The 57,780-nt window shown below is 52.1% G+C and overlaps 2 protein-coding genes across 6 annotated transcripts; one reads left to right on the top strand and one right to left on the bottom strand.

Moving 5' to 3' along the window:
- Positions 1–788: 788 nt before the first annotated feature.
- On the top strand, positions 789–26,687 carry MPP2 (MAGUK p55 scaffold protein 2). Of its 2 annotated transcripts, XM_004772583.3 has the most exons (13): positions 789–1,016; positions 3,497–3,560; positions 8,529–8,647; positions 18,544–18,696; positions 18,828–18,977; positions 19,335–19,562; positions 20,309–20,440; positions 20,555–20,660; positions 20,744–20,812; positions 21,039–21,200; positions 22,075–22,277; positions 22,677–22,805; positions 24,110–26,687. In XM_004772583.3, exons 2-13 carry the CDS (start codon positions 3,530–3,532, stop codon positions 24,284–24,286), a joined length of 1,659 nt encoding a protein of 552 aa, XP_004772640.1. In that variant the 5' UTR covers positions 789–1,016; positions 3,497–3,529; the 3' UTR covers positions 24,287–26,687. The 2 variants fall into 2 exon arrangements, with proteins under 2 accessions (XP_004772640.1, XP_004772639.1); XM_004772582.3 differs by lacking the exons at positions 789–1,016; positions 3,497–3,560 and adding an exon at positions 6,825–6,976.
- A 9,485-nt stretch (positions 26,688–36,172) lies between these two features.
- Positions 36,173–49,251, bottom strand: CD300LG (CD300 molecule like family member g). Of its 4 annotated transcripts, none has more exons than XM_004772585.2 (8): positions 49,134–49,251; positions 47,815–48,150; positions 45,025–45,126; positions 44,046–44,301; positions 43,244–43,356; positions 41,492–41,544; positions 38,272–38,361; positions 36,173–37,755 (listed from the first exon to the last, which is right to left on the bottom strand). In XM_004772585.2, exons 1-8 carry the CDS (start codon positions 49,174–49,176, stop codon positions 37,642–37,644), a joined length of 1,107 nt encoding a protein of 368 aa, XP_004772642.1. In that variant the 5' UTR covers positions 49,177–49,251; the 3' UTR covers positions 36,173–37,641. The 4 variants fall into 4 exon arrangements, with proteins under 4 accessions (XP_004772642.1, XP_004772645.1, XP_004772643.1 ...); XM_004772588.2 differs by having other exon boundaries at positions 44,046–44,130; XM_004772586.2 differs by lacking the exon at positions 45,025–45,126.
- Positions 49,252–57,780: the final 8,529 nt, after the last annotated feature.

The following is a 57,780-nucleotide window of genomic DNA, read 5'->3' as shown; positions in this document are numbered from 1 at the left end:
CAACCCCGAGATCAAAAGCCGACTTCACCGACTGAGCCAGCCAGTCTTCTGGTCTTAGGAGCTGAGGTCCACTTCTGGTCTTAGGAGCTCAGCTAGCAAGAAAGAGGGATGATCTCTGCATATTCTGGAAGACAGAGGGGGTTGGGGGACACTGAGGTCAGAGAAGTGCTGGGGCTGGCGCGCCTATGCTAGGCTGTCTGAGCGAAGGATGGTCTCCAGGCTGAACCTACAAGCATTCCAAGGCCATACACTATCTTTTACAAGCAGGTCTGGGGTGGAGCGGAGCCTGGTGAAGGCAGACAGCTAACTGGGTTTAACACTTTACTTCACTTCTTGAGATGGGACTCTGAAGAATGATAGAGAATTACTTCTTTCCCTAAACGGGGGTATGGACCTGTTCTCTGATCCGAACCTAAAATAAGATCTCGAACTCTCTCTCAAAGACGTTTCCCCTGTCTTCTTCCAGAGAGCCTGGGATCCCACTCTTCCCCATTGGAATCCTTCCAAACTGCCCCCTGAGCCTGAGACCCTATGGGAATGCCCCTAGGGGATCTCTCTCAACTCCTCCGGTTCCTTTTCCCAATTGGGAAACGGGATAACCTGGAAAGGTGAGGCAGATCTGGAATTGAAAGGTGGCTCTAAACTGAGAGAAGGGAGCGGAGTAATCGTTCACCATCGCCCTTTTAAGGGATCGCTGGGCGCCAAGGGACGCTCGTTGGAACGGGTCCTAGCTCGGGCTTCCCCCAGTGGAAAGCGAGCAGGGGGTCTTGGGCTGTGCGGTTTCTCCCAAACCACCACCTCCCCGCCTACCCTCTAGCTGCACGGAAAGACTACTTTCTCCGGCTTTTCCCTCGGTATCCAGAGCCCCCCTCCCTTCCTCTCGCCTCTCGGTCTCCGCCCCCTCGCGCAGAGGAGGCCTTGCCGCTTTAAGAGCCGGGGTAGCGATTGACAAGCAATAAACGCGGAGCGCCGGGCTGCGCTGGAGCCGCAACGAGCTAGGGGCTGCCGGGGCGCAGGTAGGCGCCCCCCGACTCCCGGGCCAGCGCCCACCCCAGGGCCCTTGCTTTCTCTTCGTCCAGGCACAACCCTATTCTCTGGGTCGGGTCTCCCCGGGCCCCTTCCTTCAGGCCGTTCCCCTCCCTCCCCACCGCCCGCCACCCTCCTTTCTCGGGGGCGTCTAGAGAGAAATCAAACCCCGCTGCTTCTTGATGCTGGTCGGAGCGGTTAGGGCTCCAAAGTGACATCGGGCACAGAGCTGGTGGCGAAGCTCCGATATCCGCGAGGCCTCTTCGGGGGCTGTGCGGATTCGGGGGACTTTGGAGCCGGGCATTACGTAAGAACAGCGCTGTTAGCGCTTCCGGGGGTTGGGGGCGCGAGACAGAGGTTGCGTGGGTCCCGGTGGCCGCCCCCGGACCCCTTGGGAGGCCAACACCTCAACCTTCCCTGGGAGGGGGTCCTGGGAAGGGGGGCACTGCTTCTTCCCCTTCCAGGCAGTGGGGGGGGCGGGTCGGGGTCGGGGGCCAGGGTTAGGGTCTGGAGACCTGAGAGGGGATCGGTGCCAGGAGAGAAGAGCCGAGGTCAGAAAGTTAGGTCAACTAAGACAGGGGGGGTGGAGAGAGTGAGCACGGGGGCGGGGGGACATCTTTCAGTGACCTCATCCCCTGGTCTCCCGCGGGCGCGCTCGCAAAGAGCCTTCTTTGATGGCTCGCAACACGCCCCCCTTCCGCCAGGTCCTAGCGCCCAGCCATTTAGGGCCCGGCTCTAAGGGCGGGGGCTATCCGATTGTCGTGCAGGTCCGCACGTCTCTGGACGCCCCCATCCCTCCGTCTGTCTACCCCTCCCCACGACCTGTCGGTCTTCAAAGCGCCTTTGTCAGACCTTTCTCTTCCAACATCTCTTTGTATGGGTATTAATGGAGGGGTGGATGGGAGGGACGTTGGAGGGAACCTCCCCCTTTCGCTCCGGGTCCGCATCACCTGCTGACCCTGGATAGTGTGAATAGTCTGGGGGTAGGGGTGAGAGGACACCGAGGCCCAGGCTTTTGGAAGCCGAGGTGCGCATTCCCCGAAGCCTGGGCCCCGGGCCTTGGCCCGTAGCCAGACTGGCTTGCCTGGCACCGCTGTTCTCCTGTGGGCACAAGCCAGGCCCCGCCCTCCCAGAGGCCGGGGTGGGGGTGGGGAAGAGCTAGCCGAGGCTGTGGGAACTGATTACCCAGAGAAAAACCCAGGCAGGCTGGGCAAGACTCCAGGGGACAGGATCTTCCCTGCCTCTTCTCACCTTCCAGTCTCTAAGGAAGGCGGATGTCTGGGGTCTGCTCTGCCAGTAACAGTCAGGGAGAACAGCATCAGCCAGGAGAAGGCTCCAGGTTCCAGGTGGTCAGGACTTTGGATGGGGGAGGAGGGAAGGCACAGCAGGGGTGGGCACAGGGGCACTGGCTGGCACAGCAGATCCTGGGCATTTCTTCCAGCCTTGGTGCTAGCCTGACAGAGGGTGCCCTTCTTTTCCCTGAAAACACCTTTCTTCATGTCTTTAGGGGAAGACCCAGGAAGAAGGGGAGTCATCCCCCAACCTTTGTGATTTCTGCCACTTGAGCTCAGATGACCGACCAGCTCTGGTCTGGGGGTGGAAGGGATGGGACTAGAGAGAGGGTTTTCTTAAAACCTGGTGATGATCCCTCTGGGTAGAATCCTTTTTTTGGGGGGGAGAGGAAGTTGTGACTCCCTGCCCCCCAGGGCCCAGCAGGCATTTGGTCCTAAAGTGGGCACTGCCAGCTGCTTCCCCCTTCTCCCCCACCCCTGCTGTGAGCCACTGCCTCTAGTTGTCATAGCAACTGGGAATTAGGGTTTTCTCGAGTAGCAAGTGCCCAGGAAGGCAAAGGGAAGAAGGGTAGTGGGTATCCCTCCTGTACCCTCCCCTGGAGAATAGGGAGCCCCCTGATTTTCTTGTCCCAGCTCTGGACTAAGAAGGGGCAAATGGAGAAAGTGGAAGTCAGAGAGGCCTGGGGAAAGTATGACTTCATTTCTGCCAGCCAGACACACACACACATGTTTGTAGAGCACCTACACTGGCTAGGTTTGGGATCCAGAAGCAAAATAAAACAGGTGTAGTTCTTGACTTCATGGAGCTTACAGTCTGGGAATGCCCATCTTTCCGGCTTTTGACTCAGATTCCGGACTCAGACCACCCCCCAAAGAAATAAAGGACAAATGGCAGACAGAAACATAATTTTTTTTTAAAGTCATAAAACCTGGGTGTTCCATGTGGCTCTCTTTATTAGCTTCATGACCTTGGGCAAAGCAATTATCCTCTCTGAACCTCCTCCCCTCCTTCTTGGAGAAAGGGGCATGTGATATCTGCCCTTCTTGCCTTCCAGGTCTGTGGGATCCTGCAGCCTCTAGGGAATGAATGCTCTCATCCCGAGGGGAGGCTCTTCCTAATTCCTTCCCTCATTGCTTTGCCATTGTGCTTTCTCATTCTTTTCTCTCCCCTCTTCTAGGAGAGACATTTCAGAGCCCTCCAAGACCTCACCATGCCAGTTGCCGCCACCAACTCTGAGTCTGGTAAGAAGGGGTTGAGGATGTCCGTTTGTATCCGTGGTTCGGCGAGTGCCAGGCAGGGCCTTGAGGGTGGAGAGCAGTGGTGAGGCACTCCCACAGTCACCAGTAACAATGAACTGTCCCCCACCACTGCTCCATCCTGCTACTCAGCCTTTCCTTTGGACAGCTTCCAAGGCTCTGCTGTACCTGCTCAAGGGTGGGGCCGGAGACATAGCTCAACTCACCTCTGTGGGGGGCCAGAGATGATCCCCAGTATTGCCCAGGGCAATGGCCTGGGGCCAGACTCCTTGGTGAGGTGGCCTTTAGGAAGGGACCCTTGGAGGATGGCTGGGGGTTGGAGGACAGCCTGATGCCACCAGATTAGTAAGCAGCCTGTGCCAGGGAAGGGCTTGGGGCTGTGTCCTGGGACGCTCGGAGTTGCACGTGGAGAATGCCAGCTGAGGAAGCCTGGACTTGCTTCTCTGGGAGATTGTGGGGCAAGGGAGCTGGTCGCCCAGATGAGCTAGGAAGCCTCAGGGGCAAATTTCTTAGCCTTTTGGAGGCTGTGTCTCTTCTCCTATAAAGAAGTCAATGTGACACTCTAAAGCTGTGACTCGGGAAGTATATTCCTGATAGGGGTACGCACAGTTGTTAAGGGGTGCTCCTGGGTTATGATCTTGGTGAGCCTGTGACCTTGGGTCTTTTTTTTTTTTTTTAGGACTTACGTTTTCCCATCTGTAAGATGATGGGATCGGATAAGAAAAGTGTTCTTAACTTTTCTTGGTCCTGGATCCCTTTTTGAGAATCTGATGACAGCTGTGGGCCTTTCTCATAGACAGATGCTTCTCTGTGCACAAAATCTGTATTCTGTTCTGGGGGTTCATGGACCCCATGTGCAGTCAGGGCCCTACCAGGTGAAGTTCCCTATGCTGGAGGCTATGGGCCCTCACACCACAGCCTGCTCTGGTTTTGCTCTGATTTGTCTGATGTTTCACTGCCTGGGTGCTTCCTGCCCCTGCAGTCCCGTCCTTTGCTCCAGGCCTTGCTGCTGCCTCTGCAAGATATTCCGGGCCTCCCAGTTTGGTTAGAGTAACTCACCTGTCCCTCCCCTTCGAGAAAGTGAACTAGGAAAGTGAAGGCTGCTGTGGGTGGGCCAGATCCTAAACTGTGACACCCTTGCCTCCCCTCCCCCCAGAAAGACCTTTTCTCCATGTAGTGGAGGAACTGTACTAATGTCCCCCAGCCCTGGTGGCCTTAGAGGCCTTGGAGGGCTCAGTGCTTCCTACCTTGTGTCCAGCATGCTGAGCCCCCTGGGTTCTTCCCCTGCTCCGGTCTGCCTGGGCCTCACTGTAAGCTGCTTAGGGGTTAATTAAGTCCAACTCTGAGCCTGTGATTAAAGGCCTCTCAATCTGGGGCTGGCCAGTAAACCCATTAATAGTGCCTGGCAGGGCTGTAGAGGGAGGAGAATTTGGCTTCCCTGGCTGCAGGCCACTTGATGGGGGCTTGATGGGGGTGCAGTGGGGACCAGGCAGGGAGTGGAGGCCAGGGGCAAGGGACAAGGGAAGAGGGAACTCGACTGCTTCCTCTGAGGACCCCTGGGGCCCCTGATCCCCTGGGTGTTATGTCATCAGCTACTTCTGCCTTCCTGTATCCAAAGGAAAGAGGATAGGAACAAGCTGCTTAACCTCTTGGATCCTGAGTTTCTTCTGTAAAGAGATGATGTGTGACCCAAGCTATGAGCCTCTTGGCTCTTCCTGCAGGCAGCCCTCCCTGCGCCCACCCTAGGCTGAATTGGCTCCCGGCCTCAAAAATCTGATAATGGGTCTACTTCTTCTAATTTGGTGGCCATTACACTTCCTATAGGCCTGATAAGAGAGGCAGCTGTGGTCAGAGTCACCCACCTCTGAGGTCAGGGTCACCTTCCCTCTCCCCGCTCCCTTCCCAGGGAGATTGGAGCCTTGTGACCTGCAGAGTGAAGCCAACAGTTCCCTTTCCTATGACTCAACACAGCCATTGTCATTGCGGAGGGGAGATGGTGTGAGTGTACTCTCGCAGAGAGACCCACCTCTCCTTCTAGTAAAGTGGAGGGGCCCTTTCCTGAGGGTGGGGGACAGGCTGGGGGATATGTGGGCCATGGCATTGGCTGAGTGTTCAGAGAACTTGCCCCTGGAGTTTTCAGGCCTGGAGCCCTGCCCACTCTGCCCTCTTTACTTGACTCCCTCTTTTCTTTGAATCAAAGCGGGCCGTTTTGAGGTGAAGCTGTCCCTTTAAATCTCTCCTGCATCCCTGGGTTATTGTCCTGGTGTGTAATCCCTCCTGCTGCCATGGCAACCAGGGGTGCATTTCGACCTGGTGCCACTCCTCTGGGAATGGCTGTCTGGTGGCAGCCTCAGCTGGTGGTGTCCTCATGGGTACAGGGTGTCAGAGGAATGGAGGCACTGGGCTGGGGTAACGACCAAGTTCTATGCTCCTGCCCACCGGGTTCCATGCTGCGAGAATGCATCCTCACCTTTTCCCTTCCAAGATGCCTGACTTGCCCACCAGTCACCATCCCTAACCTAAGGGGAGGAGCCAATGTGAGATGGGGGAGGGGAGGGGCCACTGCTGCGTTATGGGGTCAGACTGGGAGGCCGCTCCCTTCCCCTCCTTTTCCTCCCGCCCCCCCCACGCCTCCCTCCCCATGGCTAGCAGGTGGGGCAGGCATTTGGGGCTTGCGGTATTTGTCCCATGCCACAGTGGTGCCCCTGCTCCTTGCGGAGGGCTGAGAGTCATTCTCGGGGGCTTCCTTTGATTCTGAGGAGGTCATTGTAAAGGAAACTGGGCCTGGAGAAGGAACGTAGAGGTCTGAGGGCAAGAGGAGGAAGTGGCATGCGGGTTTTAGAGGAGAGACTTCCAGAAGAGGAGGGCGGGAACAAGCCGGTGCCAAATCCGCACCCCGCCTTGGGTTTCCCACAGCTGGGCTGTAAGAAGGGGGTCTCTGAGCACCGCCTCCGTTCTTAAGGGGCGGCAGCCTTAACCCCTTGCCCCGCAAACCTCCCCTCAGCCGCCCCCTCCGGACCCCCGCGGGTGCGAACACCGGGTGCGAGGTGCGATCAGGCTCTGGGAGGACCGGGACTCTTTGCCACCGCCCCACTCTCGGCTCTGGCACCGCCCCCTCCCCACCCGGCTGCTCCCGTTGGGGCTTTGGCCAATCAGCAAGGCGGTCAGGGAGACTCAGCCTTGCTATTGGCTGATCCCGCAGCTGGCGCTTCCCCCGAGTCCCGCCTCCTCGAGCGCGGCCCCCCTCGGGCTGGCAGAGCCGCGACAGCTGTGTAGAGGCTACTCGTGGAGCCCCCGGAGCCGGGTGTGGGGGGCAGCCATGGCGGGCAGCCCAGGCAGTGGGGCCTCTTTGGAGGGTGTATCCCTGGGCTCTTCTGAGGAAGCCGATCTCCAGAGGGAAGGTAGGGAAAGTGGGGCGGGGAGGCTGCGCGGGGAGAGCTGGCCCCTTCATCTACCCTCCTTCCTCAGGGTTTGGGCATCTGGAGAGGGCGCCCTGGGAGCGGGCCCTCGGGAACCTAAGGGAGCTGGCCTGGGCAGAGGGCCCTCACTCCCCCGTGCTCTGTCCTCCTCCAAGGCTGACAGGCTTGTGAGTCTGTAGGTGAGGATGGCTGGGGAGGGTGGATCCCAGGATACCCTGGCAGAGTGGGAAGGGTCCCTGCCCTGGCTTCTTTCTGAGGCCTCTAAAGGCCTTGCAGGTGTCTGATCAATACCAAGCCCAGGCCTGGGCAGGAGGGATCTAGAGGGCGGGCTTGGATGTTGTTTCTGGAGAAGGTGGGGAGGAGGAGGGGTTGAGGGGGGGGGGGTTCCCTGAGCCATGTCTGCTTCTCCAGTTTCAGTGCCCCCTCCTCCCCATCCCTGTTCCTTCCTGGAGGAGGGGGTTCTGACAAGAGTGGTGAGAGGAGCCAGGGACTGTGTCCGCCCCCCTCCACGGATTGAGCTCTGTTATGTAGATGCAGGCGTGGGTGGATGGGTGGCAGAGTAATGATACCCCCTGCCCATCTCTGCCCCCAGCTGGGCACACTCTGCTTCTCCCTTCCTCCCCCCAGAACCTGCCACAACTAGGAGCTCCCACCTCCGTGGGTGCATACAGACAAGGCCCACCTCAGATCTCAGCAGCCACTGCCATAGCTGTGTCAGGTATTCTCATGTCCTTGGTTATGTCCCATGGCAGGCTGAGGGGTTGCTGATCCCTGGGCTGACTTGGTCTAATCTCTGCCCTTTGGCACCCACAGCTCCCCCAGGTGCCTGTCTCCCCAGCTCCTGTCAATGTTCTGGGCCGTAACTTTGGCTTCCTATGATCTATATTAACTTCTCAACATTAATAGATCACTCTCTGACTGAGCTGAAGGGCCTGTAGACACTGTCCAGTTCCACTCACCCATTTTACAGGAGGGAAAGACTGAGGCCAGTGAGGGACCATGACTTTTGAAAAATCATGCGGAATTAGTGCTGCTGTTGTACAGCGCACTGTACAGGCTCTGACCTCCTGCATGACTGCCTGCTTGACTCTGGGCCTGCATTCAGGGACACGCTCCAAGTACTGTCTCTCCTATCCCTGAGCCCCCTAGGTGCAGGTGGCTGAGTCCTGGGACTTCAGCCCATCCAGAGATCATGTGAGGAGTCTGTGCCTCTCTGATTCAGGGCAGAACCTGGAACCTGACAAGTGCTTCCCTTTCTCCCCTCTTCCCACATCAGAGTCCATTTCCTGATTCCCAAACCCTCCCACCTGCCTAGGCTAGCATTACCTAGGGCTTAGAGACCAGCTCAAGGAAACTGACTCCCTGCCTACCCTAGACCCCAGCCCTGGACATTCAGGGACCGGGAGTGCCCGAGCTGGGCAGGGGGGAGGGGCTGCCGGAGAGAGGCCGTCTTCTGCTGGACATGGGGGAGGAGGGGTGATTGCTCTGGTGCCCCACTAGTTCCTGTGTCTCATCACCTGCCGCTTCTCCCCAGCCATGCAGCAAGTCCTGGACAACCTGGGATCACTCCCCAATGCCACGGGGGCTGCAGAACTGGACCTGATCTTCCTTCGAGGCATTATGGAAAGTCCCATAGTGAGATCCCTGGCCAAGGTATAGTACTCCAGGGAGGTGGGCACGAGGGCACTGTGCCTAGGGAGTTTATGGGGTGTTGGCCATAGGGTGCTTGGGAAAGGGGCATGTGGCCCAGAAGACCCCCCATGGAGGGACTCTGTGACAATATCCCTGCCCAGGTAATGAGTCTGCAGGACAGCAGATGGTGGGCAGTCCCATACCTGGTCAGTGAGAGTGTGGGCATGCCCAGGTGGATGAGATGACTGCCAGCTTGGAGGGGGGAGGATGGATTGGTGCCTATACCTTGGAGTCTTCAAGAGTTCATCCTGCCTGTCCCTTCTGCCTTTGGGCATTTTGTGCAGATGTCTTTTTAAGGTCACTTGCCATGTGCATCAGGTGGGGGAGAAACTCACTAGGAGAGAAGTTTTTAAGCATTTTGATAGTGGCTCTGCTGGAGGCAGATGCGCTAGGCATTTTGGGAATGTGAAGGGCGGATGTCTAACCTGGTCTGGAGTAGCCAGGGAAGTCTTCCTGGAAGAAGGGCCCCTTGAGCTGAATCTGAAAGACTGAGGAGGAGGGGGAGGGCATTTGGGGCCAGTGGAAGAGCTTGAGCAGAAACAGAGGTGAGAAAAAGCCAGAGGTCTGTGAAGGGACATAAGGGCAGGTGTGAGGCTGAAGCTTCAGGTCTGAGACAGGGAGTGTAAGCTGCAGACATGCTCTCAGGTTGTGGAGGGCACTGGGAGCTGTGCTGGGAGCTTGGGCCTTGTCCTGTTATGTTCTGTAAATGACACGGACCCCTTCATGGGGCTGAGATGTAGGGGACAGTATGAAGGGGACAGGGGAGAGGAGGTGGCTTCGTGGGTTTCAAGTGGGGGTTTGATGATAGGATATGGATGTTTTCGGAGCATCCTCTGGCAGCTCCATGGAGGGTGGTTGTAGGGTCATGGCTGGAGCAGGAAAGGCCAGAGTTGGGGATGACCCTGAGCTAGACTTGTGGTAAACCTTTGGGCTTAAGGGAGGAGAGGACGAAAGAAGTATTTAGGAAGTGAATTGGCAGGGTGTTTGGGTGTGGAAGGTGAGGGGTGGGGGTAACAGGGCACTCAGGATTCTGCGCAGGGGAGGTATGAGGCTAAGGCTCAGAGGCAGGGTTGGGAGGGGTGGGGGTGGGTAGAAGGGTGCCCCCTTTCCTGGGGTAGAGGCAATGGAGTTGCAGGGAATCCTGTCTACTTGCTCAGATTTTCCAGAAAAGGGGGGGGGTGTTGTATGCTGGAAATCAGAGATCAGGGTTGAACTGGGGCATTTGGAAATGAAGACTCAACTAATCACTGAAGGGAGGGGAGAGGGACCCCACCAAAGCCGGGGAGCAGGATTGACAGAGCCCCAGACTGACTGTGGCAGGTGCCTGACTTTCTAGGGTGGGGGTGATTCAGTCCTGGGATGCTGGGAGTAAAGGGTGTGACTTTGGTCCAGGTATGTGCTGGGTGTCGGCTGTGAAGGCTGAGATGTAGGGGACAGCATGAAGGGGACAGGGGAGAGGAGGTGGCTCAGAGTATCCCTGGGAGGGATGGGGAGGAGGACTGGCAGCAGAGAGGCAGGAAGAAAATGGAGTGAAGGGCGGGGGCTCTCTGAGGTCACCAAGTGTTTGGGGAGAGAGTGGGTAGCTGGAAGAGAAGGCAGAGTTCAGAGAGAGGGAGGTCGGAGATTTCCAAGGAGGAAGGCTTTGGGGGATGACGTGACAATTTAGGGTGTAGCTGCGGCAGGCAGGGAGGTCAGCAACATGCAAGAGGCCCAGAAATGGAAGGTTTGCATGTAGCTGGCGTTGGAATCTAGGGTACGGCAGGCATCGGGGTGGGACAAGACGGGGGCGGGCTCAGGGTCTCAGGGAACGGCGGTGGGGTGGCCAGGAAGTTGGTGATGACAGTGATGAGACAGCGGAGAAGGTAGCCAGGTGGCAGCTTTTCCACAGGGTGGAGAGGGGGACTCTGTCACAGGATGGCTGTGACCGGCTCTGGCATGGGGTGTGGAGGGGGGCCAGGCCTTACTGGAGGGAGAGAGCTGCGCAGGGGATGCTGTGTCCCCTGAAGACCCAGGGAGGTTGCTAATGGCAGAAGGTGAAAGTGGAATGTTCTGGGGAGGAGAAAACTGAGCAGACTGGGGTGGGGTGGGGGAGGGGATTGGAGAAAGGCAGAGCGCCTTCCATTCAGTGGTCAAGGATTGTACTCATGGATTACAAATAAAAATAAAGGATCCAGCATTTCAAACAAAGAGAGTGTGAGCTCCAGCAGGGTGGGGCATGTCTGCCTGTGTCCCCAGGGGCCGAGAACAGTGCCTTGCACAGAGTAGGTGCTCATGGAATATTTGCTCAATGAATGAATGCAGAGAGTGTAGGAAAAAACCGAACAGCTCTCTGAGTATCATCTCCAGGATGGGAACGCTGACCCCACTTTCTTGCATTCTTGCTATGTCTTTATAAGAAAGAAGAAGTGTGATGCTGGGGCACCTGGGTGGCTCAGTGGGTTAAGCCTCTGCCTTTGGCTCAGGTCATGATCCCAGGGTCCTGGGATCGAGCCCCGAATCGGGCTCTCTGCTCAGCAGGGAGCCTGCTTCTCCCCCTCCCCTCTCTCTGCCTGCCTGTCTGCCTACTTGTGATCTCTGTCTGTCAAATAAATCAATAAAATCTTAAAAAAAAAAAAAGGAAGTGTGATGCCGCTGGTACCCCTCCTCAGTCCCACTTCCACTGCTTTCTGTCCCCGCAGGTGACCCCTGGCTTGAGGTAGATGATGTCCCACCCCTGAATGTTTGCCTGTCTTGCCTACCGCTGTGTTCAGATGTACACAATCCGTCCCTAGGATATGGGATTTTAAATGTTCCCTAATGGAATGATAGCGCGAGCCACTTAGGTTTGGGAGAGTTCTAGTTTATGTAAGTAACATGATTCCTGACATAAGTATAGATGGAAATACAGGTAGATTAATTTTATTTTATTTTTAAAGGATTATTTTGACAGAGAGAGAGAACAAGCAGGGAGAGTGGCAGGCAGAGGGAGAGGGAGAAGCAGACTCCTCACCGAGCAGGGAGCCCGATGTGGGGCTCAATCCCAGGACTGTGGGATCATGACCTGAGCTGAAGGCAGATGCTTAACCAACTGAGCCACCCCAGTGCCCCATATAGATTCATTTTAGCTGTTGTGTCGTGTTCCAGTATATGAAATAGAGTATTTATTTATTGGTTCTACTGAGAGACAGGTACAAGAACGTGCCTTGTTGATTTCCCCGCTATTCAGAGCGGCGCTGTGGGGAGCGTCCTTGCATTCCTCTGCTTCTGCGCATGTGTGAGAGTCTCTCTAGGGTTGACACATGGCAGTGGCATTGCTGAATATACACATTTTGACCCTCTCCACCTGTAACCTGCCAAAGCTGATTTCAGAGTAGAATTTATTAGACCATGTCACCTCTGGGTCCTGTTAGATGTTGCCTCTACAGTGAGACAGCCAGTGAAAGAGGGAGCTTTTAGGAAGGCAGAATCTCAGGATTGGAAGTGCCCCTCCAAAGCATGATTGCCCTCAGTGGTGTTCTTCAGTGTCTTTGTCTGGTCCACTGGACAGCTCTCCAGTGAGGGGATTGCCGGCTGGATGACTGTCCCTCACTCAGTCATCTGTCTTCGCTTTGATGAGTATCTGTGGCGTGATCACCGAGTAGCAGATACAGCACTGAGGCTGTGGGAATGAACTGCCGGAGAGTTTGTTCTCTGGAGGGGGTCCAAATCTGTTGGCCTGGGACCTCCCTGTACAGCCTAACCTAGAATCAGCCAGATCAGGCGGTAGACATAAACTCTCTTCTCCAGAATTCATCTTGGGGATAAGCTGGTGAGAATTTCCTCTGAGGAGATTCCCAGGATGGTTTCAGATGCATAAAGCACAGTAGAAGGTGGTGTGGACCTTTCTTCAAAACTGAGACTCCCAGTAAGAGGCTGACGGGCTAGGGGGACCCTGTGACTTCTCTCCATTGAGCTGTGAGACAAGCAAGAAGTGCATCTCCAAAAAGACCATCTGAGCTCAGTAAGAACCCCTCTCATCCCTGTACGTGTAACCCTCTGCAGTGGGCCTTGGTCACTTCCCTCACCAAAAGGTAGAGTTTCTCCATTCTTCAATCTGGACTTGACCACATGACTTGTTTTGGACATTGGGACCTACTTTGTACTCCTCATCAATTTTAATGATTATATGTATAGAGATACAGTTCTAACCTAACAGATAAAAGTACTCAGATCCAGTTGTAAAAAGATCCAGCAGTAAAACCTTGGTTCTCATGGTGAAGTGGCCCATAAACTCAGGAATAGTTAAGCAGGAATTAATAATAGCTATTAATCCCCTTCCCTTACTCTCATGGAGTGGAACTTGCCTCTCTCTGATGGGGCTGTGCAGACCGTGTGGGAGGGGCTGGGCTGAGTAGATCTAAGACCAGGGAGGGGAAGGGCCTCAGGAGACAAATCCAGAAGGAAAGGCTCTGGAGGGAAGTCAAATCTGGCTAACAGATCATAAGTCCGTGGGGTTGGCTGCAGATGACAGCTGCAGCCCTAGCCAGTAGGTGACATCTGGGAAGGCTGACTTGGATCCAGCAGCAGGTGTTTCCGACAACAGGCAAGGCCAAGGTGAGGAATCCAAGTCAGGTGACGTTCAGTAATTCAGGTGAACTGTTACCAGTGGGGACATCTGCTAGCTGGGAGGCCTGTGATCTAATCTATATGAGATGAGGTAGAAAGAACACAGGGTTTGGAGTCAGAAGAGTCACTAGCTGGCTGTGTGATTTTAGTATGTCTGACAACCTCTCTGACCTTTAGTTATTTCTTCTGAAAAGTGGGGATAATGATGTCTCTTTTCCAGAGACATTGGGGAATGTCATGGGTGTAGAAGTGTTTTCCAAACCATAAGGAGTTGTTACAATGCAGTCTTGGCCATGGCCAGAGTTCACTGGGAAGACTCCATTCCTGTGATAAGGCCAGGGTGAGAGTTGACAAAGCAAGACAAGGTCCTAGAAGAATGAAGGAGAGGGGGCAGGTCACTGAAATAGAGATTCTGACCAGGGGAAAGGAGAAGTGGAAGCTACAGTGGTGAGGAGTTCAATGTATCAGTCAGCTTCTGCTGGGTAACAAACCATCCCACTGTTTGGTGGCTTAAAACAACCAAGTTTCATTTCTCATGATCTTTTTGATCATTTCGGTGGTTTTGCTGGTCTGGGCTGCTCAGCTGGGGCAGAGTGGTCTAGGACATTCTCCTTCACATGGCTGGTGTCTCAGCTGGGAAGGCTGCAAGGTCTATGATGGCGTGCTCTCTTGTCCTCCAGGAGGGGGCCACTGGAGGGTACTCCACAAGGCAGTCTCAGCAGCAGGGAAGGACAAGCCCCAAGTCCCAAGCACTTTCCAGGCTCTGCTTGCCTCACATTTGTTAATGTCCCACTGACCAAAGCAAATCACATCATCAGTTCCAGATGGAAGAGTGACTTTACTTTCTGGCATACCATTCTCTGGGACTCCTTTCAGTATTTGAGCTATTTAATTATTAGCCTAGACTTCAGGGCTCATAATTCTCAAAATGAGAATTCCCTGTTTTCTGCCATGATCAGAGAGGTTGGCATGGAGGGCAGAAGGAAAAGCTCTCTAAGAAATGGCTAAGAAGTGCGGAGTTTCTGCCTTTGCATTCTGATTCTGGCTATAGATCTGGAGCTGGCAGATCAGGGTTCAGGTACTGGCTGCACCCTTAGCTAGCTGTGTACTTGGTCCAGGCTGGGCTTCAGGAAAATCTCTCATCTGACGCTGGGGAGAGTGACAAATGGAAAGGGGTTGTCAGTATCTAACAAAATCAAACCTGTGTCTTCTGCTTGACCCAGGAATTTACATGGAAGACTTCTCTATAGACAGACAACAGCTGCCCCAGGTTCTTCACTTCAGCCTTATTTGCAATAGTGAAATATTAGAAATAACGTAAAAACCCATGAGATTGGTTGAATAAATTATGGTCCTCCAGTCATGCAGTGAGTCAAATGCAGTAATTAAAATATAATAATAATAATAATAAAGAAAGGTTTGCAAGTAGCAGCGTAGAGTGATTTCCAGGGCGTATTGTTAAGTAAAAAACCAAAGAGCAAACCAAGCCAATTAAACAAACAAACAAATCCCAAGGAATCAAAGAGTGGGTATTGTGTTCTATATTTTATGTAAAAAAGAGAAATCTGTACTTATTTTTGTGAAAAGAAACAGAATAAATTGGAACTAATAAAATGATCTCCTCTAGTGTGTGTGTGAATAAGGCAGAAGGGATGAGGATGGAAATGAGACTTACTTCCATTTACTTTTTATATAGATTTAAAATTCGAACAATGTAAATGTGCATATTCCAAAAATACAAATAAATTAAAAAGAATGAAAAAAGTTAACTCTGAAACTAAGTGTGGGTAAGTGAATCCATCCACCTATTAGATTGTTAACATAACCATATAGAAAAGGGAATTAATTCTAGTTACTTTTGCTCATAATATTCTGACTGTATACCCTAAGTGAGATATAGGCTAAGGCTGTACTTCTTTTTTCTTTTTCTTTTATAAAGATTTTATTTATTTATTTGGCAGCTAGAGATTGGAAGTAGGCAGAGAGGCAAGTGAGGGTGTGGGGGAAAGCAGGCTTGCCACCAAGCTCAGAGCTGGATGCGGGGCTTGATCCCAGGACCCTGGGATCATGACCTGAGCTGAAGGCAGAGGCTTTAACCCACTGAGCCACCCAGGCACCCCAAGGCTGTACTTCTTAATACAGTAGCCAACAGCCACATGTGAGTATTTATTTATTTTAAATATTTTATTTATTTATTTGACAGACAGATCACAAGTAGGCAGAGAGGCAGGCAGAGAGAGAGAGAGGAGGAAGCAGGCTCCCTGCTGAGCAGAGAACCCAATGTGGGGCTCGATCCCAGGACCCTGGGATCATGACCTGGGTGGAAAGCAGAGGCTTTAACCCATGGAGCCATCCAGGTGCCCATGACTATTTATTTGAATACTTAAATGGAAGGTATTAAATATGGAATGAGGGAAGGTGGGGAAAATCTTCAGATTTTATTTGGAATAATCAGTATCAACTAATGGCTATAAGTGACACCCCAGAAGGAATGAGCACCAGATGCTCAGATCTTGGTTTCTAAATACCATTCCCTGCCAAAAGGAATCTGAGCTCCTTGGAGAAATTGCTGAGCCCAGACCTGGAGTAGGGAAAGTATAGGATGAGCCCGTGGCAGAAGGAGGAAGGTGCTCAAGGACTGATGGGAAATGTCAAAAGGACGCAGGTGTGTTTGGGGGCTCCTACTGCACAAATTGGGGATAAATTGAGAAAAAGAAGATAGTGATGGTGATGATTTAGAGCGCAGGGTTAAAAGAATCCGTAGTGATGCAGAGAGGGGGCTATGGGGAGAGGGGTAAGAGGGGAAAAGGACAAGCTCTCTCTTATAGTAGAAAGCCAACTAATAAATGTAGAAGCAATAACGAGTTAGAAAATCACCATTTTGCAACTCCTAATTTAAGAATTGACTGGGGGGCCTGGTGGTGCAGTTGGGTATGTGTCCAGTTCTTGATTTCAGTGAGATCCAATCCCGCATCCAGCTCTGTCCTGGGCATGGGAGCCTGCTTGGGATCCTCTCTCTCTCCCTCTATCCCTCCCCGCCCCCTTAAAAAAATGAATTGGTGGGCACCTGGGTGGCTCAGTGGGTTAAAGCCTCTGCCTTTGGCTCAGGTCATGATCTCAGGGTCCTGGGATCGAGTCCCGCATCAGGCTCTCTGCTCAGCAGGGAGCCTGCTTCCTCCTCTCTCTCTGTCTGCCTCTCTGCCTACTTGTGATCTCTCTGTCAAATAAATAAATAAATAAAATCTTTTAAAAAAATGAATTGGCTTAGGCATGTGTCATAAATGAATGCTAAATTCATCAGTGAAAGATTGTTGGGGAGCAAAATAGTCACAGGATCTCGAGGTGTGGGAAAGAGACAAGATGGCTTATGTAGAGCACTTGCCTAAATGACTAACCTGAGTCTAATCATGGGGATATAATCGGGAAAATCCATTTTACAAACAACTTGCCTGAACTTAAAAATGTCCTGAAAGACCAAAAGTTATTGGGATCTGGTCTAGATTAAAGGGGAATAGAATGGGGTGCCTGGGTGGCTCAGTGGGTTAAGCCTCTGCCTTCAGCTCAGGTCATGATCTCAGGGTTCTGGGATCGAGTCCCGCATCAGACTCTCTGCTTGGCGGGGAGCCTGCTTCCTCCTCTCTCTCTCTGCTTGCCTCTCTGCCTACTTGTGATCTCTCTCTGTCAAATAAATAAATAAAATCTTTAAAAAAACTTAAAAAAAAAGGGGAATAAAATGATGGGACAATGAAATGTAACACCTGGTGCTTGTTGAGATTGCCCATCAGGGACAAACAAAACAAAACAACAAAAACAAAACAACAACAACAATAAAACCCCACAAAAATGAATCTATAAGGGGAAATGTTTGGGACAACAGTGAACATTTAAATAGAGATTGTCTACTAGATTATATTATATCAGCGTTTTAATGTTGAACTTCCTGTGTGTGATACGGGATTGTAGTTTATGTGGCAGATCTCCTGTTTGTTCTTAGGTGATGTATGCTGAATGACTCTGGGGTGAGGTGACTTCTTTTTCAAACGACTCAGAGAGAAAAAAGTCTTCATGTATATCCCTGACCCGGCACTCCTTACTTCCTGACCCAACTAACATGACTCTCCTGGCTGGGCTGGGCTGCCTTTCCCTTTTTTCAGAGCAATACCTTGTTGTGGACCCCAGGGTTGGTAGAGGGACAAATAGGTACAGGGCCTTCTCCTGGTACTGTAGGCTGTTGACCCTTGAACAACATGGGTTTGAACTTGTGAGTTAACTTATATGTAGATTTTTCTTAATAAATAAAGTACAGTGCCTCAAATATGTTTCCTCTTCCTTATGATTTTCTTAACACTTTCTTTTCCCTTGCTTACTTTATTGTAAGAATACAGTATATAATCATATAACATAGAAGATATGGTTAACCAACTGTTTATATTATCCGTAAGACTTCAGCCAACAGTAGGCTATTAGTAATTACGTTTTCGTGGAGTCAAAAGTTACATAGCGATTTTTTAAAAAGATTTTTTTTTTTATTTGACAGAGAGAGAGAGACAGTGATAGAGGGAACACAAGAAGAGGGAGTGGGAGAGGGAAAAGCAGGCTTCCCATTGAGCAGGGAGCCTGATGCGGGCCTCAATCCCAGGATCCTGGGATCATGACCTGAGCTGAAGGCAGACGCTTAACGACTGAGCCACCCAGATGTCCCATACATAGCAATTTTTGATGGTGCAGGATTGGTGTGCCTAACCCTCGTGTTCTGCAAGGGTTAATTGTACTGATTTCTTCTCCCCCCCCCCCCCCGGGAGCACTGGCCTGAAGGTCTGGAGACCCAAGCTTGGGTCCCTGTGACCTTGAACAAGTTGCTCCACCTCTCCTGCTTCCTCACCCTGGGGTACAGGATGTCCAAGACCGTGCCGTCACGTGGAAAAAGCTGTCCTTGAACTCACAGGCTTATAAGGTCCCGGGGGGTGGGGACAGCTTGATGATTTTAATGGCCCTCTGTGACAAGAGGATGGGAATGAACGTTTGGGCTTGTATTCTTCCTTCTATAAACTGGGTCCTCATCATCGTTTGGGGCAAGAAAGGGGAAAGCAAGGTATATGTGTGTGTGTGTGTGTGAATGTGCTTGTGTCTGGGTGAGCGAGCATCTGAAGCTGGTGTCAGAAACGATGCGGAGGTTGAGGTCGGAAGTCAGGATCTGAGCAGGTAGGGGACAGTGGTACCTCAGGCTTCTTGGTGATCCTCAGGTGTCACCTGTTCTGCTCATCCCCCACCAGGCCCATGAGCGGCTGGAGGAGACCAAGCTGGAGGCAGTGCGGGACAACAACCTAGAGCTCGTGCAGGAGATCCTCCGGGACCTGGCCCAGCTGGCAGAGCAGAGCAGCACAGCCGCGGAGCTGGCCCGCATCCTCCAGGAGCCCCACTTCCAGGTTTGGGCCCTGGGCTGGGGTGGGGGCTGGGGCAGGCTGCGGGGAGGGGGCTGGCGGGACATTAGCACAGGAATGGGAAGGGACTATGGGACACTGTCTCATGGTTTGCCCTCTTTCCACTACCTCCACAGTCTCTCCTGGAGACACACGACTCTGTGGCCTCCAAGACCTATGAGACACCACCCCCCAGCCCTGGCCTGGACCCCACCTTCAGCAACCAGCCAGTACCTCCTGACGCAGTGCGCATGGTGGGCATCCGCAAGACAGCTGGAGAGCATCTGGTGAGGCTGCAAGGCGGGGCTGGGGCTGGGGGTCTGGAGGGGGCACTGAGAGTAACTGGTGGGGACCAAATCTGGTCAGGAGAGGGCCGAAGAGGAAGATGGGCCCATGCAGCTCCTGGAGTCCACAGACCCTGTGCACCTGAGCTGCACACAGAAAGTGCCCACTCTCCCTCCATGAATGCCCCCCTGAGTGAAGAATTTGGTCAGAGAGTTGGAAGAGGAGGAGTCTGCGAGGCCGAGTCCGGGATAGAAGGGGGTGAGGATGGGAATGGAGGGGTGCTTAGGAGACCCATCCGAAGATTCCAGCTTGGAGCCCCTTGGAGCCCCTTCATCATGCCGGCCCTCTATCCCCTCCAGGGTGTGACGTTCCGCGTGGAGGGCGGCGAGCTGGTGATCGCACGCATCCTGCATGGCGGCATGGTGGCTCAGCAAGGCCTGCTGCACGTGGGCGACATCATCAAGGAGGTGAATGGGCAGCCGGTGGGCAGTGACCCCCGTGCGCTGCAGGAGCTCCTGCGCAGTGCCAGTGGCAGCGTCATCCTCAAGATCCTGCCCAGCTACCAGGAGCCCCATCTGCCCCGCCAGGTGGGTCCCTCCACCAAGCTCCCCACTCCCGCCCAGACTCAGGCCCAAGGGGCAGCCGCCAGGGTGACATCCCGGGGGTGAGAGTGCCCCATCTCCCGCATGCTCGTGCATTGGCCCTAGTTGTGGGCACTCATACACATGTGCAAGGGACACGTGCACATTTAAGGCCTGGGGTGCCCACAGGAGCGCCCGTGTGGATGCAGCTCTGCATCTGCAGATGCGAACGGGGTGCACGCATGCGCAACGTTAGGTAGCCACGTGTCCTGTATGGCTGCCTCCTGGTTGGTGGATTGTGGGGGTGTGGCTGCTCTGTCCGTCTTCTCCGGTGGGCTCTCCAGCCATCTGCCAGAGCCCACTGGGCCAAGGGGAGAGTGTGGGTAGACCGAGGGATCCTGGTTTATGTGCCAGGATTGTGTCCCTTCCTCAGTGATCCCGCCTTTTCCTTAGTGGATGGATCTATGCACCCCCCTACCCCCGGCAGAGACGCCATCACTCTGAATCCTTTTGTTCTAGATGCAAAGGGAGGCTGGTCCCAGGGAGGTGGCTGGGTGGGTCTGGGGTGCGTCATGCCTGGAGAGGGACGGTGCCCAAGCCTCTTGCATCTTTGTGAAGGTAGGGGGAACACAGGGGACTGTGTGACACTCCCCCACCCTCAGGAGGGGGACGTGGGGTGGGGCTGGTCTGAGAAGGGTACTGCCCTCCAGCCTTCCCTTCTTCCTTTGACCCTTCTGTGATCCCTGGCCCAGGTATTTGTGAAATGCCACTTTGACTATGACCCGGGAAGAGACAGCCTCATCCCCTGCAAGGAGGCGGGCCTGCGCTTCAGTGCTGGGGACTTGCTGCAGATTGTAAACCAGGATGACGCTAACTGGTGGCAGGTGCGGCTCCGTGTCTGTCTCCTGTTGTGGTGTGGGAGGGGGTGGGAGGCGAGGTGAGGGCCTGGGGAGGTGTCTTCTCACTCAGGGCAGGTCTTTGTCCCATATCCCTTGCAGGCATGCCATGTGGAAGGGGGCAGCGCTGGGCTCATCCCCAGCCAGCTGCTGGAGGAGAAGCGGAAAGCCTTTGTCAAACGGGACCTGGAGCTGACACCCACTTCAGGTATGAGGGTCCTCCCTGGAACCCCTAGTCTGGGATCCGACACAAGCCTACCTGGCCTCACTCGCCCATCTCTCTGTGGCCAGGGACGCTGTGTGGCAGCCTTTCAGGAAAGAAAAAGAAGCGAATGATGTATTTGACTACCAAGAATGCAGGTGGGTGTTGGAGACCCCCTCCTTGTCCTCCAACACGGTCTGCCCCCCTCCCAGCCGCCAAGGACTTGTGCGCATGCTCTCCCTCCCTGTGCTTATGCTGCCAGTCTTGTCCGTGGGCCCTGGCTACTCTCTCTTTGCTGCCCCTAGCCCCAGCCCCTTGGCCCTTGGCCCCTGACCCCTCCTATGCCAGCCGCGTAACCTGATGACTACCCCTCCCTGTGTTCAGAGTTTGACCGCCATGAGCTGCTCATTTACGAGGAAGTGGCCCGCATGCCCCCCTTCCGCCGGAAAACCCTGGTGCTGATCGGAGCCCAGGGAGTGGGCCGGCGCAGCCTGAAGAACAAGCTCATCATGTGGGATCCGGATCGATACGGCACCACAGTGCCTTGTGAGTGGGAGCTGGGCCCTGCTGGGTGGGGGGCCAGGAGGCAGGAGTGCCCTAGGGGCCAGGGCCACATTCACTGAGTGGGCCTGTGCAGGTCATCAAGTCAAGTGATACTTTTGGAGGGGGGTGCGCCCCCAGCGGGTGATGGGGGAACTGCAGGCCGGAGAGGGTTTGGGACGCCCTCTTTTGAACCTGTGGCCTGGGTAGGCTGAGCAAGGCTTACCTCTCCTTCTGTCATGTTTCACTTGCTAAAAACCCAGTTGGGGGGGGGCACCCGAGGGGCGCAGTCGGTTAAGCATCTGCCTTTGGTTCGAGTCATGATCCCCTGACTCCTGAGATGGGTCCGGATCGGGCTCCCTGCTCAGTTGGGGAGCCTGCTTCTCCCTCTCCCTTTGCTCCTGGCTCATACTCCTTTGCCCTCACTCTCTCTCTTTTAAATAAATAAATAAAATCTTAAACAACAACAACAAAACCCTGTTGGGAACCCGTGTGAAACAGGGCCTCATGTAGTGACAGAACCAGCAGGGGTGGTCAGAGCTCCTGGCTCCTGGAGGCAGGAACCTGAATGCTGACCCCAGATCCGCTTGACCTTGGTGGGTGGCTTTGGGGTGCCCATTGCCCCCCTGGGACTCAGCTTCCCCATCTGTGAGCGCTGGGCTGGAGCAGTGAACTCTGGAGCCCCCACCCCAATATGGATGTCTCGGATCTGTGGGTATCAATGGTGAGGGCGAGGGCATGGGGCATGGGAAGGCAGCAGTGCACTGAAGGTGGAGGGGAGCTGCACCTGCTGGGCTGCGTGGCTCCCGTAAGACATGTACACGTGTGTCTGAGGCGGCACACGGCCTGCATGTGTTCATTCAGGCCCTCCCTCCCCCAGACACATCCCGGCGGCCCAAGGACTCGGAGCGGGAAGGCCAGGGCTATAGCTTTGTGTCCCGTGGGGAGATGGAGGCCGACATCCGGGCGGGACGCTACCTGGAACATGGAGAATACGAGGGCAACCTGTATGGCACACGCATCGACTCCATCCGGGGTGTGGTTGCCTCCGGCAAGGTGTGCGTGCTGGATGTCAACCCCCAGGTAGGGTCTCAGCCTGCTTGTTCCCAGCCTGCCCACTTCCCCTCTGTGCACTCTGCTGCCCACCTCCACCCCGCCACATACTCCGCATATATTTCCAGGCCCTGGTCTCCCAAGCAGCTCCCCCATATAACCCCTCAGCTCCTGCTAGGGACCCAACACACCTAGAACCTTTTTCTCAGCCTCCCAGGCCCCCCACTCCTCTAGCCTCCTCTGGTGTCCCAAACCCCAGCCACCTGCCAGTGGTTCCTCTACCATTCATCCCCGGGACTCAGGTCCCAGGATGCCAGGTACCATTTCCCCATCATTTCCAGATATCTGCCCCCCCCACCCAGTTATCCTTCACCAACCTTCTAGGATGTCTGTGGGGATAGACTCCCCCATCCCCTTCTCTTCCTGCAGGCAGTGAAAGTGCTGAGAACAGCTGAGTTTGTCCCTTACGTGGTGTTCATCGAGGCCCCTGACTTTGAGACCCTCCGGGCCATGAACCGGGCTGCCCTGGAGAGTGGGGTATCCACCAAGCAGCTCACGGTGAGGGCTCCTATGTATGCTGGGAGGGGTCCGGTGGTTGCCTTGGGGAGAGGACAGGCTGGGAATGAGGGAAAGATGAGGGGAAGAAGGTGGCATCGGGGAAGGGGAGAGGGGCCCACCCGAAGTATCAGTGAGTTTGGACTTGTGATTCCCGCTTTATAGATGTGAAAATAGAGGTCTGGGCAAGGAAGTGAAGTGTCCAAAGTCTTACAGTCAGGGATTCGGCTAGCCTTGGCTGCAGGAGCTTTTGCCAGCCCCACAGCTCCTTCCATTCTATGGGGACAGAGTGCTGACCAAAGGGAGTCCAGAGGGCCAGTGGGAGATGTGTGGGCAGAATGGACCAGGTGGTGTGAAGGTGTCCATAGCTGGAGGGAAAGGCTGAAGGGAAGGAGGAAGCTGGAGGCTGGAAGTCTGGCTGGAGGGATGAGTTAGCGTTAGGGAGGAGGAGGCTTCCAGTCAGGTATTACAGGACCCCAGGACACCTACCTCCCCACCAGGAACCCCTTAGAGCAGCCTTCCTCTTCCCAGGGAGATGTTGGGTTTGCCGAATTCTGGGCTCAGGGGTCCATCTTCTGGCCATATCTGGTACTGCAGCTCTCAGGCGCTAGGTCAGAGTCCCGCTGAGGCGCTGGAAAAGGCTGCCTGGGCTGGGCTCCAGGCTGAAGTCCCCGGCACAAACGTAGCCAACTGGGGTCACTGGGACATAGCTGGGCCAGTCCTAGAGCTCCCACCTTGACTTATTTAAGTCATTATTCAAAGTTCCCTCTGCATTCCTGCCTGGCCAGCTGCCCAGCTCTGACTAGGTGTGGGATGGTGGTTCCTGGGGTTACCCCAGTAACAGCATGCCTGGGAGGTGTATCTCAGGCTGCGGGGGTTAAGGGCGCCTGGTTAGAGTGGAGGGAGCATTGACTTTGGAGTCAGGTGGACCCTGTGCACCTGCTGGCCAGGTGACCTCCCTGTACCTCAATGTTCTCTGTTGGAAATGGCAAATAATGAGTCCTGCCTTACAGAGCCACAGTAAAGATTATGTGGGTTGCAAAGCAGTTAGTATGCCCTGCTTGGCACTCACTGAAGTTTATTTCCTTCCTTCCTTCCCTCTTTTCACCTGTTAGTCTGTCCAGAGTTGCCGGAGAGCCGCCCTGGGGCATGTGGGGAGGGGCTCCTGCCTCCTCAGCCTGGGGAGCCCATACTTGATATGACTGGGCTCTGGGGAACGGGGACAGATAGGGAAGGCTGCCAATTCCCCCGACGATGGGGGTGAATGTGGGGGACACTGATGGCCGGGAGGGTCCCTTGTGCCGCAGGAGGCTGACCTGAGGAGGACCGTGGAGGAGAGCAGCCGCATCCAAAGGGGCTACGGGCACTACTTCGACCTCAGCCTGGTCAACACCAACCTGGAGAGGACCTTTCGTGAGCTCCAGGCTGCCATGGAAAAGCTACGGACGGAGCCACAGTGGGTGCCCGTCAGCTGGGTGTACTGAGACTGTTCATGGGGACTGCACCCCTCTGGGCTGTGACCCAGAACCCTGAATCCATCCCCTCCCCCAGCCATGACCCCCAGTCCTGGTCCTTAGCTCTCATCCCCTGCCGTCTGGCTCTCCCTGGGTGTCATTGGCTCCTAGCGGGCCCTAAGCTGTTCCACACAGATGCGCGCACTGCCAAGGAGGTGGGTGTTCATGGGGCACCACCGTGCCCAGGTGCTGCCCACTCCCGATGCCCCCTGGCCACCGGATGTCCTTCTCTGAGGGCCAGGCTATATGCTGTCTCCCGGAGTGTGTCAGAGTCACCTCCATAATGCCCAGTGCAGAGAAGAGGAAAGCTGCTCTGGGGCCTTGTGGCCAGTAGGTACACTGCCCCTGGCCACCTCTCTCAAACCGCCCTTTCCCCTTGGACTGGCCACGCCCATTCCATTCCCGGGCTCCTCCCGCCCCTCCTCCCTGTGGGGCACGAGTCCCTGGGAGCAGGCCTGGCCGTCCAGGGCAGTGGTCCCGCCTGGGGCCCTCTTGAAGGCTGGGGGAGCCAAAGCTTGAGCCGGCTGCCACAGCCAGGGAGCAGCGCCGTCCCAGCTCCCTGGGGATGAGGCAGACACCCGCAAGTGGACCCCACACCGTCCTTCCGTCCTGCACAGCTTTTCACTGCCGAAGTCTCTCCATGGACTTCTCCGGATGTGCCCCTGGCAGGGCAGCTCTGCTCCCCGCAGGGCTCAGCGCAGGGAGGGGTGAGCTGACGTGTGACAGGGAGCCTGTGACTGCTGACCATGGCTGGGGGAATGGTGGGGGGGAGGTTGGTGGCGCGTCTGGGCTCCCTGTTCAGGACCACAGTCCATCCTGGTCCCTCCGGTGGGGTCCAGGGGGCCCACTCTCATCAGGTGTGCCTGCGGGACTGAGGATGGGTGCAGAGAGGAGCTCGCCAGCCGGCCATGGAGCAGGGGCTTGGCAGAGGACGTCTGTGCTCTAGCCGGCTCCCTGTTGTACAACTCCAGGGGGCGCCATCCACACTGTTTCTGCCTGCGCAGCTTAGGTTCCGCAGGCCAGGGCACCTGGTCTGTGTTTGTGCTGTTTGCGTGTGTGTGAGTCTCGGTTTGGGGAGAAGAGAAGCAAAGGGTTGTTTTGCTTTGGAGGTCACGTTTTGGGGCCCTATTTTGGGGGCTCCCCATCAGTCCCCATTTCTTATGAGACCCTGATCCCAGTTTCCAGGGCCTTGGCCCTCCCTGGATGTCTTTCTCCCCCTCTCCTAGTGTCCCCCTATCCCACACGACATGCTCGAGTCCTTGGGGAAGGCAATTGTGTAAGATAGGAGAATCCCTTTTAAGAATGCCGTCCTAGACTTCCCCAGGCACCTGGCCCTTGTCCCTCTCTGTGACCCCGTCTGGGGTGAGCCTGTCCTTGCAGGGACCACCCTGTCAACCCCACCACCAGCCAGCCCCTCTGTCCTTCCTAGTTCTCTGAGTGTCTGATCAGTCTTCGCTGCAGGTTCAGCCCGAGCTGGCCCCTGAACCACTGTGTGCCCATTTCCTAGGGAAGGGGAGGGAGAAGAAACAGAATATTTATTACAAAGTTAGAAATATATTTATTATATTAGGGATCTCATTTGCATTTGCCTAGGATATGCAAATGAGATATAAAGGTCAAGCCTGCTGCCATCTCATTTGCATAGCTTGGCATCCACTATGCAGTCACCTTTATACTCCTCTTTCCCCTTTCATCAGTGTTCTTTTAATCCTCATTCCAGCTCTTCCTTGCATCACCCTTAGCCACTGCCCAAGGGGACCAGGAGGGGAGGAAGCGCTGCTCTCCTCCGGGTGGAGACAGTGGTGGCCTTTGTCAGTTCCCACCTCACCTGGGGCGCTTGGGAGTAGAAGCAGTGGAGGATCTGCAGGTGCAGCCCCCTCCCCTTGGTTAACCCTCGAAGTCCCCTAATGGAAAGAGCATCCTCGGATGGAGGTGGGGGAGCCCCGCCTAGGGTGCTGGGCACCTTGCTGAGGAGCTGCCACCTGGCCCTGCCGGACAGATCTCCTGCGCTGATGCTGTTCTGGCTTCTGGCACCTTCACCTCTAGTGATGCCTGGGGGACAGGGCTGGGCCCCTCCTCACCTGTCTTCATCCCATCAACTGCGTCCTACCTCCCCTACACAAGCCCCACTCACTCCCCGGCCCGGGGCTGGGTTGGAGCAGGTGTGTGCCCATCACATTACCTCTCTGACCCTATCCTCCTTCCCTGGACGCTTGTATTTGGGGCACCTTGGGGTAATGAGGACTCTGCCCCACACTGTCCACACTCAGTGGCCCTGTTGCCCTTCCCCTCTCCCCTCCCTCAGCCAAATCCTGAGCTTTTGCTCTGACTGGTTTTCTTTCTTTTCCTTTGATTAAATGTGAAAACAAAGGCTTCTGGGCTCTGTCTGTCTTCGGTTGGGGCCCGGCGTATGGTTTTGGTACAGGGTGAGAATGGGGAGCCCAGCACAGACGATTCTGGAATGGAAATCAGAGTGACTTGTGTCCAGTGATGTCTTCTACGATTTCCCATCTCCCCATTCCACGTGCCCCATCACCAGAAGATGCTTGTTCTAGGGGCGCCTGGGTGGCTCAGTGGGTGAAGCCTCTGCCTTTGGCTCAGGTCATGATCTCAGCGTCCTGGGATCGAGTCCCACATCGGGCTTTCTGCTCGATAGGGAGCCTGCTTCCTCCTCTCTCTCTCTGCCTGCCTTTCTGCCTACTTGGGATCTCTCTCTGCCAAATAAATAAATAAAATCTTTAAAAAAAATAAAAAAATAAAAAGAAGAAGATGCTTGTTCTAAATGCTCATATCCAGGAGTCTGTGAGCATTCGTGGAGGCCGGGGACTCGGGGACTCCAAGGCTAATCCACTCCACTTCACCCAGAACTTGCTCTGTGGCTTTCAGCAAGTCCCTGTCCTTCTTAGGTTTATCCTTTATGGAAATGTCATGGGACTCTCTCTGAGCTAATGTTGGGGTTGGTTCTAGGCACTCAACAACACAAGCCATAGACAGCTGGTTGAAATGTCAGCCAGATGTCACCATGGGTGTGTGTGTGTGTGTGTGAGTGTGTGTGTGTGTGTGAAATCCCTCAGGCAAGGCATCAGCCTTCCTTCCCACCTTGAATTCTTCAGGGGAGCTCAGAATGTTCACTGAGGAGTCTCAGCTGGGGGTTTTAGCTTTTCCCTCCTCCCCGCAACAACCAAATGTGGAACCAGCTTTCTTCCTTTGATTTCCCCAAAGCATCCACTCACACAGGGATGAGCATGGGACGGAATTCGTTGGGGGGTGTGGAGACAGCATAAGGACTCATGTCTCCCACCTAACAGGTCTGATGAGAATTTGGGGTTGAATATTAAATGCCCCAACTCTGAAATATTCCCTGATCATTCCCAGCACATTGAATACTTTTCTGGTCATCCTTTCCCTTTGGGGTCCCCTGTCTCCCTCCATGTTGTTACACCCTCTTTTTCTCTCTCTCTCTTTTTTTTTTAAGTTGGCCCCACACTGAGTGTGGAGCCCAACTCGGGGCCTGAACTCATGACCCTGAGATCAAGACCTGAACTGAGATCAAGAGTTGGTCACCGAAAGAACTGAGCCACCCAGGTGCCCGTCTTCCTCTCATTTTTGAACAACCTTCTTCCCATCTCTGGGGTGTCCTTGGAAAAATGAGTATTTCATGACCATAGCGACCCCACACTTGTATTTTTGTCCTAATCCAGCGTTTCTCAATCCTGGCTGCACATTAGAATTGCCTGAGGGGTTAAAAAACAGACACACACAAAAACAACTGCTTGGATTTTATTCCAGATGAGTTAAATCAGAAGTTCTGGAAAAGCAGACCACTATAACTAACACAGTTGTTTATTATTATTATTGTTATTATTATTTTGTTTTATTTATTTATAGAATTTTCAATTCTCTCTCATTAGATTTTTGCTATTTTTGCTATTATAAATAACAGCACGGAGAGTCTTCTCACAGGCTCAATTTGTCTTTTTTTAAAAAAGATTTATTTATTTATTTGACACCCACAGAGAGAGATCACAAGTAGGCAGAGACCAGCAGAGAGAGAGGAGGAAGCAGGCACCCTGCTGAGCAGAAAGCCTGATGCAGGGACCCTGAGATCATGACCTGAGCTGAAGGCAGAGGTTTAACCCACCGAGCCACACGGGCATCCCTATTTTTTTTTTTTTAAGATTTTATTTATTTATTTGACAGACAGAGATCACAAGTAGGCAGAGAGGCAGGCAGAGAGAGAGGAGGAAGCAGGCTCCCTGCGGAACAGAGAGCCCGATGTGGGGCTCGATCCCAGGACTCTGGGATCACGACCTGAGCCGAAGGCAGAGGCTTTAACCCACGGAGCCACCCAGGCGCCCCTATTTTAAGTTTTTTAAAAAAGATTTTATTTATTTATTTGACAGAGAAAGACAGCACGAGAGGGAACACAAGCAGGGGCAGTGGGAGAGGGAGAAGCAGGCTTCCCGAGAAACAGGAAGCCTGATGCAGGGCTCAGTCCCAAGACCCTGGGATCATGACCAGAGCCAAAGGCAGATGCTTAATGGCTGAGCCACCCAGGCGCCCCTTATTTTAAGATTTTTATTTTTAAACAATCTCTATGACCAACGTGAGATTCGAACTCACAACCCTGAGACCAAGGTCTTATGCTCTTCAACTGAGCCAGCCAGGGCCTCCAACACAGCTTTATTATTAATTTCTTGCTCACATCATATCTGATGGGAATTGGGTGGCATTCCTGGTAGTGACTCAGGGATCCAGCCTCTTTCCATTTTTGACACCACCATCTTTCAGAACAGGCTGCACAGGTGGGATGGAAGAGGAGTAGAGGGTCAGAAATTACTCAGGGATATTATGGTCTAGGCCAGTTGGCCAACATTCGATGGCCAGAACCTAGTCATGTGGCCCTGGATTATTGCAAAGGAGCCTGGGAAATGTAGTTTTCCTTGGTGCTCAGGAAGAGGAAATAGGATCTAGTCAGCCTCTGCTAGGCTAGGAGTGGAGTTTGGGAAGTTTTGTGTTTTAAAAATTCCCCAAGTGGTGCACCTGGGTGACTCAGTCATTGAGTGTCTGCCTTCGGATCAGGTCACGATCCCAGGGTCCTGGGATGGAGTCCTGCTTTGGGCTCCCTGCTGGGTGGAGAGCCTGCTTCTCCCTCCCCAATTACCCCTGCTTGTGCTCCTGCTTGTGCTCCTGCTTGTGCTTTAGCTGTGTCTCTGTCATGTGAATAAATAAAACCTTTTTTTAAAAAAATTCCCCAGGTGATTCTAATTTGTAGCCAAGTTTGCCAACCACTTCTCCTCTATTTTCACCATACTCTAGGGAGCGGAGGAACTCTCCTTTTAGCCCCAAATTAGCATCAAGGTAGTTTCCTACTAAAGGTATTTGAATTTCTAAGAGGAATTTAGCAACCAGTTTTGTTTTTGTTTTTAAATTCTTTTTCCTTCCTGGCACAGTAGCATATGATTAGCAGGGCAGAATGGATTCTTACCATATTGTAGTTGGGAAACTGACCTACAGAGGTGATGGGCTTTTTGTCCAATGTCACACAGAAAGTCATGGGCAGAGCTGGAACAGACCCCTGGACTCCTGGTTCTCAGGCTGGGGCTTTCTCCCTGTGTGCTGCCTCCTAAAGATGGAGGGGGATTGATAGAGTCCGGGTGGGGTGCCCTTAGGGGAGGAAGGCACTGTTGGAGGAGGAACATGGAATAAGAAATGGAACCTTGAGCAGAGGAGTGGGTTATCTTGCCATCTCCAAGATTCAACTCTTTGAGAGATCTAGGCATTCCAGGGGGTTGAGGCCATCGACTCTCTAGAGCTCACCCAGCTCTGGCCCCTCCTCCCTCAGGACTGGGTTTAGTAATGAGCCCACAGCTCTGGGAGACATTGAGCAGGCCATGCAAGGGAGCAGGGAGGACAATCTATTTTGTCCCATAGATTTATTTATCTAATCTATTTGCTATTATCAAGGTTTTACTTATTTAGAAACTTCTATGTTTTACTATCTGGTGAAGAAAGTTTCCAATTACTCTTTTGATCAGTGATATTTTTCTCAGTAACACTTTTCAAATTTTTCCTAGAAGGGGAACTCTAGGATCATTTTGTCAGAGCACACTAGTTTTCCTGTGGGGATCCTAATTGGAATTGCATGAAATTAGGCCATTAACCGGGGAGGATTCTCACTCTTTAGTCTTTTCCTACAGGACCATGGTCTGTCTCTCATGTACTCAGGTCTCCTTCCAGCCCAGGTCCCCCATGCACCTGTCTGGCAAGCAGCACTGGTGAGACTGGCATGGTCTCCGGTCAGCAGCAGCCTGATAGCCAGGAGAACACTGTGACTTTCTTATAAAACAAAATTCTTTCCTTTCAAAGGAGATTCTCCCCCCGCCCCTTCTCTACTCTTCAGGGTTAAAATAGTCTTTTTAGAGAAGGGAGGAGGTATTTAATTTTTTTCTTGTTTCTAGATGTATAAGTTGACAAAATATATTTTGGAAGTGTTATTGATCTGTCAAATCTCAAAGTTTGGGTTATATCTCTCAGTGGGTTTAATTACACAGATGCCCTGCGTTTTGTTGAGTATTTTGTACTGAGGTTGCTATGGAGAACAAGGTCCCCCCCACCCCACCTCACCTTACATCTTCTAATAAATCATCCAGTTCCTTAAAAAATAATGGCATGGAACCTTAAGTATTAATTCAACACCATCCTCTGAGTACCACTGGGGCACAGTCCCTACACCCAGAGGCCCAGAGTCTGAGGGAGCACAGAGGACGTCAGTCCCCATCAGGACGCTGTAATAAGAAGCTGTTATGGGAGACCCAAGAAGCTGCTCCTTGATCAGATCACTTGTGGGGAGGCATCACAAAGCATTTCCAAGAGGCAATGAGGCTGGAGTAAATTCTCAAAAATAAGGCAATTCTTGATAAGGGAATGAATGAATGCTTGTTGCACATTGAAAAACAATTGGTATTTTGGGTATTGAATTTCCTTGTCTACTACTGAAATCTCACCTGAGTGTGTGCGTGCCTGTGAGAGGTAAGGGTGGGAATCAGAGCTTCTGCTCAAGGTACAGATCACCTAATTCTCGTTTACCTTCCACTCACAATATTTTAATTTAGAAAGGGAACAACGGTCGTCCTTAGTCTGTCAGCCTACTTTGACTTTGGGCCAGACTGAAGACACTTAGGATTGCCGGGCTAGAATAGGGCCCTTCTTTTGGCTTACTTGGGGGCTAAGGTGTGTCTTCATATACTTACTTAATGCAGAGACTGAAGCTTTGTTCTCCTAAGAAGAGCAAGAGAACAGGAGGGAATGAGGATCTATGAAGCCGATCTCAGCTTCGTTGTCCTTCCGCAGCTCCTGTTTCTTCTCTGCAAAATGGGCTGTCGGGCCAGCACATGCGCAGCCTCACCTCCAGTGCACTGAGACTCAATGGCTTTCCAAAGGTATCTCTTCCTGAGAAAACTCCTTAGAAATTTTCCAAGACCCAAATCCATAGTTGGAAGTGCCTGCCATGCAGCCGTTCATTCTCTCTGTGACCCTCCAAGAACCCCACGTACCACCATATACCCCCTCGGGACACCATGGCCATTGTCTATATGACTGCCTCCCGGACCCCAATAACCATGCGCTCCTGGAGGGCAGAGGCCAAGCTTTCCTATCCTTTGGCACAAGGGTTAGTACAATTATAGTCAACCCCAAATAATTTCTTTGAAGAAACCAGTACAATCAACTGATTTACTTCCCTTAAAAATGTATGAGTTGGGCAGTGGTCTCTGAACTTCTGAACAGGAAAGGGCTTCATAAGATAGAGTGTGACTCCTTGATACACATAGAGGAGGTGGACCGTGTGTGTGTAAGCTCTTATCCCTGTAACCTGTAAGGAACAGAACCTTAATTTCCTTTTTCACTACTATAGCTCAGTTAGCCTTCAGCATGCATTCATGATAAACGACCTAGAAGCATCTTGAAGTAGGATCTTTCTGGAATAATACAAAAGGATAAAGGCAAATTCGGCACCAGTTAGGTAAATAGTAGGAAACTTTTTAAAAAAAGATTTTATTTATTTATTTGAGAGAGAGGATGAGAAAGAGAGAGAGCAGGAGAGGAGAGAGGTCAGAGGAGAAGCAGACTCCTTGCCAGGCAGGGACCCTGATGTGGGACTCGATCCTGGGACTCCAGGATCATGACCTGAGTCGAAGGCAGTTGCTTAACCAACTGAGCCACCCAGGTGCCCCAACAGTAGGAAACTTTAAACACAGCCACACACACAAATACTCCCATCTACAGCTGCACACCTGGGATGGATCCCAGTACAGGGTCCAGTGCAGGAAACTTTTGAAGTACTTAGTAATTTCAGCAATGTCTGAAATAGTTGTGAAATAACAGATTGATAGCCATTTTCGGGATGCTTGTCCCGGGGAAATAAAAAAATTATTTTATGCTAAGGGATCAGGGAGAAAAGCTACTGCAAAGTGAGGCTGAGCCCAAGGGAGAGTCTGTGGAACATTCCCAGAAGACAAAGCTGATGATCGCAGCAGCCCACTGAATCTGGTTAACCAAGGACACCTCTCAGGTGGCAGGAATCCAGCTCATAGGAGCAGCCAAATGTCCTCAAAAAGCACCACGCTGGAGCCACCATGCACTGTGGGAACCAGATGTGGTAGGTGTGCCTCTCTGATGGTCCTCCTTGCCCAGGAAGGAGAAAGGGCTGCATCCAGCATCTGGATGTAGCTTCTATTTGTCTTCCCTCTTTTTTCACTTTCACAAGTCTTGGCACAATGCCTGACAATTTCACAAATTATCTAAGTGTGTAAGCCCCACCCCACCCATTTTATTTTAGGGCTTGGTCTTTTTCCAGAAATAGATCCTCTCCCTGTAGTTCTGCATAAACTTACCCTCATACCATGTGGTAGAGGTGCCCCAACACTGGTCCATGGACCATCTCATCTGTGACAATATGATGAAATTAAGAGCAAAATAAGAAAAATTATGATTAAGCTGAATATATTTAAGTTTAAGAATTATCATTTATTCTAATATGGTGATGGTGAATGTTATTTTCTCACATGCCAATTATAGAAATACCCCCCCCCTTTTTTTCTAACTTGAATCAAATCTTTCCATGAGTCTCTGCTCATTAGAGTAGAAAGAAATGAAATCTCAATCCAATTTTGGAGAGCTTCCTCCTTTCCCTGTAGTTACATAAAGACCTATGGGACTTACATAGTGCCTGGGAAATGGGAGTCAGAATCTGGTTCATGCAGAATGGTGATCAAGGAACCAGTGTGCTTTTAAACAATGAGATTGTACATTAAACAATTTTTATTGTGTTGCTGAGCTTGTGGGAAGGGAAATATCCAAGAGGCATGGTGAGTGGACAGGAAAGGTGGAGTTATCCTAAAAGGCAAATGACAATATTAACATCACATTTGGAAAATTAAATATAAAGTCAGGGACAACCTGAGGTTTTGGTAAATTAGGGATCTGGGAAGGAGCTAATTTGGTCTCAAGTTGGTATCCTGTATCCTGACAGAAACAAAAGCAAATTCTCTCTGGAGGAAGGTATCCTCAATTTTCAGCCCCCCAGGTTGAAATCATCCATAGATGAGCTCACATTGTGAGATTACAAAATACAAAGAAACAAATTGCCATGAGGGACAGTCAACAGAAACAACAGCGTATTTATATCTCCAGGGACTTTTGGTATTTGGCACAAAATGTAACCTAACTGTGTGTGTATAACATATTTAATGGAATAAAAGATGGCATTACAAAAATTAACAAGCAACCAGACTGTAGAATGACTAGTTAGGTTTGAAAGAGAACTATCTAGAACTTTTCAAAATTAAAAAAATAATGCAAGGATGAAAATGAAAAGCAATATTGGGGAGTTTAACATCCAATTAAACACAACTGAATGGCGATTAGTCAACCAGAAAGTTCTTCCTCTAAGTATGGTGCTTGGACCTACAGCATCATCATCCCTGAGAGCTTGTTAGAAATGCAGGTTCTTGGGCACCACCCAGAACTACTGAGTCAGAATCTGAAGTTTAACAGATTCCCTGTGATTTGTAGGCATATCCAAGCTCGGGAAATATTAAACTGGTAGAAATGACATAGCCAGCAGAACAGAGATGAGGAGGGAAATGTGAAGGAGAGGTTAAGAGATTCGGCAGCGATAAAGAGAGGGCCTAGAAAAATTTAATTCTGGTCTGTGGTAAGATTAAAAATGGTGGAGAGCAGATAATATTTGAAGAGAATGGCCTAGAACAGATGACAGGCATGAATTCACATATACAAGAATTTATAGCAAACAAGAAAATAAGGAGTTCATGGCCAGGAGTAAGACTGCAGAATACTGAGATAAGTAGAAAAGTGGTCTGAGTATCCATGTACAAACATAAAACTAAGGTGTTTCAAGATGGGAGGTTGCAAAGTGACAACTGGCAAAGGAGTGGTCTTTCTTAACCCTGCCTGGAGGGTGTGACTGGGCCCACACAGTGGCAGCAGTGGGCGTTGAGGGAGTGAGCAAATGTCTATGGAGGGTACTCGAGTATCTGATAAATCCGTGGAGACTTGGAATCCCAGGGATGCCAATCATAGGTTGCCTTTGAGAGAGCTGTGCCTCTCAAAAGACATTGATCTGTTCAGTTGGTACATGGTCGAAAAATGAATGGGCAACAGGTGGTAGTGGGATGACCTGGCTGACTGTCCCTTGGTCCCCGGGTAGCCCTGGCTGCAGCAGGTGACAGGTTGAGAGGACAAGAGGCTTCTTTCCCCACTGAGCAGTCCCAGTTCTTACTGCCCTCCAGCTGAAGGGTTTTCCACAGGGTAAATTTTTGGGGTCCGTCTGACACCACCTGAAACTTGATGTTCCCTCCCTCCCTTGACAGCTGGCTACACACTATACCCAGATCCTGGGCAGAGACCCCAGAGCTCACACCCTGCCCTCCCTCTCTACCCAGAGAAGGTAAGAGGAACTCACCTGTCCCTGGGGACCTGGGGCAGTGGCTGGAACTTTCTGGAGAGCTTCCTATGCTCTATCAGACCGTCTCTACCTTGCCCAGTCCCCCAGACCCTCACTGCAGGGGCATTCCTGAGTGCCTCCTCCCGCCATACCCATGGAGACAGATGTAGACACTGGTGAGGACTTGGAGAAAGGCTGCTTGGAAGGCTCTGGTGGGAGTGAAATTGGTTCTGTCATTTCAGAAAGCTGTTCAACAATGGGTATCGGTAACATCAGAAATGTTCGCCCCCTATGACCTAGCACTTCCACGCACACAAATCCTTCTTCAAGAAGTCTTCAAAGGCAGGGGCGCCTGGGTGGCTCAGTGGGTTAAGCCACTGCCTTCGGCTCAGGTCATGATCTCAGGGTCCTGGGATCAAGTCCCGCATCAGGCTCTCTGCTTGGCGGGGAGCCTGCTTCCCTCTCTCTCTCTCTCTGCCTGCCTCTCCATCTACTTGTGATTTCTCTCTGTCAAATAAATAAATAAATAAATAAATCTTTTAAAAAAAAAAAAAAGTCTTCAAAGGCAAATCAAGGGGCGCCTGGGTAGCTCAGTGGGTTAAGCCTCTTCTTTTGGCTCAGGGCATGATCCCAGGGTCCTGGGATCAAGCCCCACATCTGGCTCTCTGCTTGGGAGGGGGCCTGCTTCCCCCTCCCCCTCTGCCTGCTTCTCTGCCTACTTGTGATCTCTCTCTCTCTGTCAAATAAATAAATAAAATCTTAAAAAAAAAAAAAAAGACAAATTGAGCCTGTGGGAAGACTCACCATGCTGTTATTTATAATAGCAAAAATAGAAACAAATACCTAATGAGAGAGAATTGAAATAAATGGAAGCACACGGTGAGGAAATATCACAGAGCTGATACACATTTTATTTATAAAGTTTGGTGAAACATGGAGAAACGTTTCTAAGAATTAAGTGGGTCGGCGCCTGGCTGGCTCAGTGGGCGGAGCGTGTGCCACTCTTGATCTCAGGGTCATGAGTTTGAGCCCCGCGTTGGGTGTGGAGATGATTCACAGATAGAAATCTTAAAAAAGAAAGAATTCAGTGGAGAAAGCAGAATTTAAATCTGTATATACAAACTCATTTGTCAGAGAACACCAGTGAACGATGTGGAGTTAAAAAAAAAATGGGAAGGAAATGCAACAAAATGCAGCTGGATTGTGGGGGGAGGGGTTGAGCCCGAGTGCATTTTCTTCTCCTCCCCGCTGTGTTTCTAACTTTTGTATACCAAGCGACCACCCACTTCACTTTTTAAAGAAAGTTGAAAAAGAAAAAAATAGCAGTTCTGTTATTCTATTCCCTCCCCCTTCCCAATCTCCAGGTGACTCAGGGTCATCTTCAGGTTTCTCTTAGGTTCCTGCCCTGTACCCTCTCTCCTGCCTTTTAGATGCCCCCTGTGCTTTCCTACTCCTCCAACCCAAAGGCAACCCCAACCCAAAGGCAATTAACTCTTTCTCAACAAGGAAGGAGCCAAGCTTTTCTCCAGCCTCCTTCCAAAGCCTGGGATGCACGGCTGAGTAGGGAGCCGGGAAAAGTAGCCCCTCCCTGTCAGTCCCGGGGGCTCAGGCCTTCCAATGGGCACCTGACCTGGGTCTGGACTCAGACCAGCCCAGGAAAGCCCCCAGCTGGGTCATGGTGTCGTAGGTAGAGCAGACCCTATGGGGAGGGTGCAGACGGGAGACCCCGCAAACCAAGTGTAGACTTTAACCTGAGCCCACTGCTTCTCAAACTCAAGTATTAGAGTCACTGGACACTTGTTAGAAATGTAAAGTTCTGGGCCCAGCCACAGAGAGGGTCTTGGTAGGTCTTGGGAAAGCCCAGGAAGCACATTTTTAACCAGCCTCCTGAAGGACTGGGATGCAGTCACATTTTGAGAAACCAGAACCCCGTCTATTCCCAGCACGCTCCTCTTTCTTCTCCTCGCCCACTTATGCCAGAGAAAGTGGTGCTGAGTCAGGATGGAAGGAAGGGAGAAGTAGGTGGGGGTCTTTGGCTGGGCACCCAGGCACGGGGGATTTCTGGTAGCAGATTCAAACTCAGACCAGATCTCCTGAGCCTTGCCTGGCTCTGGTGAGCTCCGAGGGGGCTGCATAACACCCCCCACCCCAGCCCCCCAGGGATGCGAACATGCTGAGGAGGTCCGGGGGTCCCGCTGGCACCACTGAGGCCACCACTGCAGGTTTGGGGGCTGACAAAGGCTTCTGGATCAGGCTGGGCAAGCAGGAGGAGAGCCCGGGGTCTGGCAGGCGAACTCTGAAGCTGTTGTGGAAAGCTTATCGGAGTTAGTGCGGGCCGGCCTGGAGGGGACTCTTGGTGCTAGACTGAGATGAACTTGGAGAAGCCGAGCTCCTCCCCGGACATGTGGAGGGGAGGCTCTGGGATCATGTCCCGCTCCGGGTCCTGGGAAGGTGCTTCATCTTCCTCTGAAGTCTGGAAAGACAACAGTCAGGGGTTGAAAAGCAGAGCCCAGCTGGAGGCAGGGTAGGGGGTTCTCCAGGTAGCTGTTGGGTCCACCCCAGCCTTTTCCACAGTTCTGGGCCTCTAAGGGGCACAAACTAACAAGCTCTCCCCAGAACCCCCAGGCATTGATCCATGCCCCCCACACCCTCCTCATGGCCTCCGGCCAGGTTTTTGCCTGCAGATACTGGAATCCTGCCAGCCCAGAGCGCTTTTAAACTGTGACTACCAGCAAGCTGTTCAAGAACTTTCTGGATGGGGAAAAAAGAGGATGCAGGGTTGGAAGTCCTGACTCCCGAATGAAATGGCCAGCATCTGCAGTTGTGGTCCTGTAGGTGGGGGGATTCAGGGGGCAGTGTTCGGAGCAAGCGGATGCTGACGGAAGAGCCCCCTCCCCCGACTTCCCTGCATTGTCAGAGAGGAGCCAGGCTAGGTGGCTCCAAACCCTCCCCCCACCCCTCCCCACTCCCCTGAGACCTCTGTTCACACCTGGCTGAGGCCCTGGGTTTCTGTACATGGGCTGGGGCTGGCTTGGGGCCCAGGGGGCCCTGCGAGGTTGATCACGGTGTACTCCAGCGGCTGAAACAGAGACTCGGTCAGCACAGCCCATTCCTGGCAGCAGTGATGGTCCCCCCCGCTCCCCCCACCACCATCCATAGCAAGAGGAAGGAGCCACGGGAGAGCACGGGCAAGGGGAGGAACACAGGCTGCAGGGTCAGAGCCCTTCCATCCAATTTCCTGCATCTCCAAGTGACCTTGGGCACACCACTAACCTCTCTGAGACTCAGTCTCCTCAGCTGTCAAATGGGGATCAGAATTTTTCCCTAGGGATTATAATGAATATTTCTGGTAATGTTTTACTGCTCAACACCTGGGAACTCCTGCAATGATTCATTTGTTTTTATTATCGTCTCCTCTCTCCTCGAAGCAGAAAGAATGTGGAGGCTGCTGGCTGTCCGCAGGTCGGGGAAAGCAAAGTTGAACACCTCCAAAGTTCACGGAATAACAAACCGCAGAGGAAAAATTCTTTACAACCATAAGCCTGGGCGCCAACCCCCACCCTTGATCAGATAAGGAAGCCAAGGTCAAAGGAAGAGAGGCAGGTGGTCCAGGGTGAGTAGGGGCTGTCCTGGGGCCAGCAGCCAGGTAGAAGGGGCTGGAGCCAGCCAAGGGCTCCAGCCAAGTATCCCAAGGGCATAGCTGCCCTTAGGGGTCCCGGCTGGCAAGTCCCATGACCCCATAGGCACTGAAGACAAAGAAGGAATCTCCTGTCTTCTGGACACCTACTGGTGGTCTCCTCTCACAATTTCCTGACCACAACCCCGTGAGATGGGGATACTGAGGCTCAGAGAGGTGAGGTAACTTGCCAGATGTCACACAGCTGGGCTGGGACTCGGACTCAGGACACTTCAGATCCACGCTCTTTTCCTATCCCTGGCCACCATCCTGGCGGGACGTGCTGCACACGCTTCCCTTCATTTCAGTGTCCTTGTCCCCTAACTGCCCCTCTCCCCTACTTCTATCACTGCCCTGGCTGCAGGGGATCGAGGCAGAGGTCGACACTTGAGCCGTCTCCGGTGACACATTTAGTCTTATAGGATGAGATGAAAATCAGAGCAGAATTCCTCGAGGGGGCTGGGGCTGGGGGTACGAGGGGACGAGGGAATGGGGGGAGTGGAAGGAGATTTCACAGATCCTGGTCTCTCCTGGTCCTGCCTACGGTGAGGACACGGCAGAGCCGGGGCTCGATCTGACGACTCTGATGTCAGGTGCATTTCCCCAGCAGTCCCATCTTTACAGTTTTGTGATTCGGCCCCAACCAGCCCTGGCTGACCACCACCGCCCACTGGCAGCCACGAAAGCGGCTTTTACCCAAGGGTGTCTGCATTTTCCGAACTCTCCTGAGGCAGGGACCAAACCACACATGCAGGGAGTGGCCAGGACCCCTGCCCCATGTCCAGGGGTGGGTCCAGTGGCCTGTTCCAGCAAGTGCGGAGGCATTTTCTAGGTTGTTGAATATAGAGATACATATGAGAGCCTCTGAATCTAAGCACTAGGGAAAAAGCAGGGACTCTGGGAAGCTTTGGGAGGAGGGAGCTGAGCCCTAATCTGAGCCGAGCACTCCCCCTTGCCTGTTTCAGGAGTCAGGGGCCTGGCTGTCTGATGTTCATGAGCTGAGGATGGCTCTTTCTTCTGAGTCTAGGGGAACTGGCCTGGGCGGGCCGAGCAGTCGGCTCCACTTCTCAAGCCCTCCGCACTCCAGCGTGGCGAGGCAGCAGCAGCTCGGGCACTGCTGTCAGCGCCACACACTGGGTCCCTTTTCCCAGTTCTGCCTCTTTCATGCTGGGCCTCTGGGAGCAAATTACTTATGCTCTCTGAGCCTCTGTTTCTTATTCTGTAAGAAGGGGGTCATGAGAACTCAGGTAGGATTTAACAAAGATTCAGCAACATAGGTAAAGCCCCAGGTACACAGTAGGTGTTCAATTAGAGAGTAAAATGAGAGCATCTTGAAATATCTCTGTGGGCAAGGGAAATGCTGGCTTGAGCCCTTGTACTTCCCTCCGAGTTTCACACCCCCCGGCGGCTCTAGGGCACAGCCAGCAGAGTGCCCCCTTCCCTCTCTGACCCGAATGTGGGCGAAGAAAACCCCAAACCCTTTCAATTCCACCTGTAGCCCCTGCTAAAAATGACAAAGAAGCCCAAAGGGAAATAAACCAAAAAAGCAAAAGCTCTCAATTGGCCGTGTTCACAGAGCTCTTGTCTCTGATCCTCTCAGGAGACCCTGTTCCATCCTTCCCTCAACAAGGACCCTGCCCTGTTCCCAGCCCCTCAGCCCACAGCCCCGTGCCCTTTCCTGGCCCCTCCCACGGGAGCAGGGGCAGGGACAGGTGGGCAGGTGGGAAGCAGTCCCTGGCGGCCCTTCCCAGGGTGGGCTGGGTAGCAGCAGCTTGGAGAGAAGGGAGATGTTCTGGGACCTCCCAGAGCAGAGACTTCCCCTCTGGCCCCGCCCCTCTTCTAGAGCGGCAGGGTATGCCCCAGGATGCCCCAGGACGCACTACCGGAAGCTGGGCTCTGGAGGACAGCGGCAGCCCCCCTCCCCATCTGGGTCTGACCTTTCCCTCACTCCTGTCCACCACCTCTGGCCTTGCCGGGCTTCCTGAGACAACAACAGCTGCTTCCTAAGCCAAAGCCCAGAACCCCATTCCTGCCCCGGCCCCTCCCCAGGGCGATCAGGCCTGAGTCTTTTGTCTTCACTGGCGCCAGGAAAGAAGGCCATGGCAAGCCCCCCTTTCCCGTCCCCATGTGTAGGAGAATAAAGTAGAGGCATCTCAATAAACAGCAGAGGTGGGGGGCCAGAGGTGGGGCTTCTGTGTCCTGAACCCATGACCCTGCAGCCCTCCCAAAGACCACGAGGATCCAGCTCTGACAGTCTCTGCTTCTAAGAGGGGGAGGGGAAGAGGGTGCTGGGCCTGGGGAAGACCTCTGCCTGGAACCCGCTGGGCACTCAGGGTGAGGTGGGGCATTCTTTTGGCTTGCACCCTGAAAGGCTAGTCTCAGGGCTCACAGAGATTCCCCAGAGACGGGCAGCAAGCCTTGAGTGGAGCTCAGAGACAAGCAGGTAGGGAGATGCACAGACAGGGCCCAGGTGTCCCGATGCCCGGCCCCACAGGGATCGGAGCTGGGGTTTGGGGCTGGCCGCCTTCCTTACCAAGTGTGAGAGGTGGACCTTCCCGTTCCTCTGTGTCTCTGTGGCCAGGTGAACTGAAAGAGACCAGCAGGCATACCCTGAGGCCAGGAGCAGCCCAGAGCAGCTTGCAACAGCTCCCACAGGGGTGGAAGGGCCCCCCTGGACTTGGGACCGGGGGCTTCCCAGGGTGAGCATGTGTAGGAGACAGGTTGGGACAGGCAGACTTCTTGGAATTCCGGCTCAGTCCCTTAGCTATGATCCAGACTTTTGGGATGGGTACACGGAAATCTCCTGGTGTGAGCCAGAAACTGGCTGGGGAAGTAATTCTATGAGCTAAGATCATTGCTTCTCAGCCTCAGTGTGCATCCAGGATCCCGAGACATTGTATGAAAATGTGCATTCTCTGCAGCAGGTCGGGGCTAGAGTCTGAGAGTCCTTTTAACAGGCTCCCACAGGATGTCACTGCTGCTAGCTGGGGACCACAATTGGAGATGCAAGGTGCTAAGAAGTTCTGAGGTCTCGATAGGGAATATTCCCACCCTGTGTGCTCCTCCAGACTCCTCTGCGGTGAGCTGGGGGCGTGGGCAGAGCTGACATTTCTTGCCGGGGGCCACACAGGGCGAAGTCAGAGGCAGGCCCAGGATCACCGCCCTCCCCCACCCAAGGCCAGGAGCAGTAAGACAACTTTGCCAATTTGCAGAGTGTTCTGGCATACGTCTTCCTGGTTCCACCGCTTCCTGGCTGTGCGGACGGAGGGCAAGCTGCTTAATCACTCTACCTCAGTTTCTTTCCCGGTGAAATGGGGGCGCTTGTAATGGGCAGTTTCTAATGCCACAGTATCGAGAGCATTAGAGGAGATAAAAGCAACAGAAGCCACACAGAAACGCCCAGCCCACGGCAGCTCCTTTGATTGATATTTCGGCCACCCCTCTTAAACCATACTGTCTGCCAGGGGAGCCCCGAGTTGCACTCAACCACTGACCCCGGAAGCACGACTGCGCCAAATCACGCCAGGTTTTGAAGACTCAATATGAGAAAAACGCAGGATGAAGAATAGGTAGCATGAATAGTTTTATATTGTTTCCACGTTGGAATGATCGTGTTTTGGATAGATCATGCTAACAAAAGTATATTATTAAAATTGACGTCCCCGGTTTCTCTTTACCCTTTTTCATGTGACTTTTAGGGAAGTTTAAATCGCATATGTGGCTTGGATTCTACTTCTGTTGGACTCGTATTCTATTTCCGTTCTAGTTCTCTTGTATTCTAGATCTGTGATCCGGAAAAGTCGTGGCTCAGGGGAGGTAAGTGACTTGCCCAAGATCACATGGCTAAAAAGTAGCAGAGCAAGTCTAAAAAGACTTGAAGCCAAGTCTTCCCAGGAGCTATGCACCTGCTGAGACCCCACCGTATGTGTGAGGCCCCAGTAGCCTTCCTGTTCAGGGCTTAGTTTCTAACTCCCGCCCCCACCCCCTGCCGTAGTCACACAAGGAACCGTACCTGTGGAGGCGGGATGTGGATTGCTGGGATCAATAGGGACAGAAGTGATTGATGAGGTTGGACAGATGGGGGCAAGCCAAGAGCCCCCGTTCTCCCATTCGTACATTTGAATGTCTTTTTCCTAATGTTGGCTGACCTGTGGCTCCCTCAAAAGGGAGGAACACGGCTCCTGATGCTCATATCTTGGAGGGACACACTGAGCCCCAAGGTTTCCCTGGGGTGGTGGTGGGAATGCAGGTCTCAGTGGGGTCCCTGGTGTCTACTTTTGCTCACCTTCCTTCCTCCAGCGGAGAACACAGCTGCCGAGGGCTGCCAGGCCTGCAGCCAGGAGGAGAGCCAGCAGCACAAAGACCGGGGCCAAGATGCGGACCGTTGGGATGGAGACACTGTGGGCGAGATGGAAGGACCCCAGCAGCTGTCACCACATCACCGTGGCACGCTGTACACCATAGCATTCTTCGTCTACAGCCATGTCCCTTGTCTTTCCCAAAGAGATCAGAGGGCACCGGGAACCACAGCACCTGGGCGGTCTCAGTGGGAGGGACTCCAGCCCCCACTACTAACCCCAGGAAACACTCTCAGTTGGGTCTGAACTTGGCAACAGGTTACCTGGATATCTCAGACAGGAAGCCTCCGTCAGCAACGGAGTGCGATTATATACAACCCCTAAGAACCAATCTTTCAGGCTGCGGCTCCCGTTGGGTAAGAAAAAAACCCATGTTTGTGCTTGGCACAGGGCCCAGTGCAAGGTGCATCGGCAAAACTGGGCTGGCTGCCCCTGCTGCTGGGGTGGGGAGAGAGAGGGGGGCCGGAGCCACCGTGGACCATTCACCTCAGGTGGGCCTGTGTGTCCAGAGCAACATAGCTGCCGGCCCTGCAGTGTAGGTTGTCCACTGCTCAAGGGTCCTGCGGAGGGGGGACGGGGGCTGCGTCTGCCCTCTGTGCTGTTAGCCACGGCCCCGATAGGAGGCTGTGTCCGCCTAGAGGAAGGAGTGCCAAGTCCTCCTCACTTGCTCCCAGCCACCTCCTGTTGTGGGGATGGCCTGAAAGGTGACCTTGGTCACTGTGGGCTCACCTGGACACAGAGCTGCTGCTGCTGGGGGACAGAGGGGTGTCCTCCGCGGAGGTGAAGTCCGGCTGTGTGGGTGGGCGGGAAGTCCCTGCATGAGGAGAGGTTGCTTCGTGAGGAGAGGTCCCCGCGTACGGAGATGTTCCTGTGTCTGGGGAGCTTCCTGGGTGCTGGGCTGGGGAGGTCCCCATGAGCGGAGAGTCCTCGGCCCCTGTCTTCCCCTGCTTGGCTGTGGTGACTGTTTGGTGGAGACCGGGAGAAGCTACAAGTCCAAAAGCAACGCCTCAGCACCTTCTTGGACCCTTGCGTCCCAGCATTCCCCAGACCTATGACCCTTGACCTCTGAACCCTAGCCTCTCCAGGACCAACTTCTCAGCACATCCCCAGCTAAAGGACCCCCCAGGAAGCAAACAGAGACCTAGAGGAAGCCATCGTGAGCAAGCTGCCCCGGTCTCGGTAGACCCTGCACACATGCAGAGTTTTCAGCCCCTGCCTGTGCCCGCTGCCTGGGTCGCCACACCCCTGCCCCATTCTGCGACCCATCCCCGGGCCATGCAGGACACACAGCCCCATCTGACCTCCCCTACCTCCCCCAGTCCTAGAGAGTTATCACTCATGTCGCCCCATGCCCACCCTCACCACCTCTGCCTCAACAGGCCTTGACCTCCCTCAACAGCCACGGGGTCCGCAGGGCAGGGTGGCAGGGACAGGTCCAGAGGTCAGGGTCCAAGGCCCCACATTTCCTGCTCAGCATTGCAGCCCGAGGTGGAGCAGACAGAACACAAGCCTGGCCTTCAGGCTGCACTTCCTCCCAGGGCTCTGCTGCTCCTTGCGGGACCTGACCCCACAGGGCCGCCGATTCCTCCGTGGACAGGCAGCTCCTAAGCTCTGGGGGCCCCGGGCGCAGTGCCTGGCTATGGGCAGGCGCCCATGGGATGCCGCTTTGTAGAGGGGTGGAGGGGAAACAGAAAAGCCATTCACTCACTCAATTCTGGGGGCTGAGTTTGCCAAGCTTTTGCCTTGGGCTGGAAGCTCCTTGTAGTAAGAGGCTGGAAGGAGGGAGTGGGGGAGAGAGGACAGCAGGGACCTAGGGGAAAGGGAGAGGCTGGTCTCAGGGGAGGTGAGGGCCACCGCTCTGAGCCAGATTTCGTGCCTTGGTGGCAGCCAGTCACTTTCCTGCCCCCACCTCTCTGCTCAGAGTCTCCACCACCTTCTTCCCCCAGCCACTTAGGAGGCACGGATGGAAGATTCTAGTCGATTCTAGTCGATTGCCGGCCTCCCCATCCTGCAGTCCCCTTGGCCTCCCACTTAGCTCAGACCTTCAGCTTCCCTTGCTCCCCAGCTGCCCGCCAGCCTACTCTTTCTGTGCCACTCTTCACACCAATACTGGTTTTGTCTCTAGAATATAGAGCTGGGTATGGAATACTGGATCCCATCGTTTCTGGCTTCAGAGCCGTCAACGGCCCTCACGGCCTATGAGCTGAAGCTCAAGCTTCTTAGAGGCCTTTCAAAGCCTTTCAGACTCAGACCTCAGTTCCCTGTGTCGGCTTCTGGGACACCATTCATTCCCCTGTTTGGCCTCTAGTCCCAATTAAGTGAGTGTCCCACCTGCCACCGTGCCTTTGCTTCACCGTTCCCCTGTGTGCCATGCTTTTCTCCACCTCTGCCTGACACACATCTTTCTGTCCCTGCAAGGCTGGGACCCCTCAAGGACGAGATGCCTAGCCTTTGTGCCTGTGCAGAAACGTGGTGTGGCCAATTGCCCTGGAGCCGCCGAGCTCCCAGCCCCCCTCCCCCAGCCCCTGGGTGCTCCTCTGTCACCTTGCTGGAGTGCCATGTGGGACTCGCTCCCTGTCCCCATCATTCTCTATTCTTTTTTTTTTTTAATATTTTATTTATTTATTTGTCAGAAAGAGAGAGAGAGAGAAAGCACAAAGCAGGGGGAGCAGCAGGCCTCCCCGCTGAGCAGGAAGCCCAACATGAAACTCGATCTCAGGACCCTGGGATTATATAACCTGAGCTGAAGGAGACGAATAATCAGTTGAACCACCCAGGCATCCCGTATTCTCTATTCTAATACGAAGTCAGGTTTCCTCTGATTTTTCTGAGGAAATGACCACATCTTGCACAAATAAACGGTACTTATCTTTTCCTATCCGATATGTATACTTTTTTATCCTGTCATATTTCATGGCCTAGACCCTCCAGGCAATGGGGAATAGAAGAAATGATAGTGCATACTCTTGTCTTGTTCTGATCTTCCTAGAAATTCTCCTCACTCGCCATACTCAATGGTGGGCTGCAGACGGCTCCCACTGCAGGAGAGCTGACTGTTCACTTTTCAGGAATTCTGTGAGCTGGTCATTAAACTATCGGTGGCTGGAAATGGGAGAGGGCGGGGGTCATTTAAACCGCAGAAACCAGCAAGCGTTACAGATCAGAGTTTCCCCAGCTCAGCATTCACGGGTACACCATGGCCATTAGCCTTTATTTTCTACATCTCAACTATCATCAGGAAAAGGTCATCAACGTCTGACACAGGATAACACAACAACACACATACCATGCATGAATGAATAATTACAAATGAGGTCAAAATTTAAAATAGAGAGCCTCAAATATAGCTAAATTGACCCCCACTAGGTAAGAAGGAGGTCTGAGTACTGATAAGAATCAGAGATCAGAGAAGCTTGTATATAACAGAACAGGTTCAATATGGTTACGACACTGCTGCTATTGTTTGGTGAGCTTAGCTCTATCTCCTTGAATTAGAAGAAAGACCCACAGATGTTGGGGATCTGGCAGTGGGGATGGCCCAGGAATGGGCTGGGTCCCAGCGATGCGGCCAGGAGAGGGAAAGAGCAGACACCAAAGTGAGAAAAAAACAAAACAAAACAAAACAAAACAAAACAAACCAAACCAAACCCTGGGTTTGAATCCTGACTCCATCACTTCTTGCCATGAGACCTCATGGCAAATCATTTCATCTCTGGAGCCTCGCCCCTACCCCCGTCTGTGAAATGGGATACAGAGACCTGTCTCACCCTCATGGGCCAGCAGAGGAGGGTTGCCCACTCCCCTAGGCCCTCTCTGGCTTCTCTCATTTCAGATCAGCGGGTCCACGGGGGTTCTGGACATACAGAGAGGTGCTCCATCCCATGCCAGAGTCCCCTAGTGTCCCTGAGCTCAACGAGCTCCTCTGAGGCTCGATCACAGGCCCTCTTCGCCCCTACCTTTGGGGCTTCGAGATCTGGGGAAGGGAAGCAAGAAGGAAGAACGGAGACCACAGGCAGGGGGAGGCCAGTGTGGGCGAGGCCAGTGTGGCCGCGGCTAGGGGGCGCTGTGGAGCGGGTCTGGGGTGCTGCACAATGGTGGGTCCAGGCTGTGGAATCCTCGGGAATAGTTCTGACTCCAAAGAGGGAGCCTTTTTCATTCTGTGGGCTGCACATCTCATCCCCAGCCCATGCAATCTCTCTCCCACCTCTGGGCAAAGAGGAAAGGCACTGAGCTGGGAGTTTAACAGATCTGCGTGGTATGACCTTGTCAAAGAGCAGTCAAGTCTCATGCTGCACTGTCCCTGCTCCCAGGACAGCTGAGCACTTGACCAGCATCATCTCACTGAGCCCTTGACCCCCCCCGCCACCAGGAGGGTGGTACAAGTGCTACACCTGTTGACGAGCGGGAGACAGGGTCTGCCTCTGCTCAGCGACCCATCTGTCCCTCCTCCCCTCTGTATCACTTGTCCCCCATGCAGGGAAGCAGAGATATGTGTTACCTGGAAAGACAAGCAGAGAGACCAGGACAGACTCATCTCGCCCCAGTTTGGAGACCCCACAGTAGTACTTTCCAGAGTCCTGCAGGGTGAGCTTCCTCAGGGTCACGTGGAGTGTGAGCGTCTGGGGGCTGTCTTGGATGGACACCCTGCCCTCCGTCGTCTCCTGGCCATCTTCTCCTGCATAGATGGTGTTCGAGCAACGGGACAGGAGGAACCCGCCCTGCTTGCACCAGTACTTCTGGTGTGTCCTGAGCTCCTCCTGGTAAGTGCACTGCAAGGACACCGTGTCACCTTCAAACCCACTGATCTCCTTGGGGCCCACCATGGCTCCATAACCTGAAACCATAGCAGGGATGGAGGTCAGAGTTCCGAGGACCAAGTACCATGGTCAAGACCAACAAACTCCTCAGTCACTCCCTTCTGTGGCAGTCCCAGAAGGGTTGGTTGTACCTTCCCACCAAGCGAGACTGGGACGGGGCTGTTGCTGTGTCCTAAGACCCTAACACCCTAAACACCCTAAAACTGGCGTATGGAAGGGTGGTGATGGGGAAGCTCGAGATTCAGACAGCCTGGAGGTTGAATCCCAGCACTGCCTCATAGCAGCTGTGTGACCCTGGGAAGTTGCTTGCCTTCCTTGGGCATCTGGGTTTTCCCATCTATAGATGATGATGATGATGATGATGATGATGGTGGTGGTGATGATGGTGATGATGATGATGATGATGATAAAGTCCAGGTACATTGAAATTAAGACGCTCTCGTATGTAAGATACACTATAATTTTATATACCGCTAAAAAAAAGCACTGTCACTTGAACAATTGTCATCCTTTATAAGACACATCCTGACATTTGATGTTAAAAGGTTGAAAAAAAAAAGAGGCAGACCCGTGAACTGATGAATCAGGACAATGCCTTATCTCTCAGGGTTGTTGTGAGTGGCACAGTAGAGGTGCAAGAAATATTTGCAGAGTTTACCATGGCAACCGTGTACAGGGTGTCTTGTCTGCCTTCAGGCTGGGTGCAGAGTAGGAAAATAAAGATGAGAGAGGTAAAGCTTCCCTCCTAGCCACCTAATCAGAAGGGTTTGGAGCCCAGACGTCTGGAGAAAAGCAGGCTCCGCGTTTCAGAAACAGCTAGTACCTGTACCCCTGCCCCGCCCCCCTCCCCCCAGTGGTATGAGGACCAGTGCTGTGGGGGTGAGACCCGGAAGGATCAGGCAGCAGTGGGTCGCGAGAATGAAAGAATAGGTTCTCTCTGCCAGCTTGGGCATGAGCCCCACCTCCCCTCCCCACTCCACCCTCTCCCACCCCATCTCACCTGGGAGCAAGAGGCAGCCCCATACCAGGATGAGGGCCCACATGGTGGGCGCTGGACATGCAGGAGCACACGCGGAAACTGGGAGCTCCTCTCAGAAACCGCGCGGGGCTTTAACTTCCTCCAGAGGCACAGGAGGATGAAGGGGGGAGGGGCCGCGCAGGGTCCCCCTCCCTGCGCAGAGGGAGGCGCCTCTGCGATTCCCTTTACTTACCCTAGGCGCTTGCCAGCCAGCGGGGATTATCGCCTCTCCAACCCCCAAACCACCCAAGCACCTCTCCCAAACCCGTACCCCTTGAGGAGGGGGGGGGTCTTAACCATGTCTACCCCCAGAGGGTCTGTGTGCAGACCAAGAATTCAGGCAGTCCAAGAATGAAAAAATTACATACTGACTTTTATTAACCTTTAAGGGATTAATCTTTTTCCTTCTATTGTGCTAGCATTGTCTGTGACTTTGTCACCAAAAAAATCAGCCACTGGCACATCAAGTCGCCGATAGCTTGAAATATCGTATGTGCTTCTCACTACTTGGAAAATAATTAGTTACCAGGCCTGTCACTAGAGCTGGTTACTGAAAGCATTAATAAAGCCCATTTATTTACTATATCACACATTTATAAATATTTTGATAACCACTTCAACATTATTGGCTTTCTTTTAGGCATATATATATTATTTTATATATTTAAAAGACGGTTATTCCGAGGGGCGCCTGGGTGGCTCAGTGTGTTAAAGCTTCTGTCTTCGGCTCAGGTCATGATCCTGGGGTCCTGGGATCAAGCCCCCCCGCATCGGGCTTTCTGCTCAGCGGGGAGCCTGCTTCCTCCTCTCTCTCTCTCTGCCTGCCTCTCTGCCTACTTGTGATCCCTCTCTGTCAAAAAAATAAATAAAATCTTTTTTTTTTAAAGACTGTTATTCCGAGACGAGGCCCATAAGCTTTACCAGACTGCTAAGTGGTCAATGGTACAGAGGTTCAGGGTCCCTCTGGCAGTGCCCCCTCCTTCCTCCGTCGCTTCCCGGAGGACGCAGTACCGCTTTTGGTCACCAGGAGGCGCTGCGAAAGGGGAGAAGGGAAGCCCAAGGGCTGGGCAGAGCGGGATACCGGGAAGCACGTTCGAGCCACGTTGCAAGGTCGGGTCTCCCCATCCGCCTTGAGTTGTCTGGGCATTTAAAAAAGCGAATTAGCAAGTTCTTATCACAAAATTGAATCCTCCTTTTTAAAAAATATTTTATTTATTTATTTGACAGACAGGGATCACAAGTAGGCAGAGAGGCAGGCAAAAAGAGAGGGGGAAGCAGTCTCCCTGCTGAGGGGAACCCGATGTGGGGTCCTGGGATCATGACCTGAGCTGAAGGCAGAGATTTTAACCCACTGAGCCACCCAGGCGCCCCAACAAAGGAAACAGAACACACACGCACACTAGAGGGAGCCCTGACACATAGTTTTTCAAAATAGCTCTGTGGTTGGGGTGTGTGTGGGGGGAAGGGGGTTTGATTGCAAAGTTCATACCGGTTGCAAGCAAAATTTTACACAATTCAGGAACGTTAAAAAAAAAAAAAAGAATAGGACTGTTTCCTGTAATTCCCCCTCTCCTTTGGAAAACCAGGGTTAACATTTAGCGTATGTGCTTCTACTTGTACAATTGACAGTTTTCTCATTTGCTGGGTTAATATTTGAAGCATTAACTCAGTTGTTCTGGGAGGAGAGATTGTGTGCAGTGTGTGTGTGAATGTGAATGTGTGTGTGTGTGTGTGTGAGAGAGAGAGAGAGAGAGAGAGAGAGATTTGGACAATGTAAGGAGACATGTCTCAATTTCATAATGACTAGGGGGCACTGCTGGTGTTGAATGAGCAGGGACCCCAGGCTCTGATTCCATCACATGTACAGACTACAAAAGGTTGGGCGCCTGGGTGGCTCAGCCAGTTAAGCCTCTGCCTTTGGCTCAGGTCATGATCCCAGGACCCTGGGATCACGTCCCACTGCCTGCTCAGCAGGGAGCCTGCTTACCCTTCTCCTCCCACTTGTGTTCTCTCTCCCCATCTCTGTCTCGATCTCAAATAAATAAATAAAATATCTTTAATAAATGAAATATTTTAAAAAACATCAAAAATTAATCAGTTTTTGCCGTTTTAAAAACACAGATTAAAATCGTATTTATTGTAGTCTTTGATCATCATCTCTCTCTTTTCTGTTTTTGTCCTTCTACAGAATAAATTCTGATCTTCTTACTTTTCTTAAGTCCTAAGTGATTTATTTTAAGCACCAGCAAGTATCTGACACTTCACTGTTTTCTAGTGTCATGGGGCCTGAGCACTGACATTTTGAAATATGTGTTATTTGGTTACAAATTGTTTTCCTTTTATTTTTTTCCCTCTATTACTGTCCAGGTATGGTATTATGATTTTTAAAAATTAAGTGTACAAGGAGTCATATTGTTTATGGTTGTCATGTATCGAAAGTAAAGAAAGTGGTACCCAAAATTGTATTTTTATGAAGACAGTTTTGGGTCCCATATGTATCATCCCTGCTTCCTTCATGCATATTTAAAAAAATATTTTATTTATTTATTTGACAGATAGAGATCACAAGTAGGCAGAGAGGCAGGCAGAGAGAGAGGAAGGGAAGTAGGCTCCCTGCTGAGCAGAGAGCTGATGCCATCCCAGGACCCTGGGATCATGACCTGAGCCGTCCTTCATGCGTATGTCAAAGTCCTTCCTTCTACACTCCCAGCCCTGCACCTAGCTGGGAGCAAGGCTTGAGGACTCCATTAGAAACAGATCATAAGGTTCAAAAATAGTGCATGAGTTGGGGAGAAGGGTCTCAACTGAAGCATTGGTGTGGGTGCTGCAGTGAGTCCTGCCCCCCTTGGGTATACGGGCATACGAGAAGCAGTGGATTGACCTCCTCTCTCCCTGGGTTTGGGGATCTGAGAGGAAAGCGCATTTGTGTCCTGCTTCCTATGGGAGAGCAGTGAGGCAAAAGGGCTCCTGACCTTGTGGCTCTCTGGTGGCCTCCTCACATCATGATGGCATTTGTGAGCCTGGAGATGTCAAGGGTGGGGTGATGGGATGGGCAGCAATTAGGGAGAAGCAGCCACTCCAGAGCCCCTAGGAAGTGGAGAGCCCAGTGGATGCTGGCTTGGGCAAGTAACAGTAAAGGCTGCTCCCTACTTTTCTAGGTCCTGGTGGTAATTAACAACCTTCAAGACTTAGAACCACCCTTGGGAGAAGGGAGAATGGGAGAGAACTCTCACGTTTCCCTGGAGTCCTCTGAGAAAACCTGCATTGAAACTGAAGACCCAGCTTTGGGGTGGCAGTTAGCGAGGTCTGTTATCGGGCCAGACAACATCCGGCCAGACAAGAGCCCAGCTCGCCCGTCCCCCAGGTCTGCTCCCCTCTGCATTGGACTTGCTCGGACTAAGTCACTTCCTCTGTTCGAAGATGGTGATTTTTTTTCCCTCTTAGGTCAGAGTTTCTCGACATCAGCACTACCGACCTTTTGGGCTAGATGATTCTATGTTAGGAGGGGCTGTCCCATGCATTGTAGGGTGTTTAGATGCTGATTGTGACCATCAAAAATGGCTCTAAACATTGTCAAATGTCCCTCTAGGAGGCAAACCTACTCTGGGTTGAGAGCTTCTACCTTAGAGGATGACTGAATCCATGAAAAAAAAATTATAAGCTGTGTAAATTGTGTTTGCACAGGTGTGTTCACAAGGCTTTGGATAGAGCAGAGTGGGCAGAATTAGGTCGAGTTTCTACAGTCTCGGACAGTGCTAGAAGACTGCAGACCTCCCCCCACCGTGGGGCTGGGGCTGTCCCTGTCACACCCCAGCCATAGAGGCCGTCCAGAACGAGTACTCTGCAGGCGAGCCAGCTCCCAGGAGAGAGAGAGAAGAATAGAGAGCTGGGCGAGTCATGCCTTGTTTCTCCTTCCAAGTTCATCAAGCCAGTAATGAAAGGCATGGGGGGAGACACCGAGGGTGTTATGCCAGTGGGCCTCTCCCTTCTTGGAAGGAAACATCAGGAGTGCGAATGAAATGTCCCCCACTAAGATGCAATGAGCCACAGGCTGGGAGAAGCCTACTTGAATCCCTGACTCACTGCTTGGGAGAAAGCCGCCCCGACAGCTCCCCAGTCTGCAGCAGACTTGGTGTGAGCCACAGACAGACTTCCAAGTGTTTAGCCACTGAGATCTTACAGTTTGTTTGTTGCTGTGTCATAGCCGAAACCACAGGAGAAGTCGTTTTCTCGCCCACATCCCATTCTCTAGCCCACCTACGGCTCCCACAGCCCCAGCCTGTTGCGAACTCAATCTTTCAACCTCCTCCCCTGAAACAAATCTGAAAACTCCTTTTGAGATTTTATGTTGACTCAGTGACGGACTTTTTAGTTCTAGGAAGGATGGTGAGATGAAGGCAGAGGGCGGCCCAGAACGCGGGTGATTAAAACCATCTTCCATCAGAAGTGGGATGAAACAGACATATATTTTAAAATCTTTGCAAGATCTTTGAAAGCTAAATGTAGTAATGGGGTACCTTGAATTAGATCCCCGAATAGAGAAAGGATATGAGTAGACAAACTAGTGAAATCCTGATAAAAGTCTGGAGTTTCCTTAAGAGTAACCTACACATGTCAGTTGCATCATTGCAACAAATGTATCAGGTTATACAAGATGTTAATATCAGGGGGAAACAGTGAAGGATGTTCAGGTATTTTTTTTTAAAGATTTTATTTATTTATTTGACAGACAGAGATCACAAGTAGGCAGAGAGGCAGGCAGAGAGAGAGAGGGAAGCAGGCTCCCCGCTGAGCAGAGAGCCCGATGCGGGACTCGATCCCAGGACCCTGAGATCATGACCTGAGCCGAAGGCAGCGGCTTAACCCACTGAGCCACCCAGGCATCCCTGTTCAGGTATTTTCTATACTATCTTCGCAATGTTTCTGTATATCTAAAATTATTTCACAATAGAAGGGTTTTTTTCTTTTTCTTTCTTTCTTTCTTTTATTTTTTTAAGCAATCAGTGATGAGTGAACATGAGTGTGAGAGGTTACCAGGCTGAGGTCTGCAAGTAGAAATCCAGAAAGAGGAGCTGAGTGTGCAAGGTGCTTTTGTCCTTGAGAATATGTACTGATTCAGAAGCAGCCTCAGAAAGGATGAGCTAGGAGTCTATGGCCCTCCGAGAGTGGGGAATGTGGTATATGTATTTTTATCACATTAGGCTAGAACCCCAAAGGGCTACACTTTGGGAGAAGGATCAACTGCAAAAAACAGACCACTGTGGACTTTCACTCAGCCTCTTGCCATTTAGGTGTCTCTGAAAGCTTCAAGCTTTAAACTTGAATTTAAAATGGTCCTGTTCGGGGTGCCTGGGTGGCTCAGTGGGTTAAACCTCTGCCTTTGGCTCAGGTCATGATCTCAGGGTCCTGGGATGGAGCCCCATGTTGGGCTCTCTGCTCAGCAGGGAGCCTGCTTCCCAGTCTCTCTCTCTCTCTCTCTCTCTGCCTGCCTCTCTGCCTACTTGTGATTTCTCTCTTTGTCAAATAAATACATAAAGTCTTAAAAAATATAAAAATAAATAAAAATAAAATGGTCCTGCACTGGGGCGCCTGGATGGTTCAGTGGGTTGAAGCCTCTGCCTTCGGCTCAGGCTCTGATCCCAGGGTCCTGGGATTGAGCCCTGCATCGGGCTTTCTGCTCGGCAGGGATCCTGCTTCCCTTCTGACTCTGCCTGCCTCTCTGCCTACTTGTGATCAATGTCTGTCAAATAAATAAATAAAATCTTTAAAAATAAAATAGTCTTGTTCTGGTAACACCCTCCTTACTCCTACATCCAGACAAAGATACCAATGCAGAATCCTTTCTGGAGGAAAATAGCATCAGCTTGAGTCTCCAGTTATTGTAAAAATTGTTTTTGCAAATCCAATCCAATATAACGTCGAAGACAACCAGCTGTATGGGGAGACAAGACTCCATCAGCGAGACCGCCTGGAGGTAGCTGAGCACAGACACAGACTCGTGGAAGCGCCAGATGTTGAAAATAGCAGGACCAGCCGTAACACAAGAATTCTTACTCTGTTCAGGGCAGTACAAGTCAAGCTTGAAATGTTGGGCAGACGAGTGGAAAATATACAAAATGACAGAGCAGATCTGAAGAAGAACGACATAAAATTCCAAGACTGAAAAAACCTGTGATAATGAAAGTGAAGAATCCAATGCCTGAGGTTTAGATTAGACACAGTTGAAACAGTCCCAGTGAACTGAAAGATGGGTCAGAAGAAACCATCTGGAAGGAAGAACTGAGAAAGGAAAGGATGATAAACAGAGGAGGTAAGAGAAATGGGGAATCAAATGAGAATGTCTAGAATACAGTTTACTGGAGACTCGGGGAGAAAGAAGACAGAAGATGTGACCCAGCAGTCTTGAAAAAAATAATCGCAAAGAAGTTTCCAATTGTGATGAAACATGCGGTATGTTTTTTCACACATTGTATGGGGTGTGTGTGTGTGTGTGTGTGTGAGTGTGTTTCTTTTTTTCAATATTTTATTTATTTGACAGAGTGTGCGCACAGCAGGGGGAGCAGGAGGCAGAGGAAGAGGGAGAATCAGACTCCCCACTTAGCAGGAAGCCTGATGTGGGGCTCGATCCCAGGACTCTGGGATCATGACCTGAGCCGCAGGCAGATGCTTAACTGACTGAGCCACCCAGGTGCCCTGTGTGCGTGTTTCTTATAGGGCTGCTAGAGCTGGCAGCCCAGGGCATGGGCCCCTCTTGCCTGGGTCCAAAGGAGGTACAGTATGGACAGCTGATGGGTGACAGGAAACACAGTAGAGTAGAGGGGAAAGGGTGGTCTTTTAATCTTTTCATCTAACTAATAAAAGATTATGCTCAGTGAAGGAAGCCAGGCTTACAAAAGACACGTTGTATGATTCCATTTAGAAAACTTACAAACAGACCAGAAAAATGGTATTGTATTGGGATACATACATTTAGATGGTAAAACCAGAAAGCAGAAGTAATTACTATAGATGTCAGGTGCGTGCTGGCGGGGAGGGGGCCCTGTATTCCCCTCGGCGCCTCCCCCCCACTCCCGCAGGTGGTGGCTCCATGAGTGTTCACTTTTCACTGATTTGGGACATTGTCTTGTTCACGTACTTTCCTGTGTGCCCATCCTGTTTCACAAACCAAAACTGTGTTTTTGAGGGGGAGTGACAAAAATAATAAATAGGAAAAGTTATCAGGAAAAAAAACCAATTACAAGTACTTTCCCTGGTTCTCCTTGAGCGGTAAAATCGCCCTTTCTTCAGACCCTTCTTCTTACCCTCTTGATGCTTGTCTGGGAAGGAGCCCCTTTCTCCTCTTGGAATGATTCCCTGTTCCCTTCCGTGTCTGGGCTGAGTGCCAAACCAAGGGAGGCAGACCTGTAGCCTCAAGGGTTCTTTGTTTCACCTCTTTGAGGATCACTGGCATTCTCTCTTTTTCAGAGGTGCTTCCTCTCCCCACCTCTGCCTGTAAAGATAGACTCCAAGCACCTGGGTGGTTCATTCCGTTAAGTGTCTGCCTTACACTCAGGTCATGATCCTGTGGTCCTGGGATAGAGCCCCGCCCGCACTGGACTCTGCTCAGCGGTCTGCTTCTCCCTCTCTCGCTGCATCCTGACCAAGCCCTGGCTCGGGGACGCCACCCCCGCCTGCCCATCTTGGCCAACTGTTCCCTGAGTCACCTTCTTTGTTCTGGGGTGCAAGCCTCTCGCTAGCTCTCCACCCAAACATCCCTCTCTTTCTCTCTGCCTACTTCTCCTTCCAGCCTGCTTCCCCAAATATCCCCAGGGCTAAAGGACAGGTACATATAAACATTTTGGTAAATAATGTGCTAAATGCTCTTCCAGAAAGTTTGCACCAATTAACACTCCTTCCAATATAAACCTGTTGATTTCCCAACATCCTTGACCGCATTAGTCATCCACAAACTTACACATTTTTGTGTCTTAGTAGGTGAAAAGGGACATACATCACTTTTTATTTTGGTTTAGAATCCTTTCATCTTGAGTCAAGTTGGGCATCTTTTTGTATGTTTATTGTATCTTTTTCTTCTGTAGCAAAGTATTTTTTAGCCATTTTCCTTTTTTCCCCACCTTTTTGATTTATGGGAATGCTTGTAAATTCAGGAATTTAAATATTGATCATAGAGCATGACATATCCTCCCATGTTACAAATAATATATTTTGTCCATAAAAGTGTTTACATTTCACTTAGTCACACAGATCTTTTTCTTTATAGATTTGGGTTTAGATTTGAGCTTAGAATGGCCTTCCCTCACTCCAAGATTATAAAAATAAATCCACTGGAGAAGTATTTTGGTGTGAGGAGTGAGGTGGGGATCCAGCTTTCTTTTTTTCCTTATTGCATACGGAGTAGCTAGTTGTCCCCACACTATTTTTTTTTTAGTAATTCCTCCCCCCACACTTATTTATAATGTCATCTTTTAAAAAAGTTAAATTACCATATACATGAGGATTATTTCTGCACTTTCTGGTCTGTTCTATTTGTCTAGCTGTTGATGGTTTCTTCAGTACTAAACTTTAAAAAGTTGTTTTCGTGTCAGAAATGTTTCATATCAGATGGGGCTAGCACCTGGCACACCACCCC

The sequence above is a fragment of the Mustela putorius genome, unplaced genomic scaffold (assembly GCF_011764305.1).
Source record: "Mustela putorius furo isolate JIRA1106 unplaced genomic scaffold, ASM1176430v1.1 tig00000487_pilon_pilon_pilon, whole genome shotgun sequence".
In the NCBI taxonomy this organism is placed as follows: domain Eukaryota; kingdom Metazoa; phylum Chordata; class Mammalia; order Carnivora; family Mustelidae; genus Mustela; species Mustela putorius.
The sequence above is the reverse complement of the archived record's forward strand: the minus strand, read 5'-3'. Positions and strand labels throughout refer to the sequence as shown.

What these genes read in the sequence shown, in the direction of transcription:
- CD300LG (XM_004772585.2), bottom strand. Translation starts at nt 49,176, where the DNA reads ATGTGGGCCCTCATCCTGGTATGGGGCTGCCTCTTGCTCCCAG. An exon ending in AACTCAGCCCCCAGAATTGA is followed by an intron (nt 44,302 to 45,024) that starts GTGAGTGAATGG and finishes TTGGACTTGTAG; the next exon opens with CTTCTCCCGGTCTCCACCAA. An exon ending in AGGTCCACCTCTCACACTTG is followed by an intron (nt 38,362 to 41,491) that starts GTAAGGAAGGCG and finishes TCTCTGTTTCAG; the next exon opens with CCGCTGGAGTACACCGTGAT.
- MPP2 (XM_004772582.3), top strand. Translation starts at nt 6,895, where the DNA reads ATGGCGGGCAGCCCAGGCAGTGGGGCCTCTTTGGAGGGTGTATCCCTG. An exon ending in AGCCCCATCTGCCCCGCCAG is followed by an intron (nt 19,563 to 20,308) that starts GTGGGTCCCTCC and finishes TCCCTGGCCCAG; the next exon opens with GTATTTGTGAAATGCCACTT. An exon ending in TTTGACTACCAAGAATGCAG is followed by an intron (nt 20,813 to 21,038) that starts GTGGGTGTTGGA and finishes CCCTGTGTTCAG; the next exon opens with AGTTTGACCGCCATGAGCTG.